Source organism: Miniopterus natalensis, chromosome 8 (assembly GCF_054644295.1).
Source record: "Miniopterus natalensis isolate mMinNat1 chromosome 8, mMinNat1.hap1, whole genome shotgun sequence".
NCBI classification, from domain to species: Eukaryota; Metazoa; Chordata; class Mammalia; order Chiroptera; family Miniopteridae; genus Miniopterus; species Miniopterus natalensis.
This window is the reverse complement of record NC_142088.1, coordinates 81,580,280-81,649,231: the sequence shown is the minus strand read 5'-3', so window position 1 is coordinate 81,649,231 and position 68,952 is coordinate 81,580,280. Positions and strand designations below refer to the sequence as shown.

At 55.8% G+C, this 68,952-nt stretch overlaps 1 protein-coding gene across 11 annotated transcripts; it reads left to right on the top strand.

Moving 5' to 3' along the window:
• Window positions 1–13,342: 13,342 nt before the first annotated feature.
• On the top strand, window positions 13,343–60,035 carry BIN1 (bridging integrator 1). 11 transcript variants are annotated; one of them, XM_087819933.1, is made up of 19 exons: window positions 13,343–13,435; window positions 36,202–36,282; window positions 39,928–39,982; window positions 40,199–40,293; window positions 40,473–40,568; window positions 41,598–41,705; window positions 42,351–42,443; window positions 45,217–45,302; window positions 45,486–45,561; window positions 46,903–46,985; window positions 48,327–48,380; window positions 49,719–49,866; window positions 51,303–51,431; window positions 54,364–54,471; window positions 56,023–56,130; window positions 56,824–56,913; window positions 57,150–57,260; window positions 57,563–57,664; window positions 59,403–60,035. In XM_087819933.1, the coding sequence occupies exons 1-19, from the start codon at window positions 13,352–13,354 to the stop codon at window positions 59,508–59,510; spliced, it is 1,815 nt and encodes a 604-aa protein (XP_087676059.1). In that variant the 5' UTR covers window positions 13,343–13,351; the 3' UTR covers window positions 59,511–60,035. The 11 variants fall into 11 exon arrangements, with proteins under 11 accessions (XP_087676059.1, XP_087676050.1, XP_087676051.1 ...); XM_087819924.1 differs by lacking the exons at window positions 48,327–48,380; window positions 54,364–54,471; XM_087819925.1 differs by lacking the exons at window positions 42,351–42,443; window positions 48,327–48,380; window positions 54,364–54,471.
• The last annotated feature ends 8,917 nt before the right edge of the window (window positions 60,036–68,952 follow it).

The following is a 68,952-nucleotide window of genomic DNA, read 5'->3' as shown; positions in this document are numbered from 1 at the left end:
TGAACCAAACCCTTAAAATAATACACACACACACACACACATGTATACACACACATATATGTATATATATTGCTTTTGGTTCTGCTTCTCTGGAGAACCCTGTCTGATACACCTTCAAAGACTAATAGGAGCATATCAAAAGGACAAGGAGCCAGGTGGTAGGGACCTACTGAATAAATAAAAACCCATGAGTCCATAGCAATATCTGAAAAGAAAAAGAAGGAAAACACACCTTACTTATCACTATCAATGACTATTATAGCAATTTCTTATTCTGGAAATAAAGAGAAGAATAAAACATTTATACTATCTTTTTGTCAGGAAATGTAGAAGGAATGTTAGAACTAGAAAACAGCCATTTTGCAATTCCCAGTGAATAATAAACAGTTGAAAGTTTGCTAGTGATCACAATACTTGTGTGGTTCCAAACTACTACACCACACCTCATCTGCTAACTGCAAGATAAAATGCCTTCACAATGGAAAGAAAAGAACAGGCTGTCACTACCTCAGCCAAGTGACCAAACTGAGTATCCCGAATAATAGGATCAGCTGCTATTGGGCACTTCCTGCTGTGATATAGTGTGAAATATGCAGCATCACAGGTCCAGGAGGCCTGCCGGGGAGGGTTAGACTTAGCTTTCAGCTATAGTAACCTAGGGGAACAGGTCAAAGCAAACCCTCAGGAAACACAATTTGGAACACTGGACATTCTACAAGACACATGACTGGTTTCTTCAAACGGGCAATATCATATCTCCCAAAAGGTGAGGGAGGAGCTTTTTAAAATGGACCAAAATGTCTCAGCAACAAATGGAATGTCTCAACCTTAATTATTGAGTCCTGCCCACCCCAAACCTCAGCCTATAAATATGTCTTTGTGACAACTGGTAAAATTAAATCTAATTTAATATGCATTGGATATTAGATGACATTAGACATATTATGGTTAAATTTCTTAGGTAGTGAATTTATGAGAATCCTTTATTCTTAGGAGATGCACGCTGAAGTCTCTTGGAATGAGGTGTCATGACATCTGCAACTGACTTCCAAATGGTTCATATATATGTTATCACACTTAAGCTATCTACATGCTATATCTAACTTTATGCCTATAGTTTATACATAGTGCATAAATAATTTTCCACATATATATAATTTTGAGCACATATAACACGTGGCAAAGTGTTCGCACTGTTGCATTGAGGTGATGAGTATGAGTGTTGTCTTATTCTTTCCATTTTCACATTTAAAATTTTTCATTAGGTAAAATTAGAGAAAAACCAATAAAGTCAAAATAACAACATAAATTTAATGTGATAAAGGATATTATTTTACTAAAAATAACTCATTTGTTTAGGGTGACCAGTTGGATGCCAGCTCTTGTTGCTGTTTAGCTTGCAGATGCAGCACGCCCATAGACATCAGCCATGAGAGACTCCATGCTCCAGCCCTCCTCTACCCAGGCTATTAAACCATTCTATGGGGCATTATGAACTTGTTTGGTCTTTTCTTGGCTTGATGCCAATATTAACATATAAAATCTGCCCGTTCTTTTATAATTTCCATGAGACATAGTAATTTACTTGATGCCAGGGTTATCCTAAATGGAAACATAAATTCCAGCCTGATGTGGCTGATAGCACTCAGTCATAAGGTCGTCATGTAGACAATCCACGGCGACAACATTGATGGTTGCCTTCTATCAGGGTGATGACAGTGGTGGTTCAAGTCTATCAGCACTGAGTATAGCACTGTATCTGCTTTAATACTCACTTTCCCAGATTTCCTTGCTGCTAAGCATGCATGTGATCCAGCTCTGGCTAATGAGATGGAAGCAAAAGTCATTCATTGGTGGGGCTTCTTGATAACCTTGGTACAAGAGATCTACTTGGAGAGCATGTAGCTTCAGTCCTTTATTCATTGTCCCTCTCTTGCTCCCTAACTAAAATAGAGATGCAACATTTATCTTGCAGCTGTGAGGATAAACATCCCACAAACAATTAGTAGAGTAATAGAATTGGAAGATGGAAGGAAACTCTGTCCTTTAAAAAATTTAAAAAAAAGAAAAAGTCTTTATTGATTTCAGAGAGAGGAAGGGAGAGGGAGAGCGAGAGATAGAAACATCAATGATGAGAGAGTCATTGATCGGCTGCCTCCTGCACGCCCCCTACTGGGAGTCGAGCCCGCAACCCAGGCATGTGCCTGACCCCGAATTGAACCTCAATCTCCTGGTCAATGCTCAATTACTGAGACATATGGGCCAGGCATGGACCCTCTGTCTTTAATGACATTTTTGAACAGCTCCCATCTGCCATAGACTGCCTTTCTCCAGACCTCTCATTCCATAAGGAAAAATAAACTTATGTGTTTGAGCCAGTGCTCATTGACTTAACGTGCAAAGAAATACATTCCTGAATGATTAATTCAGAATATACTAATGTTAGACGTTTAGATTATCACGTGGCATGAATGTAGATGCAAAAATTCTTAACAAAACATTAGCAAATACAATTCAGTAATACATAAATGAATTATACACCATAACCAAATGGGATTTATTCCTGGGAGGCAAGGCTGGTCCAATATTTAAAAATCAATTAATGTAACCCATCATTTAACAGTCTAAATAAGGAAAATTATATGATCACATCAATTGATGCAGGAAAAGCATTTGACAGAATTCAACACCTATTCATGAGGTGAAATGAGGAATAGGGGAAACTTCCTCAATCTGATAAAAAACATCTAAAAGAAACCTACAGCTGACATCATACTTAATGGTGAAAGATTGAATGCTCTCCCCGTGACACTGGGAACAAGGCAGGGATGTCCACTGTTACTCAACACAGTACTGAAAGATCTGGCCAGGGCAATAAACCAAGAAAAGGAAATTAAAGGCCTATAGATGCAACAGATAGAAATTAAACTATCCCTATTTGCAAGTTAGATTATCCTGAAATTTATATGGGAAGGCAAAGGAACTAAGATAGCAATTCCATTTAAACCCCAAGTATTCTGGCATGAATGGGTGTACTGCAGTAAAATTCTGATATTAACTATCTGGAGTTAGCACAGACTCCACTAATTATAGGTTATGGTCCCCAATAAAACTACTCCCACTTCAGATGCCAGCTACAAGTGGGGTCCCAGGACACTTTTGCTTCTGTCCAACTGGCTACAAATCTGGGGTTTCCTGTGCCCTCCTCCTGTTCGATGATTCACTAGAATGACTCAAAGAACTCAGAAAAATGCTGTACTTATGATTTCGGTATTATTATAAAGGACACAAAGAGCCCAATGAGGAGACACATAGGACAGGTCTGAAAGGGAACAGGGAGCTTCTGTGCCTCTTACCGTGGAATGAGGACATGTCACTCCCGTGGCACATCAATGTGCTCACCAACCGGGAAGCTCCAGTGAGCTTCAGTGTCCAGAGTCTTCACTGGAGTTTCATTATGGATTGAATCATTGGCCACGCCATTGAACTCAATCTCCAGTTCCACGCTGACTTCCTCAGACGTTGGGCTGATAAAACATGGCTAAAAGTCCCAACCTGCTTATCACATGGTTGGCTTTCTGGTAATTAGCAACCATCTTGAGTCTTTTCACCTCTTAGCATAAACTCAGGTGAAATCTTGGAGCTCATAAATGACATATACTCTTATTACTTGGGAAATTTCAAGGATTTTATCTTTCTTCCAGGAACCAGGGACAAATGCCAGTCAAGTTCTTTATTATATAATAATAGCTAAAATAATTTTGAAAAGTGTAGAGAGGGAAGAACCACTCTGTTTTCAAGACTTTTTACATAGCTACTGTTATTAAGACTGTGTGGTATTGGCAAAGGAACAGACATGCAGATCACTAGAACAAAATAGAGAATCCAGAAATAGACAGACCCACACAAATATGGCCAACTGCTTTTTGACAAAGGGAGCTTTTAGAAAAAGAATATGGGCAAATAGGTAAAATTCTTCAGGGCTTAGGTTGAATGAAGAGTTCTTAAACATGACACCAAAAGTGAACTCACTAAAGGAAAAACAATGAATAAATTGAACTTCAAAAGGAAAAGCCCCTTCCCTGCAAAAGACCCTGTTAAGTGGATGAAAAGACAAGCTAGAGACTGTGGGAAAATATTTGGAAATAACATTCCCAATAAATAAGTATTATCTAGAATATACAAAAAGCTCTCAGAACTCAACAGTGAACAATCAGAAAATAGGTAGAAGACATGAAGAGGTCTCACTGAAGAGCATGTACAGATGGCAAATAAGCACAGAGAAGATGCTCAGCATCAGTAACCATCAGGGAAATGTGAACCAAGACCATGATGAGATACAACTGTACAACTGTCAGAAAGACTAAAATGAAAAATAGTAACACCACCAAGTGCTGGCAAGAATGCAGAAAGCCTGGGCGTTTCATACTTCACTGGTGGAAATGTAAAATCATACAGACATTTTGGAAAAGTTTGGCACTTTCTTAAGAGATGAAACACATACTTATCATATGACCTGGTATTTATCTTCATGGGTGTTTATTCCAGAGAAATAAAAACATACATTCACACAAAAACATGTACACAATTGCTCATAGCAGCTTTATTTGGAATACAAACTCGTCAAGCGAAGCACTCCTGAACAGGTGAATGGGTAAGCAAAGCGTGGGGCATCCAGCCACACCATGGAATACTGCTCAGTCACACTAAGGAATGAGCTATTGATCGATGCAACAGCTGGAAGGATCTCAATGGCATTATGCTGAGTACAAAGCTAATTTCAAAACATCACATACTCTATGATTCTATGTATATAACATTCTTAAGATGATAAAATTATGTAAATGGAGAACAGATTAGTGGTTATCAGGGCTGAAGGATGGTGGGAGGGGGTGTGACTTTGAAGGGGTAGTGCCAGGGAGGTCTTTGTGAGGCTGGAATAGCTCTGTGGTCATGAGTATGAATCTACACATGTGATAAAATGACAACGCGATACACATATACTGTGCCAACATAAAATTCCTGCTTTATATTGCCTTGGAGTCATGCAAGATGTTACCACTAAGGAAACTGGTTGGAGGGTATCAGGATGGCTCTATACCACTTTGCAACTTCCTGTGAATTTGCCATTTTTTCAAAATTACAAGTAAGGGAGAAATGGTGGCAAAATACAGACTTCTTCAGAAAAAAGTTACAATAGAGTGTGTGGGCCCCCTTGCACACCTCCTATACTTCTGGGGCCCACAACTCCAATTTGAGAACCACAGAGGTGGGTGTGTGGGGAGGGGCTGGGATTAAGTCCTATTATGTGCAAATGACGTCTAGATGAGGCTCGGAAGAGGGCAGCAGAGCTTGGGGCACAGGAGGGCTCCCAGTCCTAAAAGGGACCAGTAACAGAATGTTCCTTGCTTTCTCCCAAGCACTTGAGAACGTTCTGGGTCAGATGCTGTTGGGCACGGAGGATGTAGAGATGAACAAGGTGGGGCCTGCTCCCTAGAGGGATAGATACTAAGGTAGAGTAGGTGCTGTGGAGTCTCAGCACAAAGTCACTGGCCCAACTGGCAAACCTGCGAGGCTTCCTGGGTGGCAGGACTCTTGAACTGGGTCTAGAAAGATAAGCTGGAACCAGTTAGGCAAAGAAGGTGATGCTGGTCAGGCAGAGGCAATAGCTTGTCCAAGGCCTGGAGTGGAGGGTCAGCAGGAAGGGTTGGGTTGAGCCTGGGAGTGTGGGGAGAGGAAGGTGCAAAGGCAGGTGGGAGCTGGACCACCAGGGGGCTGCACTTTAATCTAAAGTATGTGGGATTTATTCTAAAATCTGGGAGGCAGTGAAAGGTAGGAGAAGGCATGGTCAGAATAACCGTGAAGAGGGCAGGTTGGAGGGGATGTGCCAGGATCTAACCAGCAGTGCAATGAAGATGAAGTGGGAGGCCTGAAGGAGGCACGGAGAAAGGGTTCAGAGGGAGGCAGTCTTGAGGGGAGAGTTAACCAGGGCTGTACACACAACACAGCTACCATGGTTCCAGCCCCCTCCAGGAATCACTGGAACACACTTCTTTCTGGCTGCCAAACTGTCCCTGTCTGGACCTTGGGGGAAGGGAGGGCAAAGCCCTGGGCTACGGCATACCATCCTCTAAGCCGCTGGGCCAGGAGCCTGCTCACTGCTCGGGAATCTCTTGTTTCTGCAGGTGGCTTGCATGAGGGTCAGGCTTTTCGAATGCGTATGTTGGGATGTTCCTGTGGGACCTCCCCACCCACCAGGGAGCTGCAGCTGCGGAGAGTAAAGACCTCAGTGTAGGTCCCACAGCTATAGGTATGAGGCAGTTGCTTTCCTCCAAAGGTGACTACATTTTTGTGCCTATAATTCAAAACCAATTCAAAATGTTTATCCTTGTTCAGGTTTCTCTTCCACCTGTAGGCGTTTGGACAAGAGGCAGCACTTAGTTTTGTTACAGATGGTCATTTAGTATGGGTCGCTTATAGGGTACTCTGTCTCCTTCCAGACTGAGGACTCCTGCCGACAGGGACCTGCTGCTTTCTGCCCTGGGGTCCCCAGGGTCCAGGGCCAGGCTCAGTGCCCAGTGCATGCTGACAGGGCTGCCAGTGCTTGGGAGGCAGAGTCACTCTCAACAGCCTTGCTTCTGCTCTGGTTAGCTGGCTGCACTTGGGTCTTGCAGGACTGTACAAAACACTTCCCTGCTTTATGTTTATAGTGGGGTTTGCACAAACTGTTTATACATAAACTATATATTGTGATATACACAGGATGGTATTGGAATGCTAACCATGCTTCTCCCCCCAGCATTTTCTGTTACCCCCTACCCTGCCTGTTTCACACAGAGGAGTTCTCTCCTTTCACTGCCTTAAGGAATGGAATTTCCACATTGAAAAGCCTGGACCTGTTAAGCCTGTAGACTGAGGACAGTCCCTGATGAGTTAGTCTAGAGCAAGTCTTCCTCTTGTCAGATCAGAAGGCTATTATTACAGCGTGATTGTGGAGCATTGGGAAAGTGGGGAAGTAGATGCTTCTAGGTTCTTGAGAGACATGCTGGCCCTGCCCTGGGACCAAGCCCAGGAACAGGGAGAGTGAGAAAACCCCCAGCCGGGTTTGAGAGATTCTAAGAGCAGAGTATAGCAGTCAGGCAGAAGGCAGGAGAAATCTTGCCATCCTGTGTGGGTGGCCTCATGATTCCTTATGTCTGCCCACTGGCCTGAGAGGCCACAAAAGTTGGGTGTCCTAAAACCCAGTCCCAAAGAAGTTTCTCCCCTGCCCTGGAACAGATCTGTGACATAACTGTATGGGTGATGTATGGACTGCAGACCAGAGAGATGGGGAAGAGCACACTGTGGCGGACAGAAGTGGTCAGAAGACAGACGTGAGGACCAGAGCCTTCTAGGTCTGGAGAAACGGGAGGAGAGGGCAGTAGCGACCTGACAGTGGGATAGCAGTTAGAGAGACAAGAGTAAAGGAAGTCAACTGCTTCTTCACGGCCAGACTGTGGGTTGAGATCCACCCCGCTACCTATGAATGCACATATTTCCATTCGTCTTTAATTAAGGAAGCATTGTTGTTTTGTGGGCAGGACCCACTGAATTGGGCATTGTCAGATGTTTACTTAGAGTGAACAAAAACTATTATTATGTTCTGTGTCCTACTCTGTAAAACATAAAATTCGAGAAACATGATTTCATTGCAAGGGTAATGCTGGCCACCTGCACTCTGTGAATGTGTATCTGTGTCCCCTGCTGAACCCGCCACCCGGAGGTCCACCAGCCAGAGCGCAGCCATGTCTGCAGCGCTTTTGCCAGCTCCCAGGGTCCAGGAATTAGGCTGGGGTGGTAGAAGCTGACTTTACAAGTAATACAGGCCATCAGGAAATAAGTAAATTAAGCATGGCCAATGACTTATTTATAAAGCCATAACATCATACTCTTGCTTACAAAAGAAGATTTACAGAGGAGGTGACAAGGGTGGGATAGATGAGAAAAGACAAAAAGGCAGGCAACTTTGAACATTTGCCTCTTGCCCATTTATGAGACATCAGCTCTGGGTAGGTTCCCTACTCTTGGGCTCTGAGTACTTTCCCTGATGTTGGGTGGATGCATCAAGAACCAGGTGCAGTAGCAATACCCAGCATGTATTTGGTGAGCGCCTGATCTGTGCTTGGCTTCATGGAAGGCATGGGAGTCAGAGCCTACCAGACCCAGTCCCTGCCTCCCAGAAGTCTCAGTTGGAGGCTATGGTTCTCAAACTGAGCATCATGTATACTGAGAGGCAAGCACAATTCTGTGCAGGGGTTTTCATTTCTCAGATTGGAATCTGAGAAACAAATGATTCTCCCCCCTAAAGGAGCATAACCTCCTCCCCCATCTTTGGTCATTACCAGGCCAGGAGGAACACAGAAGATGTACCCTCACTAACTGTCAGAATTAGTAATTGGATCCCAGAGTGCCTTACCCCCAATATTACAGAATAACTTGGGAGGGGGTTCTAGGTGTATAAGAAAGGAAGCACATAATTCTGGGGAGTACAGAGAAGGGCCACTTAGCCCTGTCTAAGTGAGATGGGTTGAAGAAGTCTCTCTGGAGGTGACATGTAAGTGGATCTGAAAGATGAGAAGGGGCGGTCAGATGGCCAGGTAAAGAAATGAGGGAAGGAGAGCTGGGTATGTGTGTGCATGTGTTTATGAAGGACACATTAAAAGCCCTAGCATGCATCAGGAGTCTGTCTAAGTTGGGTGGCTCCTCTTAATCCAGGTTGTTATTTGCAGCCACAAGGATGCTCCAGGGGTAAAACACGCAGCTGGGCCCACGATTAGACTTCAAGTACATATGATGAACTTGAGTGGAATATGTAGAAGGAAAATGTAGAAAAACGTTTTCTATGAGGAAAGGAGAAGAAATCTGGTGGAAGTGGTTCTAGGCAGAGTTCCAGTTGCTCCACATCCTCACCAACATTTGATGTTAGTTTTTTAAATTTTAGCCATTTTAGGGAAGTGCGTAGTATTAGCTTATTGTGGCTTTAGTTTGCATTTCCCTAAAGGCTGGTGAAGTTTAGCATCTTCTCATGTGCTATAGCCATCTTCTTTGGTGAAAGTTCTTATTTTCAAACCATTTGGCTATTTTTTTAAGTGGGTTGTTTGCCTTCCTCTTATTGAGTTACAACAATCATATATTCAGGATACAAGTCCTTTGTTAGTTATAAGTATCACGAGTAGTTTTTATCTGAGTGAATTACTCTTCATTTTCATAACCAGATCTTTGGAAAAACAGACTTAAAATTTTTAAGAAGTCCCACTTATCAACTTTTAATGGTAGCTCAATAATCAAGTATAGATATACCAAAATTTAGAAATTAACTTATTTAACCAGCTTATGCTTGGACCTTTGGGCTGTGTCCAGCTTTTTTGTATTTTATTTATTTTAAGGAATAAAATTGTAATTAAAACTGTGTTCTAGCCCGGCTGGGGGTGGCTCAGTGGTTGAGCATCAACCTAGGATCCAGGCGGTCGGGGTTCGATTCCCGTCAGGGCACACGCCCGGTTTGCGGGCTAGGCAGCTGATCAATGACTCTCTCATCATTGATGTTTCTCTCTCTCTCTCTCCCTCCTTTCCTCTCTCTGAAATCAATAAAGATATATTCAAAAAACAAACAAACAAAAAAAACCCCTGTGTTCTAAGGATAGTATCAGATCATCTCAGGAGGTCAGCTTTTGTAAGTCTTTTGCTCTACACCTTGGCATGGCTCTCCTGCTGGGCAACTTGTAACTTGTCAACGAAGCCCAGTTTCAAGGAACCAGCCAGTCATCTCAGTATTCCCATCACTTGTTAATTGGTTTATAAATAAATGAAACTTTAGAAATGCTTAAAAATATACACGTGCAATCTTGTCACAGCACTTTGTTTAGTAAACCATTTTTTTACAGGTAAATATAATTATAGTTAATTTCCAGCAAGCAATTCCAGAAGCTGGAATCTCACTTCTAGGGGAACTCAGCAATGATTTATTGAAGGGATGCTGGGAAAAGTTTACTTTTCTGCAACTCTATTTACCCATCTGTGAAGCTGGCAAAGGTTAGCCTGTAGTGTCTCACCAGCAAAGAGGTCACAGGTCAGATTAACTAAGAGACACTGTTCCTGGCCTTCAGAAAAGGATGTCATAAGAGTAATTACCACTTACTCAGGCCACTACACCCTGGGCCAGGGACTGCCTGTGCTACCTTTAATCTTCAACAAACGCCTTGCCTGCTATTACTGCTCCATTTAAAAGGAGCAGGCAGTGATGGCCCAAGATCACATGACTCATACCAACAGAGCCAGGGACTTCTGGTCCAAAGCTTATGTTGTTGCTATCTTCTCAGTCTACTACCGCTCAGCCATACCACAGACCACACACAGGTCACCAAAAGTTTAAAGATATGCGGGAGGGACACAAGGAAGTCAATCATCTAAAAATTTTTTTTGCTCTTGGAAAGATTTCATTTGCTGGTGGCAAAAGGGAGTAACTGATTTTTGCTGGAATCCTTGGAAATGTCCTGGAGCTAGTTCAGGCCCCATGACTGGCCAAGTCACTCCTGGAGAGAATGACTGAACTGGATCGAGACTGGAGCTAAACATCTGGGTCAGTAGGTTTGGAAGCCAGGAGCTAAAGTCTGACAAGATGTCCCCTTTCAGAAGGTCCTCTGGAGTGTTACCCTCCCACCTCTGCAAGGATCCCATAAAGAATGGCTGGCTGGACAGGCCCGGAGAATGGACAGGTGCAGTGGTCAGCACCAGCTTAACCATGGACTGTGAACTGCATGGCCTGAGTCCCCTTTCCCACCATTACTTTTAACTCCTGCCCTCCAATCTAGGTGCTCAGACATCCTGATTTTCCCACACAGCCCTGGCTTATGCCCACTAGCCAGGTATAACTACGTATTTTTACCCCCTTCCACTCAAAACTGCCTGAGTTTGGACATTCTATATTAATTCAGATGGACCCAGTAGAGACACTCAAGAGAAACTCTAACTTAAAACTCCAATAGGGTTGTCTTTGAGAACAATATTTTATGACAATTTATATTAGTCATGACCCTTTAGACAGCAAGTGACCTTGCAAGTGGCTTTAGCAAGAAAAAAACATATTAGTTTGTGTAGCTGGATAGTTGGAGGTGGAGACCTGGCAGGATTCAAGCATGATTGGAGCAAGTTCTCAATATTGTTACATCTGTCTCTCTGTCTCTTTTTTCTCTCTCTGTTCCCAACACTCTAACTCTCAATACTTGTTGACTTCATCTTCTAGGTAGGATCTTTAACATGGTGGGCAAGCTGGCCTCTGACAACTCTAGACTCCCATCCTCCCATCTTAGCAACTCTAGCTGAAAGAATATTTCAAAATACCAAAGAGCCGTGCAGCCAACTGTTCCCGGGGCAGACTGTAATAGGATATGACTTCTGCTCCTTTCCTCTGGTCCTCAGAGGAGTGCTGGAAGAAACTGCTCTTAAAGAACGGTTAGAAAAATGACAAACATAAAATGAGGAGCAGAGACTAGGAGTGAGAGCATGCTGAGAGCTTTTAGGAGAAGCTGCTTTAAAACTCAGGCTGTGCTATTTAGGTTTTGTTTTTGTAACTTGCACATCAGGCATGTGTTTATAATAATAATTTTGACAAAATGCTTTCCACCCATGCAGTGCTTGGTGCTTTTTCTAGGAAGCAGTTCAGTGTATTGGCTGAGGGCTTTAGTGCAGCAGGGCCTGGGTCTGGATTTTTGCTTATCTGCAGCTGCAGAGACTCAGTCAGTCTTTCTGTAAAATAGGAATTGGCTAGAGGCAGGGATAATTAAGATTCTCATTTCTAGGTGCTAAGCAGTAATGGGAGGATCCAGAATGCAGGGGACCTACCAGGCAGAGGGAAGAGAGAACTGGCTGTGGAACCAAGGCTGACCTTCTTATTTTGGGGCGTGTTTCTCCACTTGTATAGGCGGCTTGGCTTATGGTCTGCAAGAGCCTTTGCTGCTCCCAGGGACCCCTGCCCTGGCTCCGGTCCATGCAGTGGACATGTGTAGGCCTTCTCATTCTCAGCAGGGCCTCCAGGACACCTCTTTCCACTCCATTCCACCCACAGTCCCTGAGAAACCTTCCAGGGTGGCAAAGAGCTGTGGCATCCTCCCCTGACATGATTTGGGGGAGGGGTATGGGTGGGATACATACGGAGTGGGTCAAAAGTAGGCTTATAGTCATGGGTACGTGAAACAGCTTATTCTTGTATTATTTATTAATTATTGTATTATTTTCCATAAGAAAAACTGTAAAGCTACTTTTGCCCTACCCTGGATTTATTCATGTTGAATAAGAGTCATTGGTCTGTTGGCAAAGATGGTTAGCAGAAACCTTACCTTCTCTTTGAATAATGATCATTAATCATTTTTCTTCCTGCAAGCAAGAGGAGACATCCAGGGTATAGTGGGCGAAAGCCTGAGAGTCAGAGATCTGGTTCCAAATGATCTGTGCCTCATTGTAAAATGGGAATAATACTTCTATTACTATTAACAGAATAATTAATAAAATAATAATTCTATTATTCTGTTAAATGCATTTTAGTGATAACACTCACCTCGTAGGGCTGTTATGGAGACTGAATGCAACAATGCCTGACCAGGAGGCACCTAGCAGAGTGCAGGCCCATAGTGAGCGCTCAGTAATGTTAGGTTGTTGTAATAAAATAACTCGCAGCAAACTGGAAGACTGAGCGCCTGGATGTCCATGGGGCCTCCCTAGGACAGAAATGTGAGTAAGTCCCGGAGGCGCCCAGAGAACCCGGGTGGGGACCGGCGAGCCTGCAGCCAGGAGGCGGCTGCGTGATGCGTGGGGTCGCAGAAGCCGCGGGGAGCGGACGGGGCGCCCGGATTCAGGAGCGCGCACCTACGGCCACGCACTGTCTGCGCTTCTTGAAACCTCCCTGCTCTTCCCCCGCCTCCCTCCGGGGCTGCGGGAAGCGACTGCGGGGAGGAGAGCCGGCCCGCGGCGGCGCGGGGCCACGACCGTGCCATTGGCCCGCGCCCGGGAGCCCCGCTCGCGGGGGCCCAGCCCACGTGCGCGCGCGGCCTCCTGCGCGCCGGCGGGCCCCGCGCGGGGGCGGCCCTTTAAAAGGCCGCGTCTCGGCGGCCGGGCGGGGGGCGCTGACGGCCGCCGCAGCCCCGCCCCTCCCGGCCCGGCCCGGCCCTCCGGTCCCGCGTCGCCAGCTCGCCGGCCGGCCGGGCGCTCGCTCCGCCCCCCGAGTGGTCGCGGCCATCCAGTGCGCCGCGCGGGCCCGGGCTGCAGCCGGCGGCGGGGCTGGGGCTCGGCGCTCCACACCGGGCGGGCCCGAGGCGCGATGGCAGAGATGGGCAGCAAGGGGGTGACGGCGGGGAAGATCGCCAGCAACATGCAGAAGAAGCTCACCCGCGCGCAGGAGAAGGTGAGCGAGCGCGAGGCCCGGCAGCCGCGCGCTCCCTGCCACCTGCCTCCATCCCGCCCGGGCGCTGGTCCTCGCCGGGGCCAGGCGCGGCCGCCTCCGGACGACCGCCGCCGCAGGCCTCCGGGGGTCCACGGGCTGCGCCCCCCGGCTCCGGCCGCCGCCTCCAGTCCGCGTCATCTGCCCCCACCCCCGCGTCGGGGCAGGAGAGGGCGCCGCCGCACGCGTCCCTGCCGCCCCCGCGCCACTCTATCTCCGCCCGTCCGCGGGGAAGCGGCGGCCCGCGCCGACCCCCGGCGCGTGAGGTCCAGGCCAGCCCCGCCCTGGAGGCCGAGGGCCGGGAGAGCGGGGACGAGGTGGCGCCCGGGCCGCCAGGCCCAACGGGTCCTGCGGCGCGCGGCGCGGGGGTGGGGCCTGCCCGGCGTCCCCGGCAGCGGCTCCCCGGGGAGCCCCGAGGCTGCCCCTGCGCCGCGCCCCCGCCCCGGTCCCGCCGCCCCTGCCCAGCGCCCGCGGGAGGACGGGCTTCCTTTCCCGAGGGTGCCCGCGGCCTGGAAGTTCCGGGGATTGGAAGGCTGCGCAGCCCTGGGGGCCTCGCGTTTCCGGCGACGGGGGAGGGGTGCGGGCCTGGCTTTGGGGGGCCCACTGCCGGGGTGGGGAGCCGACCCCGCAGAGGGCGGCGGGCCGCAGGGGCGGGGAGGGCGCCGCGGGAAACCTGAGCCCTGGCGCCGGGCAGCTGGCGGGCGGGGGCTGGAGCGGGGCTGGAGCGGGGCTGGAGCCGGCTGCCCGCGGCGCCCTGCCTTCGGGACGCGCAGGACGGGGCGGGGGTCCCAACGCCCTCCCCTCTGCCCCAGCTGCGGCCGGGTGATTGCTCGGGATCCTGCCAGCTCCTGACCCCACTGCCCCTGCCCACTCGGACTCTGAAACCCGAGACCGCAGGACATGCGCTCCTGCCGGGGTGGCCCCCAGGAGCCCCGCCTTGGCTCTGCCCCCCACGGGTTCTGCCCCGCGCCGCTCCAAGTGCGGCCGGGTGGGAACCCGGGGACCGCCGGCCTTCCCTGCGGGGCCTGTGGCCGTTTATAAACAATGACTTCTGCCGCCGGGCCTGGGGGCTCCCTAAGGAGGCAGCAGGCGACGGAGGGGCTGCTTGGGCCCTGGTGGTCCCGCCCCCGGCTGAGGCTGTGGGCGGCTGTGGGGGGCAGCTGAGCTACAGACCTGGCCCCCCAGCTGTTAACACCCCGTGCCCCGCCCTCCGCCTGGAGGGCGGATTAGAGCCCTATAGATAGCCGGTGGGTGCTGGGGTGGCTGCGGCGTCCCAGGCGGGGAGGCAGGTGCGCCGCCCCCCCACTGCCCTGCTCCCGCCGGGACTGGTGATCCGCCTGGTGCCTGGTGCCGCAGCTCTGCGCCCAAGCCCGCTTCCTGCTCCTGAAGGGCCAGGGAGGTGAGAGGGAAGCCCGAGTGGCCGAGACCAGCTCTGCCCCCACGCCACTGAGGCCCAACCCCTACCGGGCTCCCCTGTGCTCTTGCTGTGTCCCCTTTGCCTTGGTTGCCTTGTCACTGCAGCAGCATCTTTTAGTGCCCGGGCAGCAGGCCCGGGCTGTGTCCCCTCCATGTGAGTAGCGTGTCATCGTTGACCCCACGGAGCTGCCACGCGTCCTCCTGCCCCTGCTTTGTGGCTATAGGCAGTTGGCTTACAGCTGGTCAGCTGTGGATGCTGGCCTTGCAGAAGGGCCCGGGCTTCATGGGATGAGCAGCTTAGTGCTACTGGTGGGCAATGGTTAGGAGACTGTCCCCCATCAAAAGCCAGAACAGCACATAGGCTTCCTGGCTGAGTCTCAGAAAGTAGCCTTCCGTGTGTCCCCTCCCTTGTTGGCCCAGCCGAGTACCCCTTCCCAGGAAATCTGATGCCTCAGCCCACGGAACCTCTCCCCTCCTGCAGCTCTGTCACAGCCTGAAGGCCATGACCTGGCTGCCTCCCAGCGCCTTCTGGTGGTGGTGGGACCACGTCTAACTCACATTGTCAGTGGTCTCACAGGCACCCCTGCCCTGCCCCACCTGCCTCAGTCCAATCAGTTAGTAATATGGTGATTCCATTTGCCCAGTTGCCACAGGAGGGCATTTCCTGAGCAAGACCAAGCAGTAGCTCAGCCCGCGAGGACTCAGAATGCCACAGTGTGGTCAAGGAAAGCTTGCCTTCTTGAACCTTTGGGACCAGCTTAGTGTGTCTCTCTATGGGTCCTGGCTTGGAACGCCCATCGACCAGCCTGCCTCCACCACTGCTCTGGGTGCTTCCAGAGGGACAGAGCATTCACTTGGTCCCTGTAGATGCCAAATGGCTGGTTATGAACAAATGGAGTTTGGGGGCTTGGCTTGGGAGCCCTTACACTGGCCTGTGGATGGGCTGGTTTGTGCTGTGTGCTCCTGTGCTTTCCCTTCTTTAGCAAATCCTGACTGGCCATGCGTCTTATGCCTCATCCTGGGCTGAGCCCAGGGGCAGTGGGGAGTGGGGTGTGGCTCTGGTTGGCATGGAGCTATGGTCGTAAGGTCCTGTGGCCTCTGGGCCTGGTGTGGGGAGAACATGAGAATATATGAGAAGGGCCCCCAGGGTCTGCCAGCATGCTGCTCGAAGCTGCTCACCTTCAGCCCCAGCTGCCCCCAGAGGGCCTGGGGTGCAGAGTGCATGCTTGGAGCTGAGGCCCAGGGCGCCATGAGGTCATCTTCCAATTGTGTTTGGCTTCTTGGACCCTCTATAAATGACACTGTCCATTTTTGGGCTTCAGTAGGGTGGCTGGACAGGGCTAATTTAGGGTGGAGCTGGGTCAGATGACAGAGGATTAGAGGTTGTCTGGCTTGGCCCCTTGGGGGAGGGGATGGTTGGGGAGAAGGGACAGCTGGAGTGGGGATGGAATCTGGCCTTCTCCTTGCTGAAGTCCATGCCCGGAAGTCCTCATAGACTGTGCTTGAGGGAGGGAGGCTGGCCTTGAGTTGGGGGGTGGGCCGCTGGTGAGGAAGGAGGCCCTGTCTGGTGGGGAGGCCCAGCTGAGAGGGGCAGGGCCCAGGGCTCTCAATGGGCAGAACGCCCTGGCCTGTGGGAGCAGATGCTCCCTGGAGGGAAGGTGCAGTGGCAGTTATTTATAGCACCCTGACAGTGGCCAGGACGGCACCCTGCTCATCTGGTGATCAAGGGCTCCTCCCGCAGCATCCATTTTGGCCTCCTCAGTGGGAATCCGGCCTTTACAACCAATCCTTATCCTCATAGCAGCCTCAAGAGTAGCCTCATTACACCAAAGAGCAGGCCCCGGGAGCAGGAAGCTTGCTCAGGTCTCTGCGGCCCTGTCCTTCCCCCGCCCCCCTTCCTAGGCCCCAGCCCAGAGATACTCCTCTTCGCAAGTGCTCTTCGCTTGGCCCTTGGCAGCCATCTCTCCCTGCTCTTGAGTGTCTGAGGCCTCCCCCTGCTCCTTCTGATCATCAGCTCCACTCCACCTCTTCCTCACTCTCTGTCTCTGCGTCCCTGGTCTGTGTGTCTCCTCTGAGCGGGTACACGCTTTTCTGTACCTATCCAGTCTCAGATGAGCTTCTCCCTGAGCTCGAGTTATTGATGTACATGGTTCATCTCACTTGCAGACAGAGGCTCCTGGGCGTCATCTCTGGTTGGAGTGTTTATAGGGGCTTGGTGGACATTTGGCTAGGGAATGTATGTGTGGGGAAACCGGACGCCTGGCCTCCAGACCTTCCCTGAGGCCCAGTGGGCTCTGGCTGGATTGAGTCTCCACTGAGTAGAGTCTGCTGCTGGCTCATGGCAGGGCTTAAAGTGAGGCAAAGGCTGTTTTGCCCAGGGGCCTGCAGAGGAGGTGAGCACATTGGGCCTCATGAGACACGGAGAAGGTGTTCCAGGAGGGACAGGTACGGACCAAAGTGTGGGGTGGGTATGACGACTGCAGAGCTCTCCGTACACCTGAAGAGAAGGGGTGCGTGTGCTGTCGGGAGTGGTGAGGGTGAGGGCAGTGTATTTGGGCCAGATTTGCCCCTGGTCTGTGTCTCTTTCCTCTGAGCTGGTACAAGATCAAGTCTTGAATTCAGGGCTATCTTTGTGCTGTGCAGCTGGGTTCTAGAGGAGCTGAGGCTTGAAGTCTTCTTCTGCATCCTAACCCTACCCGGGCCCTTCTTACCTACACTCTCCGGCACCTGTCCGGCCGCGCCTGTGCTCTGCCGTCTCAGCCCAGCTGGTCCGGTAACGCTGTCTGAGTTGGACAATGTGAGGAGAATGCTCCTGCCCCTCCCTCCTGCCGTAACCCACTGGCCTCACATGCTTCTTTCTCCTCGAGGTTCTAGAATTCCTGGATCCTACCCTTGGTACTAGACCTCTGTCTCGCCAAAGGAGAAGAGTGTGTGTGTGGGCTTGGCAAGCAGGTGGTCCTGGACCTTGGGCAGTTTCAGGACCTCCCTGAGCCCAGTTTCTTTATATATAATATGGGAATAATACTGGCTCCTCTCCTTATGGAGTAAAGCCTTGGACAAGTGCCCAGATGTAGCAAATGTTCATTAAATGCCAGCTCTGTGGGGCAGAATGCCCCTCCTGCAGGCCTGTTCCCAGGCCCTCTCCTTGGAGTATCCATTACAGGCCTCTATGGACAGCTGATCCCTGCTGAGCCGTTGGCTGATCAGGGCTTACGATGTTGCCCTAGTCCCACGTAGTGTGTGCATGCGTGTTAAATGTAGAGGGGAGGCCTGTAGCAGGGGAACAAATCAGGTGGTTCCCCGGTGGTCTTGACTTGCCTGCACATAAACCGTGGGCCTGGGTCACCTCCCCTCTCTAGGTTCTACTTGGGCCATCAGCGAAGGGATGCTGCTGCTTACTCATTCATTTATTCATGAAACAAATGTTGAGCATCCCCTAGGTGATGGGCACTATGCTAGGGATGGGGATGCAGGCCAAACAAAACCAAGTCCCTACCCAGGGAGCTGATATTGTAGCTGGAGAGGCAGTGAAGCAGAGGGTGCCTTTAGCTTTTCCTTAGGGGAATCTGATGGGCTCAGCCTTTCCTGAGCATCCCCAGTGGGGGTGTCAAGGACTCAGGTGTGGATGTGAACGTGGATCCTCACACAGCACAAGAGATGGGGTTGAGAGAGGCTGAGTGGGAGCTTGCTCCCACCCCATCTACTGTGGCTTTCCTGTTTCTCTGCTGTGAGGTGGCATCAGCTTTCTCAGAACATGTCCTCTAGCCCATTGATCAGTGTCTCAGGGCCAGATCTGGCGATGGGTGGGCGAGGTGAAACCCAGGCCTGGAACACTGCAGCTGGCCAAGGGTGGAGCAGAGATGGAACAGGGAAAGGGGAGAAGACAGTTAAGGGGTTTGCGTGGGAGGAAGACAGGCCGGAAGAGAGAAAGAAAGGAGTTGGGCCCCAGTGACCACTTGCCCTCTTCGGGGCCTTGGGCAAGCCATGCCCTCCCTGGGCTCTCAGTTTATGCTCTGTGACCCATGTGGAGAGGGTCCAGGAGGTGCATGTGGTCAGTGTCTGCCTGGAGGGCCAGTGTGGGGAAGCCCGTGGGAGCCCACAGGTACGTGTCATTCTGGCTTTTGTGATTTGAGCCATGTGTCTTGGGTATGACAGGATTCTTGAGAGGAACTACAGTGCATCCCCCTTTCCTGTCTAGTCTGAGAAGCTGACTCAGGGGTGGTACCAGCTCCCTGAGGTGGAAAGTCAGACCCTGACTGCATGAGGTTGGGAGGGCAAATGCTTCCAGGTGGGTTTGTGGTTTGAGAGGCCAGATGAGGGGCAGGGAGCTAGGGACAGAGGTGAGGGGCCTGCCTTCCTCCCCCCTCCCCTCCCCTCCCCTCCCCTCCCCTCCCCTCCCCTCCCCTCCCCTCCCCTCCCCTCCCCTCCCCTCCCCTCCCCTCCCCTCCCCTCCCCTCCCCTCCCCTCCCCTCCCCTCCCCTCCCCTCCCCTTGTCCCTCCCTCTTTTCCTTCCTTCCTTCCTTCATGGAGCCTGAAGCAGAAGAGCAGGGGATTGAGAGACTTGGGCTGAGCCACTCTGGGCCCCAGAGTGTATCTGTCTGGGACTGCGCAGCGTGGATCCCGTTGGTGAGGTGCAGTGAACTCCAGGACTCCTGTCAATGCTGATGGCAGAGCTGAGCTCCTGGTGGGTCCAGCCAGGTCTAATGGTTCAGGAGGGGAGGACAGTCTTAGCATCTCCATGGCATTCTATACTTTACAGCCACATTTTCCATTTGTCTCTCTCAGCCTGAGGTGTAGCAGGTCTTCAGCGTGGTTCCCTTTGAGGGATGGGAGCACTGAGGCTCGGCATCCCTGGGATTTCCTCCTTTTAGTTATCAGTCTTGGCCCCAGGTTGGCCTTTCCCAGGTGCCGCCACTGCCATCCTGCATCCAGGGAATTAGAGGGTGACAGTGACTATTAAAGTGCATATGTGGCTGGTGGTGCTCAGTGGCAGCGTTGTGCTCAGGTTCAATTCCTGGTCAATGGCACGTACCTGGGTTGCAGGTGTCGGGGTGCATGTGGGAGGCAACCAATTGATGTGTCTCACATCCCCATTTCTCCCCCCCTTCTACTCTCTCTAGAATCATTGGAAATAATATCTTCTGGTGAGGAGTAACAACAACCATAAAAGTGCAAATGTGCATGTTTAAGTGTTTTCAAATGAAAATCAGTGTGGGGGCTGCCTTTGTGGGGCACACACATGGTGTGTGTGTGTGTGTGTAGCTTGGGACACTTGGTTGCCCTAGGAGACTGGCACACTAGAGGAGAAGGTGACCCTACAGAGCTGGCCCTTCCATGTGGGGGATCCCCCAAAGACTCCATGAGAGGGCAGGGCGGGGGGGTTGTATTTGGATAGAGCTGGCTTAACTCCACACTCCCCAGGGAGCCTTAGGGTAGAGGGAGAGCCAGGCACAGACACCAAAGCTCCCCACCCCCACAAAGAAAGAGTTGGGGGTATCCTGGGGCCGGGGAGATGTAAGACACATAAATGGCCAGGAATACAAGTTGAGTCTTATGATTTAAACCAAGAAAAAGAATCCACAATTAATTGGATGCATTTGCTGGACCTGGGACAGGACCCAAATATTGTTGTTTTCCTGAAACTTAAACTAAGCCCGGAGTTGATTTAAGCGTGTCCTCCCTGCTGTCCGTCTTGAGGACTCCGTGGAGCTATGTGTTCGGGAAGCAGGCCTGGCTGGGCTGGAATGTCACCATCTTTCCCAAGCCTGGCCCTCCTGGTTGGGTGGACTGTGGGCCTGGAGGAGGCCCTAGGTCCTGTCTGACGATGTTGAGCACTGCCCAGGGTCTGGTAGACTGGGTGGGGGACCCATTCTGGGGCCTGATCCTGGCCTACTGGCCTGGAGACTGCAAAAGCTGCCCTGGGAGTAGGCGTGTGCGGGGCCTGTGCGGAGAGCAGAGCCAGAACCCTGGGAAACCCAGGTCAGCAGTGGGACAGAACCTGATGCCTGTGTCCCGACTTTGTGCCACTGCTCTTGAGAGTCACTGTGTGCCCCACGAGACCAGGGGAGGCCACCTCCACGTTCTGTGGCCAGCACAGTGCCACTCCTGAGCAGCGTGGCGGAGGGAGAGGCCTGAGAGTCAGGGGCTCTCCACACACCCAGAACCTGCTCCTCTTACCCCCACCTGGGACTGGGACCAGCTGCCTGACCCCTCTCACTTTGCTCCTCCATGAAGTGGGGTGACCATCTGTCCTAGGCCTTGCGCCCTCAAGGATGGAGCCTGTGACCCATGTAAACTGGAGTGCGTGTCTCCTGGGTAGAAGGGCTGGGAAAGGTTTGCAAAGCGTCTTATATAGTGTGGCAAGGAGGAGGACCCAGGCTCAAGGCTCAGCTCTGTTCTTCCCAAGCCCTTGACGCTGGGGAAATTACCTATTTTCTCTGAGCTGCAGTTTTCTTATTTTTGAGGATTAAACGGGAGAACAGGGTCTCCGTTTCGTACCTGTGGACACAAGTTTGGGGTGGCAGCTTGCGGGCCCAGTTCTTCTGTGGGCCTGTAGTGGCCCTGGGCCAGGTGGCAACACAGACCCATCCACTTCCCACCATTCCTGCCCTCCCCTGGACCCCTGCCCCTGTAGGCAGCTGGGCATTCAGACCCAGGCCTAGCCCCACTCTGCTATCTTTTGCACTCCTCCTTTGGCACGTTCCCTCGATTTTGTCTTTTTTTTTTTAACAAAAGGGATTGGAAACTCTGTGTGGCTGCTCAGCTTTTCCTAACGGTTGAACTGTGCTTCTCCTGGGAAAGGGGTCCTGGGGAGAAGGGACAGTATGCATTTCCCCCCACCCCCAGCAGGCAGAAAGAGTGTGCTGGTGTTAGCTGTGGTTTCTGCGAGGGGGCCCCTGCCACTGGTCTCACGGCTTCAGCCTTTCTGGAGCCTTTGGGAGGAGCCTGGAAGTGTTGAGTGGAAGCATGTGGGCCAGGCCGCAGGGACCTCCTTAGGCTATTGATATGAGGGGCTCGACTGACACTCTGCCTGAGGCCCGGGAAGCTAGAGCTGGGTATCTGTGCTCACTGGGTCCTCGTCTCCCTCCTCCAGTTGGAGAGGTGGGGCCCTGAGACCTGCAGAGTGGTGACTGTCCTGGACTCTGGCAGCCTGTGCACGGACTCCTGAGGAGGCAAGGCCCCCAGGCTGGGACTGGGAAGCCCCTGCTCTGGCCACTGTGCTGACCTGCGTTTCTGGGCTGGGGGACGGAGTGTCCCCTTCAGCCCCTCACTGTGCACTCTTTCTCTTTCCTCCCCAGTCCCCACCAGCGCAAGAATAGTAGGTACAGGGCCAGCAGGAGGAAGCCTGGAAAAGCCCGTCCTGTCCCCTGGACATTCATTCCACCTGTCAGGGACTGGGCCAGCTGTGTGGCTCCCCTGGTCTCTTCTTGGACCCCTTTTGCTCTGTTCCCCCCAACCTTGACCCTTGACCTGTAAGTTGATCAGACACCCCCTCCTCTTCCAGTCCCTTCCCACTCCCCTCGCTCCAGTGAAATTCAGTGGAGCCAGCCCTGGGCTGGGAGCACGGCCACCCAGAGTCAGCAAGTCCCTCTCCCTTGGTCTCCATCCACAGAGTGAAGAGTCCCTGCGGTGCCCTCACGGGTACTGGGAACTTGTGGACAGACAGCACAGGGCGGAGGCAGGACAGCCATTAGCACAACTCCCGGCACAGGAGGGGCGGTGATTGGGGGGGCTGGAACGAGGACCAGGCCTCTCACTGCTGTGTCCTGTGTGGTATGCACTTGGGTGGGCAGGACTGGATGGGAGCTGTTTAAAGCTGACTCTGGGCATCAAGTGACTCCTTTGAATAACAAAAATAACAATAACCAAAATAATAGCAATAATGTATTTGACAAAAATACTACACATCTTATCTCCTTTCTGTACTACTTAATAGTTCCAATTACACAGACCTGGAAATGGAGGGCTCCAATTGGTAAAATGAATGAATGACCCGGTTGCACATTTAGGTTGAGCTTCTCAGACAGGAACAGACATACGCAAGGGCTGAGGGCATCTGGAGGAGCACGTGAGTCCGTGCCTGTGGTGGGGTCAGGGAAGGCTGCTCAGAGGAGGTGCATCAGTGGGGAAGCAGAGTTACCTGAGGAAGACTGTGGGGCTCCATGGTCCCATGGTCTTCCACTGGTCAGACCTTTGCTTGGCCCCCGGGCAAGGTGGGTGGGTGTTGGCAGGGCCTTCACCCTCCCCTCCCCCGGGCCTGTGCTCTGCTGTGGGCTGGGCTGCTCCTCTACCCAGGCTCTTCTCTCAGTGAGCTCAGGAGGCAGGTGATGAGGGGAGGTGGGTCCTCTGGGGCACAGATTCTGCCCCTGTGTGGACGGCCAGCATCCAGGAGCCTGGGCTGAGAATAGCACTGACACTTGCATGCAGGGGACAGGTGGGCAGGCGGTGACCCTGGAGGTGGCTGTGCTGACATCTCTGAACAGGTGGTATGGAGCGTTGGGCCAAGGGGGAGCATGCCTGTCCTCTGAAGGCCCCACCCGGCATGACACAAAGGCCAGTGGGTGGCTCTTGTCTGCGGCCCTCTCTGAACCTCTCCATAGAGTGGCTGCATCCAGCGTGGCTCTGGGATGTTGAATATCAAGGGCCATTGGGCTGCCCCGGGTGGCTGCTGGCAGTCGGAAGTAGCCAGTACTTTCTGCTGCTGTTTGGTTTCCATGGGGCCCTTATCATTTTACCCTTTACCAAAGGGGCCAGGGTATGTGTGTGGGGGATGTTGCATAATCCCTGCAGAGCTGAGGGGTGAGAAGGCTGCTGAGGGGATGTTGGGCCAGGGGAGGGAGATGGAGTGGGCTGTTTGCTGTCTGTGAAGAATGTCCTGTGTGAGCCCTGGTGAGTCATGGGGAACAGGTGTGCTGGGCAGCAGGCGGCAGGCGCCAGGAAAGGCATGTGTGGGCTGGGTGGTGGGGAGGGGGCAGGGTGGGACTAGGTGGGAGAGGCTCCCAGAGCTTTCTGGGTTGGGTGGGAGGAATCTTGGGTCAAGATGTGGTAATGGGGCAGGAAGGAAACCAGCCACCTCTCTGAGCTGTGCTCTTTACCTATACAACCACACATTATCCGCCCCAAACACCCCCCGACAGAGAGGCCTTGGCTCTGTTTCCTGGTGTGGCTCAGGGCTCAGGAAGGGGGTTCCCTGCCAGGGTTGTACAGCCTGGGCCTGCTCCCTGTACCTGTGCCCAGGGTCTCTCCCACCACTAGGGGTCCAGAGCAGGAGGTGCTCTTCCCCACCTGGTCACCGCCCTGAGCTGGTTGCTGGAGTGGATGTGACTGAGGCAGGTGGGCAGGGAATGGGGAGTGATAGGAGTCTGATGATGGGGTCTGTGCTGACCACTCCAAAGTCTCTTTCTGGTGTGTTCCCACCTCCCTCCCTGACATTTCTGGGTACCTCAAGCTCACCATGATCTCCAGGTATCCCCAACTCGGTGACATCTCCTTCCTTCTCATGGCTCATGCCCTGGAGTCCTCATCACTTCTTTCACCCCTTATTTGACTACAGCTCACCACTTCCTGCTCTTGCCCAGGCCTCCATTGCCTCTCACCTGGCACTGCAGCTGCCTTCTACCCAGCTCTGTGCCATCCTGCTCTGCAGTGTGTCCTCGCAGCAGCCTGAGGTTTTTTAAACCCGGAGGTCAGGCCAAAGGGCTTCAATGTACTTGTAAGAAATGTCCAAACTTCTAGAGAATCTGTGAGTTTATTTGAGCCAAACTGATGGCATATATGCTGGGGAGCAAGATCTCAAGTGTTTCGGAGAAATACGGTTTTGTACCTTCTTTCATGCATTTGAAATTATGGAGGGAAGGGAAGAAAGGAAGGAGAACGAAGGTGGGAGAAGCAAGGTGGGGCTTGGAGATGGTGCTCTCTAGGGTTAATACCCCTTTGGAGGGGTCTTTCTGCTGCTGTATCAAAGGCACATTAACCTACATGCACAGAACCGATGGGCAGGGCCAGCTTAAGGCAAAGACCAGCCTTTCCCTAAAAAAGTTATGTGCCTGGGGTGTAACCACCCACCATGACCTGCACAGTTTGGAATTTATGAGCAGATCACCCTGGGAGGTTACTTTCCATAACCCCCCCTTTTTTTGTCTACAACCCTCTATTCAGACACATTGGCCTTGCTTTTCCCACCCCAAAGCCATTGCGCTTGCTGTACCCTCTGCCTGGCATGGCCTCCGTCCTCAGGTGGCAGATGTCACTTCCCTGAGCCCCTCCCTAAGAGCAGCACCTCCCTTGCCCCCTCCCCCGTGGGCTCTGCAGGACTTTTGTTGGTAGACTTAGAGCACCAGTGTGTCCCTGAACAGGTCTCCTGGACAGGGACCTTGCTTTGCTCCCTGCAGAACAGAGCTAGTCTGTCTGGGGGAGGGCATCCAAGAAGAGTGGAGTCCTCACAGCCCAGGGGCCAAGGCCTGGTGTCCAGGGTGCAAGCTCCTCGCTGAAGGGGCCATTGGGTCTGGGCTGTGAGGGGTGAAGTTAGATGGGGGCCACCGAGGAGGAGCAGCAGTCAGCAAACAGTCCTTTCTTCCCCTGGCATGTAGGCTGGGTGGTAGAGGACTGTCAGGGAGTCTGCATAGTTGCGTAGCCCTGGGTTATACAAGGTGGGGGCCAGCCTTGGCCTGGGTGGTTTTGGCCCCTCCAGAAGCCCTCCTGCCTCCTGTGGACTCCTGGCTCTGTGAGGCTAGGAATGGGCTCAGTCTGGTGGGGGACCCTGAGGGGAGGGGAGCCTGTCCCACCAGCCAGGGCTCCAGTGCTGCTTAGCCCATCCCTCCTCCAGCAGCCCCCAGCCCCCTGGGAAGGTGCTGCCTCTGGGCAGACCGCAGCACCCCGGGAAGGTGCTGCCTCCTCTGGGCAGACCCCAGCACCCCGGGAAGGTGCTGCCTCCTCTGGGCAGACCCCAGCACCCTTGGGAAGGTGCTGCCTACTCCAGGCAGACTCCAGCACCCCTGGGAAGGTACTGCTTGGCTTGGGGGCTGATGGCCGTGCTCACATTCTGGCTTCTCACTCACTCAACCCCGAGATCAGGGGCTTTGAGCCTCAGTTTCTTCTTCTGTGGAACCCTCCACCTCCTCAGAGGATCTAGGGGACACTTGTAAGGCTTTGGATGCCTTTGGATGAGCGGCTGCTGCTGTTTTGTGGCCTCCACCTCCAGCCCAGTCTGGCCCCTCCGGGCGCCCTTACCATCCCCTCTGCCCCTGCCCCCCTGTGCTCTGTCTAGGCTTGCCCAGCCACCTAGCTCACCCTGCCTTCCTCTGGGGTTGGGTAGCCCTACCCTGCCCTGGACTCAGGCTTATCTGCTGGACGGGGTGGAGTTTCAGGCACACTGGGAGGGTGAGAGAGGAGAGGGGGAGGGAGTCTTTCAGCCTGGAGTCAACTGGAAACTCCTGGCCCGGGTGGGAGCCTTCCCTTCTCCCTGCAGAGACTGCTGAGGAGGAGACCCCAGCCCTCAGCTTGCTCGGGTGAGGTGAAGCTGCCCCCTGGCAAGGTCGCCGTGGAAGGGCCTGGGCTTGGAGGCCATCTCTGCACTTGGGCTTTTGACCAACCAGTCCCATTTCAAGGCATTACTGTGGGGCTGGCTGAGCTTTTGTGTCCAGTTAAGGACATAAAAGAGGAAACCAAACATCACTTTCCTCTCGCCAGCATTTCATAAAGGAAAGAGAAAGTCACTAAAAGAGGAAGGAGATAATTTTAGAGGTACACTCTCCCAAGAAAGACCAGTGGCTTCCTTAGTCAGCTGTTCCAGGCTGGTCTCGGCACAGCAACTTCAGAACAAGGACTCTGCTGAGCGGATCCCGAGGAGGAGGCCCTGGAGCTGGGGCGGGGAGGGCTCAGCCTCAGTGGCCAGCAGGAACCGGAAAATGTTTTTTTGTGGCTTTACATGTCATTGCTAGTCTTTGCAAACTTGGGATTCTGCTACACTGTCGGTTAGTTATGTCCCAAAAGTGTTGTCTTTACCAGTTAAATTTTTGACTTTGAATCTTTGGCAGTAAACCCCAGACAGTGCCTGTGGATCCCCTGTTAGAGAATCACAAGGTGATTTGGGGCTTTGGAATCGTCAGGTTTGTGATCCTAGCTCTGCCACTCATTAATTGAGTCTCATTAGCTGAGTGACTTCCCTGAGCCTCAGTTTCTTCATCTGTAAAATGGGACCAACAGTCACTACCTGAGGTTGCCCTGGTGACATAACACCACCTGTAAGGGTGTCGCCTTGGTGGACCTCCCTCAGTGTGGGTCCCTGGACCTGGCTCTCTGGGGTCAGGCCTTGCTGTGTGACTTCAGTGAAGCTCATTGGAGCCAGGAGGAGGGGCAGGTACACAGGTGTCCATGGGGAGCTTGCTGGGCTGGGCAGGCATGTGGCTGAGATATGGAATATGATGGTTAGGGGTCCCCTCTGGAGTGTGAGCCCAGCTGCACCAGTATTTGCCCTAGAAGGAAGGCAGGATGGCAGACAGCCCACCCCCAGAGCCAGCCTGGGGGAACAGAGGTCCTGAGTGAGGATGAGGGGCAGAGAGACCAGGGGAGGGGACTGAGGCACCTGGCCAGGCCTGATTCTCAGGGGCAGCCCTGTGTGGGTGCACAAATGTGCTCCAGCGCTGGGTCTTTCTGTCCTGGGCTGCTGTTGGCTCCCTTTCTCTGTTCTCTTCAGTCTCCATGATTCTGCTGCTTCTTGCTCGTCTCCTCCTGCCCTTGGCTTTGCTTCTTGCCTGGCTCTGTGGCAGTCTTCGTGGTTTCTGCCCCCTTCCTGCAGGAGTCCTGTTGGGGAACATGTGTGAGTGTGTGCACAGACAGGTGGTAAGCATCAGCATGTGAACATGTGAGTGCTGGGTGTGCCTGCTGCGTGGACATGGGGCCTGTGTGTGTGCAGAGGGGACCTGTGTGTGTGGAGGGGGCACGTGGGGTCTTGGTGCTAAGGAGCATTTTTGCCTCTTAGGGATGGAATGCAGTTCCTCGCTCTTGCCCAAGGCCAGCATTTCAATATTTATCTTTCTTAAAAAGTCATCAAGCCTTTGAGAAGCTCTAAGGCAGAGCCTCTTGGTGCTATAGGAGGCTAAGGCGTTGTTTTTGGCCAAAGCCTCTCAGCTACGTGTCCTGAACTTCCTCTCTGGATGGACCCTGGGCGCTGCTCCCAAGTAGGAGCCTCAGCTGCTACTCTCTCCAGCTGGGCTGGAGCTAGGCCAAGGGGTCCAGGGCTTGACACCGTCCCAAGGGGGCCAGGCCTCTCTTTCTAGCCCCACTCTCCACGGTCCCCTCTCAAGCCAAGGGCCCAGTTGTGGTGATGACCAGCAGCGGGGCGGGGGGGGGGGGGTTGCTGCTCTGAAGGCAGAGTCTCTGGCTCCTCTCTGTGAGTGAGTGCTCTGGCTCTGCGGGGAGAGGCCGAGTTCCTGGGCTGGATGAGAAGACAAAGCTGCCCCCTCATGCAGTCACCCACCAGCGTGGGGTCAAGAGCCACATCCTAGGAGGGGCACCTGGTGAGAGGAGTAGGATTCAGAGTACCCAGGTCTGGCCCTGGCCAGCCCCAGGCCACCTCAGCACTTTGCCTCGTCCAGTCACTCGCTAGGTGGGGTGCCTCCCACGAGCCCACGTAGGAGAAGAGGCCCAGGAGGGAAGGCCCTCCAGAGGCCTGGCCAGAGCTACAACCCCACCGTGCTGGCACTGGCCAGAGCAGCCTGGGCTGCGGGCCTGGACTGGGGGGCAGTAATGGACCCAGAGGGCGCTGTCGGGCTGTCGGGCTGCCTGGTTGGCCAGTGCAGGTGAGCTCTGAGCCACACCTGTTCACCACCACAAAGCCGGAGTCCTGACTGCTGCTGCTTAGCCAGGTGTCGTATTCCTCAGGGTCTCAGCATTACTTCTGCTATCTCTAAAGTGGGATGAGTGTAGATAGCGCTGGCGTGGCCTGGAGATGGAATGAGATGCCAGGGAGCAAGGACATCCTGCAGCCATGGGCACACCTCCCCCTGAAGGGAACAAGGCCTCCTTGGAGAAATGGCTGATTCTGGGGCAGGGCAAGGAGAGCAGGGCTGAGCCTGGAGCAGCTTGTGATGTCAGGAAGTAAGGAAGTTCTCAAAGACAAATAGGGACATGTCCACAGCCTCCCACTGGCCAGATTTAGGAGCGTTTGAGCATCAGAAAGAATAACAAGGGTAGTAGATTCTAACTCATTAATGCAAAATGGAGACCTGAGTCCGTGGTGACGTCTCTAGCCCTTCCCCCCAGAGGCCCAGCCAGCTGTCCACTGAGGAACGCCAGGCCTGCCGAGGACAGGTGGCAGCGGGGTGGCATCACGGGACGGCCGGGTCAGGAGAAGAGCTGCGGTGCTTCTCCGCCTTCAGGCTGCACTCAGCTCCAGGGACCTGCTAAACCAGGGTCTCCCTCAGCAGATCGGGATGGGGAAGGGGACACCACAGCTCTGTGTTTGTACCAGCCAGGCCCCCAGTGACTGTGATGCTGCTGGTCCGTGGACTCTGCTTTGAGTAGCAAAGTATTAATGGGTAGTAAAGGTGCTGTGTGAAAAGTTGCACAGTGAGTGTATCGCCCCTCAGACGACCAGTCGATTACCAAGAGGCAGGTTTCCTTTACCGCAGAGACCTGGCGGGCACTGCCCGCTGGGGGGCCAAGCACAGCAAATCAAGTGGTCATCTCCCTTGGAATGCGGCCGGAAGGACACATCACCTCTGCGGTCTTCTTGCCAGAACAGTGTTTTGACCTGAACGTAGTCACAAAGAAATAATCAGAATCTGAGTGTGGCGCATTCTCTATGTGACTTGCTTATACTTGTAAAAATGTCGGTATCGTGAAATAGAAAAAAATGTATGCAATAACAAATAATCAGTAGGTATGTGGGGGGAGTACTCTGGATTAAAGGAGGCGAGACATGACATTCAAAAGCTATGTGTGAACCATGTTGAATCCCAGATCTGAAAACAACAGAGACATTTTGGGGGACAACTAGGGATATTTGAGAATGGGCTGCATGATACTAGTATTAAACAAGTGCTGGGCTTATACTGGGTGTGCTGATGGCGCTGCAGTATTTAGAAGAGCATCCTCGCTTTTAGGAAGTGTGCTGGAGTATTCAGGGGTGAAGGGTCCCAATGTCTGCAGCTTGCTTGGCAGTGATTCGGCCAACATAAGCCAGCCGTCCATACTGCTGGTGGAGAGAGAGAGCAGACAGGTGTGGCCCCCTGGTGCGTGGGGAAGGGTATCTAGCAGCTTGCTGTGCTGTCCTTCAGCTTCTTTTGAGGTTTCTATCTCAGACTGGGGGGGGGGCAGGTGGCATGTAGTGGGGGGTGAGGGGTGGGCCTTGGGCTCACCTCTCTCCCCTCCTCCTTGCTGGCGCTCCTGGGACCCTGCCTGAATGGCTTCTGGGCTCCGGGCGGACTGTGGGGACAGGCTTAGGCCACGCCAGTGTCAGATCCCTCGCAGGGGCTGTAACCTCAGCCAGGGAGTCAGGCTGGCTCCGCACTGTCAGCACCCTCTCCAGCATGGCTGGGCACGCACGGGGAGGAGGGCCCTGGGTGTGAGGAGCCAGCCAGAAACCCAGGGAGCCGCGGGCAGAATATCCCATCTTGGGATATCTGCCTGGGGGAGGGCAGCTGTGGCCACTGGTGGCTTTTGGCCCTATTCCAGTGGCCCTGCCTCATGCTTCCCTCCTTGGGGGTCACCCCAGCACAGAGCCCAGCTGTGTGTGCTGAGTGAGCTGTGGAAAACCTGGCTTCCACCTGCCTGCCACCTGTGTGGCCCTGCCGTCTGGGAGCCTGTGGGAGGGTGTGAGGAAGTGCGTCCTGTTGTTGTGGTCCCCGGACCACAGCTCTGCTGGGAGGAAGCAGTGAGGTGGCACCGCCCCTCACTTGTGTGGCTCACTCCAACCAAGGCTGACGGAGGCCAGGCCGGGGCAGGGGCTGAAGACCATGAGGAAGGTGAAGGCCCTCTGGGGTTTCAGCAGCTGGGTGGCGGTCCCTCGCGGGGAGCGGGATGAAGCCCCCTGGCGTGTGAGAGTGTGTGTAGGTGTGGGTTGGAGTTCTGGGGGCGCTCTGGGGGAGGGAGAGGTGGCCGAGTGAGGTGCCTCCGGCAGCAGCTGTGACCCGGCCATGGCCCAGCGCCTCAGAGCAGGGCTGACTGCAGATGTGGGCCCTGCCTCCCACGGTCTTCCCTCCTCCCCAGCCTTAGGTTCTAGAAGGCACTTTTCCCTGCCCTGTGCCATGCCATTCAGATGTGGGCATGTGTCACTGCCAGGGTGAGGTCTGCCTGCTCTGGGAGTCAGAGGCCCAAGAGGAGATGGCCAGGCTTAAGGATCGGCAGCCCCGGCTGGGCCACCCAGCTTCGGCGCAGCAGGCCGGCCGGCACACACTCACCTACTCCGGGCGGGCGCGGCATGGTGCAGGCAGGGCAAGGTCTGCCAGTGCCTGTCCTCCAGGTTTGGAGCTTGGGAGCAGTGGTCCTCAGTGCTCAGTCCTCACTATAAGACCTTAGGCTCTGGTCCTGAATTGTCTGTGCTCACCGCCATCTGGCCGCGGAGGTGAAGACACCTGTGAGGAGGGAGCACTTCAGGTGGGCAGGAAGTGATAAACTTCTCTTGGTTCAAGTAAGCGGCCCCAGGCCTCCTGCGCTGTGGGTCTGGTGGCCACCCAGCTCAGCTGTGCAGGGGCAGGTGTCCACGAGGGTTTGCCTGTGCTCAGGCTGGGTGCTGGCTGGGAGGAGAGGGCAGGGCTTGGTAGGCCTCTGGCCATGCTCCGGGCTATGAGAAAGGCCACAGCCAAGAGGCGGAGAGGCAGAGAGGCTGGGGAAAGAGCACCTCTCCTCCACAAGGAGCCCCTGCTGAGCCTGGGCCCCAAGGGGCATTCAAGGGGCATTCACTTGTGTCTGGTGAGCCTCCATCCTTCCCCTAGGGTGGGGCTGCTGGCCCTGTTCACAGCCCAGGTTCAGAGGCGGGCTGTGGGTGCTGTCAGAGGAGGCTCCTTCCTGTCCCAGCCGTGCTCTCCGCCCTGTCTCTTCAGAGTGTCACTCGGAGGCACTGCAGCCCTGCTCCTATCTGGCTGAGCTGAGGATGTGCTGACAGGAACCGGGTGACACAGAGGAGGCTTTCTGGATGGCTGGCGATCGCTCCTGCTGGGCTGACACCTAGTGTGGTGGGGCCTGTGTGCCTGTCCTCGGTCCCCTCAGCAAAAGGCTCCCGTGGTTTATTACAAAGGGAGACGTGTGATAAGTGCATGAGAAGTGTGGCATAGGAGGCCCTGGGCTCCCCCCGATGCACAGCCCCCCACAGAGTGGTAATCCTGACTGTGCCATCGGGCGCTCCTAACCTAACTGTGCTCAGCCTTCAGAACCCAGCTTGGTCATCCTACACTCCCTGAGCCCTGCGCTGGGCCCTTCCTGGACACCCCAGGCCCCTGCTGCTCTCAGTGGTCTGTCTGTGAGCTTGACACAGGGAGGCCCCACTAACTGTGCTGAATGGGTGGAGCACCTGTGTCCCCAGGGCCCACGCCTTGGCCACAGCTTCCCTCTGCTGGTGGAGGGTCTGTGTGTGTGTGTGTGTCCGTCCTGGGTGAGGGGCTGGTGGGGACTGGAGACAGCAGCCTTAGGGCCTCCCCATGGAGGTGGGCACAGATCCTGGAGTGGCCAAGCAGCTTTGAGATGGCAGGGAGGGAGTGGGTTGTGGTCTGGGCACCCAGCGGCTGCTGGGGTGTGGCGCAGCCCCAGTTTTGGAGGGTGGGAATAGGAATCAGGCAGCAGTTGAGGCTGTGGGCTTTTATCGGACTGAATTGTGTCCTGGTCCCTGCCCTCAGGCAGGTGGGCTCAGATGGATTTTTCTTCCAGTAGCTACACTGGGAGCCCCTTGCAGACAGGGACCCAAGCCATCGCCCTCCTTCCCTCATCTCTAAAATAGGGGGAGATTTAAATGAGGATTAGACAAGGCCAAGACCAGCGTGCATCTACTGGGCTGTTTTCTGAGCCTCTGTCATGCTGTGGTTACAGGTATTACTCCCGTGTCAGAGGTGGGGCACTGAGAGGTTTAAGTAGTTACCCAAGGTCACCCAGGGCCTCCTGAGCTGGTTACCTCCTCCACACTGCTGCTTCAGGGCTGGGACCCACTGGAGCCAGCCCCGGTTACCAGGCATCAGATTAACACAAATGCCAATTCTAGTTCTGGTGGCTGCCTCTCCTGGCAAGCTCTCCGTGCATTAGGCTGAGTACTTTTCGCACATGACCATAAGAGGGGCCTGAGGTTGAGAGATGGGATGTTTTGTTCAAGGTCACGGCTCTGCCCTCAAAGCCCATGGCTCGGCTTCACCAGCTACCACCAAGAGCATGTGTGTCTGCCCTGTGCCCAGCCCTATATAGGAGCTGGGGACAGAGAGCTGGACACTGTCCCTGACCTCAGGCTGTTCACGTGGCTGGGGTAGGGCCAGCAGCAGACACTCGGGCACCATTGCACAGCAGTGAGGAGAATAGTTCCCAGGCCCTAAGTGGTACAGAGTGGTCCGCAGCTGGGGCAGCTTCACGGAGGAGGTATCACCAGAGCAAGACTTTGAAGGATGAATAGGAGTTTGCTGTGTGTACATGCATGCCATTGCACACATGAACAGTGTGTGCGTATGACTTCTGTCCAGCATCTTGAGATGTCATCATTCTGGACCTGGTGTGAGGGTTAGTTGTTGTCAGCTCTGGCCCCCAGTTGTGTGAAGGCTGCTCTGAAGGCGTTTTAGGGGCTCACTGTTACTTGAATATGTGCTGTGGGCCAGGTACAGAGACATGCTATACAGACATGAGCCTTAAGGTGGGTGCTAACATTCTCTTTATTTTCCAGACAAAGCCCTTGAGGCTGAAGATAGTAAGAGTCCCTTTGCTCCAGGGTCTTCTCACTGCCTGGCCTCACTGTAGCTGGCCTCTCCTAAGTCCTAAAGTCTCCCTGCTGGCTTTGGCCGTCTGCTGGAGCACACAGCTATCTTGGAATGGGGCGGGCGTGTGTCTCTGTGCGCACTGAGAGTCCGGATGGCAGGTGTAGATCTTTGCTGATTGAGTGCTTTTCCTCAGGGGGAAGGAGAAGTTGGGGTGGACAGTCCACCTCCCTGGTCCTCCAGGTTGGAGGGCTGGCCAGACTCTGATCCTGCTCGCTGGGACCCTCTGGCTTACTTGGTGGCCTCACTGATTTCTGGACATTCTTTCCTTCCCATGGGTCCATTTCTCTCTTTGGTGGTGGTGGGCACCTGATAGGGGTGAACTACCTACCTAAGTTCAGGCACCTCTGCAGCTCCACTGTGTTTCCACAGGACCAGATGGAGGTGGCTGCCATGGGAAATGGGACCCATGGGTGTGGTGGTGGCTTTTTTTCTTTCCTCCCCTTACCTTAGTGTCAGCACTTGGTCCTGCTGCACTTGCCCAATAGACTATATCCTGACCGTGCATCACAGAATTGTTCATGGGCCACCCCCCAGTGCCCATCCCTGCCTCTCCCGCAACTCACACTCTCCCTTCCTATCCTATGTGGCCTCTAGTTGCCTTGAGTGATTGGAAATTCCTTGGTAATGCACCTCATCTTTCTGATCTCCTTGCCTTTGCTGTAAGCTCTCTCTCCATCTGAGCTGCTGCTTTCCCCAGGAAGTCTTCCTTCATTGCCCAGACTAGATGGAGTTTCTGCCCTGGGCTCCTACAGGTATATGTGCCTCCCTCTCTCTTGGGGCTAGACCAATGTCTACAGCCCCAGCAGAGGTGCCTGGATCTGGGCACAGAGCAGGTGCTTGACAAGAGGTGGCCAAATGTACTACGTGATAAGAGAAGAGAGAGTACCTGAGAGCTGATTGACCTGCTGTGGCTCCTGGGCCAGTCATAGAAGGAGCAGTAGGGAGGCACAGGCCTTCCTGGGCCAGTCTGGGTGGGAAGGGTCGGGGTCTGCTCTGGATCTGGGCACCCCTCAGGACCCAAGCCTGGGTGGGCAGAGCTGGTGCTCCAGGCAGTGTAGTGCACTTCAGGGTCTTTGGAGGGAGAACAAAGCTGAGGGGAGTGCTGGTGGTGGCCTGCTGGCCTCATAGCTGCTGGGTGGCTCCCCTGGTCCCGTGCGGCCCAGCCCTATTGGGTGCTCATCCTTGGCCCGTCCCAGCTTTTTCCCCTCTGCCTGCCACGCCCACCGCCACCTGTTTCCTTCTCACTCTGGTTGGGGTTTGACCACTGCCTCTGCGGAACATGTTAGTGTTGTTCTTTGTGCCGCTTCATGGAGGTGCCTGCCCAGGCTGTAGATGGCAGCCTCTGTCTCCGCCTTGGTCTCAGCTTCCCTTTCCCTGCAAACCCTACCCCCATCTCCGCCTCAGCATCCCCTTTCTGCTCCCCTCCCTCTCATCTCTCTCTGCTCTTCTCCCATGGCCCTCACCCTCCTTCCTTGCCTCTTTATTTTGTGCCTCTCTGTCCAGTTGTCCCCCTTGCCCCTTCCCCTCTTCTCCCCCTCTCCTCCTTTTCTGGAGGGAGCAGGGCCTAAGAGGGGAATCTGGGAGAACCTGAGGCTCCTGTTCTGGCCTTAGGTGTCTCTCTCTCTCTGTCTTTACCCACCTCTGCCCACCACCTCTGCCCTCCACCTCTGCCACCCCCCACCCCTGCCCTCCACTCCTCCCCAGAGTGTGGCCTTGGCTGTGACCCTGTGGGCTGTGAGTGTGTGTGTGTGTGTGTGTGTGTGTGAGAGAGAGAGTCTGTGTGCATGTGCCCTGTATAGCCTCCTGGGCTGTGTACAAGGGAGCAGGTGGTTAGAGTGTGTCATACCTGAGAATCTAGTCAGGTTGGGAGCTGACTGCTAGTGACATGAAGAGCCTGACCCCTGGCCACCCCCTGCCCTCCTCATCCTGGGTAGTCACCTCCCAGCCCAGGGACTGAGTCCAGGACATGGAGCCCTGTCGGGGAGCCCTTGTGATTAGCTCACTTTTCAGCCACCAGGGTGGGGGTGGAGCACCCAGGGGTGCAGTGTGAGATCAGCAGTGAGGGACGTCTGATTCCTTACCCTGTCTTGAAGCCCCCTCCTCCTGGTTTCAGTCACTACAGCAAACCTGTCCTAAGTTCCTCCTCTTGGCTGGTGGACAGGCCCTGGAGAGAGGTGGGTCTCAAGACTTGATGGACTTAGTTCTGCCCTGATGGTCCCAGCACCCTGGGCTGGTTCTGTTGGCCGTGGGCCTCCCAGACCTTTGCTGGCTTGGGGAGGGGCCTATGGTGTTGATAACTGGGCATTCTTGCTTTGGCTAGTCTCTTTCTCAGGGCAACACTCTATTCTTCTTCCTCTGCCTCTGCAGGTCCTCCAGAAACTGGGGAAGGCCGATGAGACAAAGGATGAGCAGTTTGAACAGTGTGTCCAGAATTTCAATAAGCAGCTGGTGAGTGTGGGTAGCCCTTGGCCTTAGGGAGCTTGTGAAAAATGGACTGTGGCTGCCAGGTGGGAACTGTCAAGAGTTAAATATGTGGAGCAGGGGAGCTTGGAGAAAGGGATTGGCAAGGTCACAGGAGATTTCCTGGAGGAGGGATCACTGGGCACAGACTAGGAACTGGGAGGGACCAGGCCACTCTCTTCTCCTTGTCCATGTCTGAGGCTTCAGAATGAACTGAAGGCACCCACCCACCACCTCTGCAGCTGGAATGGAACTCAGCTAGAGGTGCCTTGTTTTGGAGAACTCTGACAACCCACTGGCCAGGGGCTGGGGAGCATGCAGGGGGAGGGCCCTGGAGCATGCAGGGAGAGGGCCCTGGAGCATGCAGGGAGAGAGCTGGGGAGCATGCAGGGAGAGGGCCAGGGAGCATGCAGGGAGAGGGCCCTGGAGCATGCAGGGAGAGAGCTGGGGAGCATGCAGGGAGAGGGCCCTGGAGCATGCAGGGAGAGAGCTGGGGAGCATGCAGGGAGAGGGCCCTGGAGCATGCAGGGAGAGAGCTGGGGAGCATGCAGGGAGAGGGCCCAAGGGCCTCTTCAGGAGCTTAGCTGAGAGACTCCCGGGGCAGGGATAGGAGCCCCCATGGCTGCTTATCTGCCAGACCATCAATAGGAGGTGTTTCAGGGCTCTGTAGGCACCATGGCAGAGACTGCCTCTGTGGTCCTGAGTGAGCCCCTGCTCCTTGGGCCTTAGTTTTCTCATCTGCGAAATAGATGGTCGAACAAGAAACCTGAAGCGTTTGCTTCTGATTCTGTCTCCTGTAAGCCCTTAGAGCACATCCCCTGCTCAGCTGATGTTCTCAGTGGTGGGATGCTCCTGCGAAAGTTTTTTGGGCATTGTGTTATTAGAGTACCTGCTGTGGACCAGGTACTGTGATGTGCCTTATATGTGAGCCTTCCGTCTTTGAACGGATGCTAGTGTTCTCTGCATTTTACAGATGAGGCACTTGAGGCTCAGAGAGATTAAGCTGGTCTGCCAAAGCCACACAGCTGGTGTGGGGATCAGGATTTTAAATGCAGGTCTTTCCTCTCAGGGTCCCACACTAGAGCTGAGCCCCAGTTCTGAGGGCAACTGGCTGGCCTAGAGAGAAGTGTTAGGGCAGCCGCTGAGCTGCAGCCTGGGGTAGGGGTGAGGGGCTGCCCCAGAGCAGGCTGGGCTGTTTGGCAGAAGGTGAGGAAAGCACAGTCTGGGAGCTGAGGTTCTCCGTGGCCTGGCCTCACAGCTTGACCAGAGGGTTGCTCTTCCCATGTGTTGCTCAGAACCATGCCTCTGGGCCAGGAGCCACTCGCTGATCTTTGGGCAGAGGGGCCGGGCAGTGAGGCCAGGGCTAAGGTAGCCAGTGCTGGTAGCTCCCTGGCTATGGATATGGAGTGGCCACTTGAGCTGGTGCTCTTTCCTCCCTCAGGTTGGGTAAGGTGGCTGGCTTTTCAGGTATCAGGGGTGGTAGCAGGAGGGGGTGAACTTGGGTTCTCCATTTGAGGCTTGGGGTAACCTCCCTTGGGGGTTTAGGTGGCCAGGCAGTTCTGGATTTGATTGGTGTGTGGGGGTGACTGGGCTCTGGGGGTGGGTGTCAGGATTTAGAAAGCTGGGAGGGTCTCTATTCTGGAGGGAGTGAATTCAGGGAGCTGAAGTGGGCTTAGCCTTGCCAACCTGCGGGGCTGGTAGGACCCTGGGAAAGTGGGTGAAGCTTGAGCGTGGGAAGTCTGGAAGCTGAGGCCTCCTGCTCTTTATCTGTGAATCCCAAGCACAGGGGGCCTGGCGCTGGTCAGGGGCTGGCAGGGCAGGGAGTATGGTCTTCAAGGAAGCAAATTCCTAGCCCTTCCTATGGAAGTGGGTTTTAGGAGAGGGTGTAGGTCACTTTGATGTCACTTGTTCTCACATCCCCTACTGATCCCACTTACCACTAGTCACAGTGCATCCCTTTCTCTGTTCCTGCTCTGAGCAATCTGGATGTCTGCTGTGTTCCCTGTCTCTGAGTCCTATAAACCCAGCTCCGGCAGCCCCGGCAGCATCCAGAGTCCTAGGGGGCCACTCTAGCCTGCACCCCAGGACTCATCATTGCTGTTTTTGTTTACCCCTCCTATCCCAGGGCCCACCCAGGCTCTGCTCCAGGTAGGCATTCCTGGCTGTCAGCAGAGCTCCTCTGGCACTGATGCATGTGGCAAGAGGCAGCTGGAGCCAACGGGGGCCACGCAGGAGGGGATGCCCCTACCCCCTAGACCCACTGGGAAGATGGGGACTCAGTCTTCAGGGGTGGTGGGGATCACCTTTTGGAGGGAGGTACAGCAGAGACCTGGGTGCTGGCCAAGCTGCCACCACAGAGCTGTGCTAGGCGCTGGTCCTGCGCTGTGGTGTCCTTCCAGACTCTGGAGCCCGGAGAGCAGGCCAAGGGCTAGTGGGTGCAGAACTTCACCCTCCTCCAGCTGCTCTGCAAGAAGTGTGCTAGAGCTCCAGGCAGCTAGGACTGGTTTCCCAGACAGCCACTTGGGGGCCGAAGGAGCCAGTGTGGAAGTGAGCGCACAATTCTGTGCTGGCCAGCCTGGGCCCTGCCCTGTGGGAAGCAGCTCCATGGGGAAAGGCTATGTCCGACCCTGGAGACTGCCCTCGAAGCTGGCTTAGAGGCCTAACTGCAGTTGCACGTGGGCAGCAGACTCTGGGCAACTCCTTGTGCAGCTGTGTCCCATGTGCCTACTGACAGTGTGGCCTTGTTTGGGAGGCACAAGGGGCCCTGGTACAGCCTGGTGTCCAGGCAAGCGCAGCACCTCACACCAGGGGCGACGCCTTCCTCAGGGTGCAGTATATGCAGGCACTGGGGGCCGGTGGGGACGGGGTGGGATGATGGAGGCTTGGCAGGAAGGGAAGCTGTGTTTGGAGAGTGACCCCCAGCGGATCAGGTCCAGCACGATGGTAGCTTCACTACCTGGCCCACCCCCCTCTTCAACCTTTTCTCTGACATCCTACACCCTCTCTCTCAGCTGGGCCAGTGTCCTGAGAGTCCTGGACATGACCCCACCCTTCCCTGCACCTGGGCGAGGCCACCCCCTTCGAGAGATCTCCTCTCCTGGTAGGGTGCCCTCCATCCCTGGCATGATGCAGCAGGAGCCCGCTGGTCGTGGGCACCACCTAAGCTTTTGGAACAAGGTGCCCCTGTCCCCTGCCCCTGTTTCTGTTTTCTGTACTCATTGGTCACCCGGGTCATGGCTGTGTGAGGGCCGGCCTGCTGCACGCCAGTCCCATTGTAAACGTGCCTCCAGTGTCCTGTCCATGGGGGAGGGTTCTCTGTCTTCCTAACTTCCTTACAGTGCTGAGAATAGTGTCTGGACAGATAGGTGTTGACAGTCTCAGGATGAATGTCCCTTAAGGCCCAGGTCTCCCACAGCAGGGATGGTGCAGGGAACACAGTGGGCTTTCAGTATGTGTCTGTGGCCAGAGAGGCGGTGCTGCTGAGTTCTGAGTGGAGCTGGGTGCCAGGCCTGGCCTGGGGGTGATGCCCTGATGAGGACAGCCTCATTTGTCTATGCAGGAGTGCAGAAAGGAGAGGGTGGGGTACAGGGAATGCCCCTGGCCCTCACCTTGTTCTCGTCTTTTTCTTCGCAGAATGAGGGTACCCGGCTGCAGAAGGATCTCCGGACCTACCTGGCCTCCGTCAAAGGTGAGGGGCAGACCTGGCCTGGGTGGGCTGGACTTCACAGGATGAAGGGAGGGGCCCTCCCCATGTGTGACTGATGCGTAAAGAGCTGGGAAAGGTGCCAGAGTCTGTGGAGAAGGGGTAAGGACTGTGTGGAGGCCCTATACCTCCTGGGCCTCTGGGGAACCCTATCCCAGGTCCCCATGGCCCTCGCTGCAGCATGGTCCTCCTGCCCCACAGCCATGCACGAGGCCTCCAAGAAACTGAACGAGTGCCTGCAGGAGGTGTACGAGCCCGACTGGCCTGGCAGGGACGAGGCAAACAAGATCGCTGAGGTGAGCAGGGGCAGGGGGCTCGGCCCTCCCATAGGCCCTGCTGGCCTTGGTTACTGGCCCATTTTACAGCTGAAGAAACAGGTTTTGAGAAGCCACTGAGCCTTGAAGTGCTGGGGTGAGAGCTGCGGGTTGGGGTGCTGACAGGCCTGTGGTATGCTCACGGTTGTTGCCTCCTTCAGAACAATGACCTGCTCTGGATGGATTACCACCAGAAGCTGGTGGACCAGGCACTGCTGACCATGGACACGTACCTGGGCCAGTTCCCTGACATCAAGGTGAGACACTCTCCACCTGGCAGCTCATGCAGGGAAACGAGAGGGAGAGAGGGACTGGGGTGGGGCAGTCCTGGGTTGGCTCAGGCACTGCAGTGACCCTGCCCTGAGGGCAGGCATCCCCTTCACTGGGACTTCATCCCTCCAGAGTTGCTCCTGCTGAGGCCAGCCGGTCAGCCCTCAGACTTAGGCCTTTCTGAGCTGGGAGCTTTGGTCCCGGCACCCCTGGGTCTCTGGGCTAGGGGAAGTGACCCCACAGTGTGTGTGTGTGTGTGTGGTTGTGTCATTGTGGGGTCTGTGGAACTATGTAAAATGTGTCAAGGGGTCGTCTGGCCTAAAGGTACCTTGTGTTAGGCTGTGTGGGCTGTGCATCGCCCCCTATCTGGGTGTATTTGTGTGACTGTATGTTCAAAAAGCCAGCTGCCCCTGCTGGGCCTGAACTGTGCCGTGCATGGTCAGTGTGCCAGCATCTCCACCGAGGCCAGTGGGACCTGGTTTCCTAAGCCATGGAAGAAGAGTGCCTGAGCCCAGGTGGGGACCATCATGCTGGACCTGCTCCCCTGGGGGGTCATGCTCCATGCTGGCCCCCTTAGCCCCCCATGCAGACACCTCAGGCTCCCAGAGGTGTCTTTGGGGAATGTGGAAGGGGACCTGATGCTGATGGCCCTGGAGAAGAGAAGCCTGGGGCACAGAAGGCATCTTCCAGGGTCTGAGGGCCAGGCCAGGGAAGAGGCCCGTCCGAAGCAGAACTGGCTGGTGGGTACTGACAAGTGGGCTAATGTCCTCAAGGAAGTGGTTTGGCCTCTGTATAGGAAGGGGCCACGGAGGGCACAGGCTGCTTGGAAGAAGTGAGCTCTTTGCCACCAGAAATGTTTGAGCCAGTGTCTCCGGCACGCAGTGACACTCCTGGGACCCGGTTCCATTGCGTGGGCCTGTGGCTTCATCCGGGGCCTGTTTCCTGGGCCCAGCAGGTCAGCCCCGCAGCTGGCCCTCTGCCAGGCCCCGTTCAGCCCTCTCCCGTTTCTCTCCCAGTCACGCATCGCCAAGCGAGGGCGGAAGCTGGTGGACTATGACAGCGCCCGGCACCACTATGAGTCCCTCCAGACGGCCAAAAAGAAGGACGAAGCCAAAATCGCCAAGGTGAGGGCCGGGGCGTGCGTGTCGGCGGGGGGCAGCCACCCAGGCTGGCTCACCTGCCCCTTTGCACCCTGGCTCCTTCCCGCCCACTGTGACTAGTACCAGCCCCAGAGCTGGTGGGTGACTGGAAGATCCTCGTGGGCCCCAGTGAGCCCCTGGCCCATTCTGTGGTGCCTGTCCGGCCCGGGCCTCCGCTCATCCTGAGGCTGCTTTTCGGTAGGAGAGCAGGCTTGGGCTCCCCGGGCATCGCCCCAGGATTGAGGTGACCCTGCCTCCACCGGAACAAGCCAGGTGGTGGGGGTGTGAATGTCGGGGGAGGGCACAGGTCTTGGGCTGGCCAGTTCTCCAGGGAACCCTGAGGGAGAGTCGCCCCACCCCAGGGCAGGGCCCTGCTTGCTGAGCCCCTCTGCCCCTGCTAACAGTTCTCACATTTTGCTTTGCAGTTGGAGTTCGCCCCCTTCTGCGCCCTGCTGGGGGCTTCCCTTAATTCTCTCAGCCTGCGGAGGGGGGCTGGGTCCCCGGAGGGGCAGCCAGCTTGTCTGTTACCGCCTTCGGGACATTTGGACTTGGTGTCTAATATCTGTGTCTCTTTCTCTCCCCACCTCCCTCCTGTTCTTCTCTCCTTCGCCTTGACCTCCCTTCCCCCAGCCTGTCTCGCTGCTTGAGAAAGCCGCCCCCCAGTGGTGCCAAGGCAAACTGCAGGCTCATCTCGTAGCTCAAACTAACCTGCTGCGAAATCAGGTGACCTGGCTTCTAACCTCGCACGTGCTGGTGCCTGCTGGCCCGTCCTGTGCCCTGCTGCACTGCCCTGACTGGGGGGGGCTCGGCCCTTCCTGGGCCGGGAGGCAGGGCTGCTTCCAAAAGCCTGTGCTGGGGGAGCTCCTGCCGCAGATAAGACCTGAGGTCAAACACGGGGGCCGCGGGCGGGGGCTCTGGTTGGCTAGGGTGGGCTTGCTCCAGTTGCTCGGCATCAGGGTCTCTGGTAGTCCTGAGACTCTGAAATCCTATGTCCAGAAGGCCAGGGAAGCCTTGGAGCCCTTTATCCTCTGTGAGGGCTCCTGCAGGAAGGGACCTGATGGCCCTGGGGCTCCATCCCGGCCTGTGCTGTCCTTCAAGTCTCATCTCTGAGGTGATTCTGAGTTTTCTGAGGAGACAAACCTGCAGGGAGGTAAAATCTCCTCCCCAGGGTCCCAGAGATGCTTAGTGTCTGAGTTGGGGCTCGCATGACTCAAGGCCTGGGCCATTTTCCTAGTTCCCTGGCCTGGGGCTCCATGTGGGTCCTCCTACCACAGGTAGCCAGACTCATGGGGACCCTTGGGAACTGTGAGCCCCTATGACACCCCTGGAGGCGGCCTTTCAGTCAGGCTGGTATGCCGAGACTTGGGGTGGGCCCTTTGGGAGTTTCATGGAGGGCAGTCTGCACCACAGTGGTCCTGGAGGGCTTCCTGGAGGAGGTCTTGGTGCAAAACTCCAGAATGACACTACTGCCCGGCAATACCTCACTCTTCTCAGCTCTGCTCTCGGAATGGCTCAGTGTGGCCCAGAGCCACTGGGTGCCAGGCCTGGGAGAGGTGGCCTTGTGGTTTTCTCTTCAGAGAAACTGACATCACCTGGAACCCCTTTGTGGTCTTGGGCTGGGGACAGGTGACAGGCCCAGCCCCAGAGGTTGGGTTTCTCTCTGGGCATTTGCCCATTTCTGCTGGGCTGCCTTCTGATTTCATCATCTCAGTCCACATGCATCAAGTGCCTGTGATGGGGAAAGCTCTGCGCTCAGCATGGGCTTGCGGCCCAGGTTCTTACTTGACCTCCTGCCTGATTTCTTTTAGGCCAGAACTGTGGGCTGATTTTGGAGGGTCAGGTGCCCAGGATCTCCAGGGTCTGAGGGAGATGACCCAGGGAGTCTGACAGGCCTCTGCTCCTCTGCTACAGGAGGTGCAGGAGGAGGGGTGGGCTTTTGTAGAGCTTAGGACCCTGGTTGGAGGGGAACTGGGACCACTGGCCCAGAGACAGGGTTTCTGTGTAATTTTCCTGAAATGGTCTTGGCAGGAGGCCAGGTGAACATTTTTGTGGGGTAGGAGTAGCCTCTGAGAGACTGTGGGGCCTGGGGTGAGGCCTGTGGCTGCTTGGGGGCTCCTGGGATGGGTGTGGTTGGGGATCCTGGTGGGAAGGCCCCACACCCTGACCCTTGGGGAATGGCAGGGGAAGCCAAAGCACGTGATGTCATCTTTGGATGTTGGACTAGACTAGAGCTGCTCCTTCCAGCAGCAGCCGAGGCATGCATTCCCCCCCCCCATTCTACCTTTAATTTTTAAATTAGGTTTTTAACTTAGGCAAGGAGTTCATGCGCACTCTAGCAAGTTCCAACAACCTGAAGGTAGTTGTAGTCAGGAGAGACGGTGGTCCTTCTCTCCTCCAGCTCACCCCACAGTGGAGATAGGGCTAACTTGGGCTGATCCTGGTGCCTGAAGCTGGGTGGGCCAGTCTGGTGGGCTCAGGGAACTCTCCTGCTTTGTGGCAATTTGGCATTCAGGCCAGTTGGCTGCCTTTGTTAGAGGCCTGAGAATTCGAGGCTGCTGGCAGGGAAGTTTTGTCCCGGGTGGGGCCGGCCATGTTCCTGGCCTGTGACTCAGACCCTGAATCCAAGTCACCCCCTGAGTCACTGTTTCCAGCAGTGCCCTCCAGAAGAGCCAGCCGAGCCCCTTCCGGGGCAGGGTCTTGTGACTCACCCCACCCTTGCCTGGCCCTGAACCTTTAGAGGCGCACCTGTTGCTACATTTCCCTTCGTTCTTGCTCTGCGATGGGGCCCTAGCACCACTGCCTGGTGGGTGGAAGCAGGTGGAGGGCAGGGGAGGCGAAGGACCCGGAGCAGGCTCAGGCACCCTGCCCAGCTGCCCAACTCCATACTCCCGTGGCCCTGCCCTCCATCTGGGATGGACAGATGACAGAGGAGAGAATGGTAGAGGTGGGGGGAGGGTAGGAAAGACTGTCCCAGGGCAGTGAAATGCAGGCTGGTGGCTGAGACTGAGTAGGAGGTGGCCCTGAGAAAGGATGCAAGGAATACTCTGGAGGGGACAACAGAGCTCGGAAATCTTGGCAGCAGGCTGACCCCGAGCCTCAGAGGGGCCCTCGTGTAAGTGGCGGGCTCCTCACACGGCTGGGTCTGGGTGTGCCTCTTCACCCTTCCTGTGTCCTAGCACCTGGCCCCATGCCTGCACTTTCTTATTGTGCCCTACTCATCCCTGGTCCATCTGGGCAGGAGAGAGGTTTTCCCTTTTGCCGTGGTTGCTCGGCCCTCCCCTCCCTGGAACAGCCTCCTTGGGCCTGACTGCAGGGTCCCGAGGGGCTGCAAGGGCTGGTCTGCCCACATCCAGTTCCACCTCTGTCTTGCCCAGAGCCCTGGTCTGAGCACGTTGGGTGGGAGGTTGGGGAGCAGGTCTTGCCGAGTGGGCCTGCCCTGGCCTAGGCTGGCTGGGACTGAGGCCCGGCAGAAGGAATGACTGGTCCTGCCCCTCAGGCCGAGGAGGAGCTCATCAAAGCCCAGAAGGTGTTTGAGGAGATGAATGTGGACCTGCAGGAGGAGCTGCCCTCCCTGTGGAACAGGTGAGGCCGGAAGATGGTGCCTGAGCCTCGGCCTCCTTCCCAAGGCTGCACAGCTGTGCCCGGTGCCCGCGCCTCTCGGGGCTGTGTCTCTGGTGAGGGTGGAGGTGTGTCAGCATGGGTGCGGCTTGCCTGCGGCCCGCCCTGACCTGCGTGTTCGTTTTGTCTCTGTCCCTTCCCCCACAGCCGTGTAGGTTTCTACGTCAACACGTTTCAGAGCATCGCGGGCCTGGAGGAGAACTTCCACAAGGAGATGAGTAAGGTGGGCCTCCAGCCTGTGGGCTGTGCTCCCCCCCAGGGCCAAGGTCAGAGGCATAGAGAGGCCGGCCAGCTCCCTATTCTGGCTGAGGTTCTGCCCACACTCGTGACCACAGCGCTCCCTCTGGCCCTGGGGAGGAGCTGCCCAGCCCCTGCCCTCAAGAAGCTCCCCATTCAGGGTGTTTCGCCCAGAGGGACTCCTGGGTGTGCTGGGGAGGCTGTCAGTGAGCAGGAAGGTCCAGCCCTGCCCCATCCAGCCTGTCCTGTCCTGCTCCCAGGCGTACTCTTGGCTGAACAGAGCCGGCCCCGCTCAAACTATAAACGTGTTTTCAGGGAGGTCAGTGTCAGAAAATGGTGGTGGCTTCCCAATTTGTAGGCAAATAAATAAATTACTAGAATTTTCTCAAATTTTAATGTTCTTTCATGTGTCTTAAGACATTGAAACAGGTCCGTTTTATCTGCCAGAATCTGGTGTAGGAAAGAGTCTGATTAACTTAAATTCCTACGTTGTGTTATTTTCATTTTAATGGCAGTTAAACTGCAAAGCTGAGTTGGAGAAACCTGGTATTGGCAGCTTCCTCCCTCTGTGCAAGGGGGTGGGTCTGACCCTGTTTCTTGGGCCCAGAGGAATGGAGTGAGGGTGGTGGATTCGGGCCAGGGCAGGAGAAGGAAGCTTGGGGTCTTCCCGAGCCACCGCCCTGAGTACGACTTCTGCCATTCAAGCTGTCCCTCTCCTTCCTTCCTTTCCTTTTCCCGTCAAAGACTCGAGGCAGAGTAGGAAAATTTAGAAAACAGATGGTTTGGGGAAGAAAACATTTATGTAAAGTCAGAAGAAAGTTAATCTCTGAGCTTCCTAGTGGCCAAAACAAAGAGGGGAATATTCTCAGTAATGAGACTCGCTGTGTGCCTGGGATAAACCTCTTCTCTTGCCTTTGCACTGGGAGACGTCTCTGGCAGCAGTAGTGTGGCCTGGAAACATCGTGACGAAATGACCTTAACAATTAGGATCAGCAGTTAGTTTGCAAAAACAGTTTAAAAAAATTTAAAAACAGTACAAGCTCTATGTGGAATTTCAGGAAATCCCTACAAGTAGAAAGGAAAGAAAAGATGGTCCCCAGAAACAGTAACTGTTAGCAGAGTAGCTGCTTCCTCCATTTCTCCCCTTGGCTGCCTGGGTTTGGTGTGCTGGCTCCCAGCTCCCACTGATGAGGCGAGAAGAGCTTGTTTCAGGTAGGGACGGGTGCAGGGGAGGGGTCAGCAGGGGAGAGGCAGGATGGTGTTGGGGAGAGTGAGGCTGTCGGGTGGCTCCAGAGGCCCCACTACCTGGTTGCTGTCCCCCCTGCAGCTCAACCAGAACCTCAACGACGTGCTGGTCAGCCTGGAGAAGCAGCACGGGAGCAACACCTTCACGGTCAAGGCCCAGCCCAGGTGTGTGACACCCGCCTGCTGGTGGGCGTGGGGAGGTGTGGGGCTGGGCGGGCCTCTGTTGCCCGCTGGCTCGTACAGGGCTGGGACAGGGCTGCTGCTTGTGGCCCCATGGTTTGGCCTTCCTGGCTCGGCCTGCCTGTGCTCAGGGAAACAGTGAGGGCACTGCCGTTTCCCGGTGCCTCCCATCAGGGAGGAGCCTTCCTCAGCCGCCTGTATACCGCCTGAGCCTGGCCGCCCTGTCTGTGGGGCAGGAACAGCCAGGTGCCTGTGCAGCTTGGCGTGGGAGGGTAAACTAAGTGATTCGCAGGTGTGGAGTTTTGGAGAGTGAGCAGTCTTCTTAGAGCCGGGGGTGGCACCACCATTGCCCTCCTCTGCTCCCAGGAAGCGCAAGTCCCCGGATGGTGGCATTCTGCACACCCGCAGAGGTACCCTTGTTCCTGCCCTTAGCCCAGCCCTGGCCCCTCCTGCCACCCCCTAGGAAGAGACCTCTGTTTCCTGGGGGGCCAGCAAGGGGGAGGAGGAGCTCTTCCCTTCTGCCTGTGGCTCGTGGGAAACAGTGGCAAGTCTGGGATTATCCTTCCTTTCTGTTCATCGCTGCACAGTGTGGGAAGCACAAGGAACCCCGCTGTTTTCATCCATAGGATGGGGGGATTGGGGTATTTTACCTAGTACTAAGGAGGTATTCAGTGAATATTATTGCCCCTGCCCTCCCCTGAAAATAATATATGTGTGCCCAGGGCCGAGGAGCACTGGGGGTGGAGTGGGAGTGGAATGCCGGCCAAGGGCAGTTTCCCAGGTCACTGGAGGGACCAGCCTGGCCTGAGGTGGCCGGGAGCATCCGGGTTGAGTGGGGGGCAGGGCGCACGGTGATCATCCTGGGCCATGGTGCTCAGGGGAAGGGACTGGTCATTGGGAGGGGAAAGGGAGGGAGGTGGAGGCTCTTGAGCCACCTTCACCACAGGACGCCTGCTGGCCGCCTCGCTCAGGGCCCATGTGGTAGCTGAGCCCGCTCCTTCCTGACGCTCTGGGCCTCTGGAGCGCCCGTGGGCTGGACCCCAGGCGGAGCGGCCTGTAGCTCGCCAGGCTCTGTTCTGGGGCAGCCCCCTCTTTGCTCATTTTGTCAGTGCTACCAGGCAGCAGGCCGAGGCCAGCGGGGGCCCTGGGACTGGACAGAAGGGCCAAGGGCAGGGTCAGGCCCTTTCACGGCCCCTGGGCGTTAGGAGGCTTTACATCTTTGCCTAACCCCTTTGTTAGGGGTTGCTGTTGAGGGATGGGGACAGGCCAGCCCATATCCCACATTTCCCTCAAGTGAAGGCCTCCACGTCCCCTCCATCCCCACAGAAAGAAAACTAAACTGTTCTCCCGGCTGCGCAGAAAGAAGCACAGGTACCGGCAGTGAGTGCTGCCTCGTGGGGGCCGGAGCCAGCACCCTGGCTGGTGGCCCTGTGCATGCGCCTCATGTCCTGCTCCCAGGGCGCCACTAACCCCTAACCCGCCTTCCTGTGTGGGCTGCCGGCGGAGCCGGGGCTCGCTGTGTCGTGTGCGGCTGTGGGACGGCAGAGGGGTCCTGGGGGACGGCGGGCGTGTGCCCCGGCCGGGCCGGGCCGGACCGGAGCACCGGCAGGTGGACAGTGCCCGGGATGGAGGCCTGGGCGGCGCGGGGCCTGCAGCGCAGGGGTGGGTCTGAAGCAGTGCACGCCTTGTACTGACCTCACGTACGTTCTTCAAGGGAGCACCTTCGTGCCATAAAACATAGTCTCAGTAAGGTAGAAGGTTCCTGCTGTCTAGGTCCCCCCCAGGTGACTGGTTTCTTTGGATTCGTCTATACCCACCCCGTCCAACACAGTGGCCACTCGCCTCGGGATTGGCCTGTATTTGGACCTGGAGTGTGACTGAGGAGCTGGGTTTTTAATTTAATTCAATTTAAATGTAAACAGCCACCTATGGCTAGGGGCTGGTCTTGGCCAGCACTGTCCCAGAGTGTACGTGTGTCCAAACATAGGTGTTTATTTTGTGCCCACTGTGGGCCCAAGTGGAGGCTTATACACACATTTGCCTGGTTTTCGGCCCTGAACACTGTGGTTTAGAGACCCCACGCTCATCCCAGCTCCTGGGCTATAGGGCACTGCCCTTTGCCCTCCCACTGGCCCATGGCCTCTGGTGGTTTCCCATGTTTTCTTGGAGGGGCCTGTGGGAGCAGAGGTTTGAGACAGTGACGGGGGTGGGGGCGGGAACGTGGAGGCAGGGGGTGGCACGGGGAGCTTGGCACTGGGTGTGAACGGGCGGCAGGCAGGGAGGCAGCGGGAGGCCCAGCCTGAGCACTGGAGCTGCTGTGTGGCGTGTGGGGTGAGACTCACTTTGCCTCTAGGATGTTTGGCTTTTTCCTGCTGAGAGCTCGGGCCTTTGAGGCCACGGGCCCTGGCTCCTGGACACCTGTGTCCCTTGGGAACCAAGGCCTCCAGCTCAGAGCCCCACTTTCACCAGCCCTCAGGCACACAGACACGCAGTTCACGCACGGGGCCATCACGTGTTCCCAGTGAGCCTGGTGGACATACGTTACACTCAGTCTCGCACACTGCTCTACATGCTCACACACATGCACGTGTTTTCATGCCCACGGACCCCAGGGCATCTGCAGGTGCACAGCCTGCCCACACACACCTGGGGTTTGCACATGTCCTCTCAGGTACCGGACCTCCTTCCACTGGGCTCCCTCTTGTCTTGCCTCCACAGTGACAACGCCCCTGCAAAAGGGAACAAGAGCCCTTCGCCTCCACCGGACGGCTCCCCTGCCGCCACCCCTGAGATCAGAGTCAACCATGAGCCCGAACCGGCCAGTGCAGCCACCCCTGGGGCTGCCCTCCCCAAGTCCCCGTCTCAGGTAGGCACCGTCTCTGTCTCTCGGTGGCCTGTCCCCTCCCCTCCTTGCTTTTCTTCCTGCTTTGCTCTCATCTCCCCTCTTTCCTAGTTTTCTGTTTCCTGCCCAGGCCTGGGCAGGTTTGGAGCCAGAGGCTTTGCCCAGATGGGGCTGAGCCCGACGTTGCTCCCCTCGGGACCTGCCTGGCCCAGCTCACCTTAATGGCCTGGCTCACCTTAATGGCCCTGGCTTTTTCAGGGGAATCTGTGACTTTCTTTCCTCCTCAGTGTCCCCCTGCCCCACTGCAGTGCCCCACCTCCCTTCCCTCCCTGGGTTTTGGGCTGCTTTACTTCTTCCATCTTCCTTTCCATCTGACGCACAGGCTCGGGCCCTCACCCCCAGAGCATCCAGGTGCCCGGAGGCAGTCGCCTCCCATGTCCTTGCCTTCTCTCTCCTGCGTGGGGCCATGCAGGACCTTTAGAGGGACAGTGAGAGAAAGGGCTCAGTGAGGGTTGTGTGAGCTGGGTAGGGGGCCAGGCCCTGGACTTCCGGTCTGGCCTGCTAGAGAAGCCTGGCGCTGTCCCCACCAGGTTTCCAGTTTCTGCAGCGTCCCCAGGAGCTGGAAGGTGAGGGAGGGGCCACGATGTCTGTGGCAGACATTGCTGAGTGTTTGAGGCTGTCCTGGCCCTTCCGCTCCTGGCAACAGCTCTGTTGAGTTTGTGCCATCACACCATTCGACAGCTGATTAGGATAAAGATGTGACTAGAGCTCACATTTGAGTGGCACTTACTCTGGGCCAGACACTGCAACACTTCCTGTATTTTTATTTGTTGAATCCTGACATTCACCCTGTGAGCTAGACTGTTATCAGCTCAGCTTGACAAATGAGGCAACCCAGGCTTCGGGGTGCTGTGTAAGACTTGCCTGAGGCTCCCCAAGTGGACAGGTGTGTGACCATCTTCCACAGGCCTCCTCCGGGCCCGGGCTCTGTGCTGGCCCCCACGGGTGTCAGCAGGGCCAAGCAGGAGCTCCTGAGGGGGTGTGGAGAGCCTGGGTGTACAGGATAGCAGAGGCCAGAGGGGCAGAGAGAAGGCCGGGCTGGGCTCTTTTTCAGCTGGTTGCTCAGCTCTCTCGCCGGTGGCGACCCCTCCTGTGGCCGCTCCCTCTTCTTCTCTCTTCTTTTCTGTCGCTCACCTCCTCCCCTCTTCCTTCCCTCCCCTCCCTTTTCTCCTCTCTCTGCACAGTGTTCCGTTCCTGGACCTCCTGCCTTAGGAGGGTGGCCGTGGTCCTGGTGTCTGTCTTGGGGAGCAGGGACTCTCGTTGCTTCCTCTCCTTCAATTGCCCGGGTGGGGCCATGGCCTGCGTGTGACTAACCTTGGCTTTGTCTCTATCTGTCTCCCCCCAACCTCCATGCTTGCTGTGCCTCCCTGTGCGGCCCCCCTCCCACTGGCGACTCACAGCTCCGGAAAGGCCCGCCAGTCCCTCCGCCTCCCAAACACACCCCATCCAAGGAGGTCCAGCAGGAGCAGATTCTCAGCCTGTTTGATGACACCTTTGTCCCTGAGATCAGCGTGACCACCCCCTCCCAGGTCAGCCGCGGCCGCCGCGGCCCAGCTCTCCCCTCCCCTTGCTCTCTTGGGGCGTGCATGGCCTTTCCCTTCATCTCATACCCTGTGCCTCTGCCCTGAGAGCCAGGAATTTGGCTGGAGAGATTGGCCCTGAGCCTCGCTCTCTCTCTCATTCATTCATTCACTCATCCTTTCATCCATCGTCCCTCATCCATCTCTGGCCGTTCGCCAGATGCAGGGACATAGGGGAATGGTCCTAGCAGAGATGATCATCTCAGCGATGGCCTCCTGGTTCCATCGATGCTATGGCCGAAAGGAGTGGGGAGCATGGAGGACCTGGGCTAGTCAGGGAAGGCTTCCTGGAGCAGGTGACGTTTGCCAGGTGGCTGTACGCAGAGACAGCAGCTTGTGCGTAGGCCAGGAGGGTGAGAGATGGGCTCGGGAACTTCTGGAGTTCAGTATGCTCGTAAATACCCTCAGGCGGCGTGTAATGCCCATTCACAGTTGGACAAAAGGAGGGGGAGCAGGGAAGGTCACTGTGGGAGCACTGGGGCAGGCGGCACGTGATGGAAGCAGTGTGAAGGGGCCACAGTGCGCCCGCTGCGTTTCCAGGCCTCCCAGCCAGGCTCCTTCCACTCAAGGCTTGGTCTCTTGTGTGGACTACTAATTCCAGACTGTAGTGGGCCTGTGTTGGGCTGCTGTAGGGTTGCCCTCCCTGGGGCACTTGGCTCTGACTCCTTAGCACAAGCTCAGAGGCCTGAAGGGGAGGCCAGAGCCAGAGGTGTGTGTGGAGGGAGAAGTAGATGGGAACTGAGGACAGTGGTCTCTATTAGGAGGGGTCTTGGGTGAGTGGGCTTCCAGCCCCCAGGGAGGACTCTGGGTCATAAGTAGGAACTTTTTGTATGGGGTGCTAGATGGATGCAGGGTGGTGACCTGGCTCAGGGTCCAGGAGATGCAGGAGCCTGCCTGTAAAAGGTCACTGAAGTTGGCTCGGGCACTCCCGGAGTACTGGGGGACCGACTGGGGTGAGGCCTCCAGGGCTGCGTGCTGCTGGGACCCTCGCAGCTGGAGTGTGCCTCTGCCAGGGGACCGGAGCACCAGTGAACCCTGACCAAGGCGCTTACCTACACAACTCTGTTCGTTTCTGCCCGCCCTCCGGGAGGGGCTTGTCTCCACGTAACAGGTGACCTGCAGGCCTGACCTGCAGCCAGACTGCCTGCCCCGAGTGTGTCCGCCTCCATGCCACCGCATGCTGCCCCTGCTGCCCCCTCTGCTCGCTGCAGGGACCCGGGTGTCTGTCCAGCGAGATGGGGAGTGTACACTGGGGGTGCTGTTGCCTGGGGCTGGGGCGGGCTGGTCCCCTTCCATGAAGCTGTGCCGACAGGGCTGCTGTGCTTAGCTGTGGTAAGTAGCCTGCATCCCTGTGCCAAGGACAGCCCCGGTCCTGCATGGCAGGGATGCTGGCCTGCTGGAGGCGGGGTGGGGGAATGAAGTCTGCCCTTTGGCCTGGCAACCGTGTCCTCTTGGAGCATTAGGTGGCAGCTGTCTGGGCGTGGATGACTTCTGAGAAAGGGTGGGTGGTGTGGCTACTTGGGGGAGAGAAATGCTTCCAGCAGGCTGATGGGAGGGCACCTAAAGGCTCTGCACTTAGGGTGCCCTGAGCATGCATTCCCTTAGACAGAAGGGTTATGAGGACAGAGCTCACTGGACAGGGTTTGACCTAAAGGAAAGGGCAGTGGCTGGGATAAGCCTGGGGCAGGGCCTCCTGTCCAGGAAGTGAGTCTGCTTGTCCTGGGCTCTCTGGGCTCTGTGGCTTGCCTCACAGTGAATGCCTGTCCCCCGAGCTGTGGGACAGCTGGCACTCAGTGTTCTCAGGCATAGGGTCTTGGGTCTCTCCTGACAGAGCACACCTCAGCTGAGCAACCTTCTCTGGGGAGCCCCTCCCCACACTCCCAAGTCTTGAGTCCGTTATGGAAGGCCTCGGAGGGACAAGGGCTGGGGTCGCTCCCTGTTAGAGCTGGGCGCCCATCGAGAGCAAGCAGAGCTGGGCTGGATTGGGCTCCCTGGGCTGCCGCCTCCCAGGACTGCATGAGAGTAGGGGAGGAGGACCTGGGCTGAGCCAGCTCCCTCCCTGGCCCCAAAGGGATGATCCCAGGTGGAGGCCACTCCTCCCAGGAGAGCAGCGCATCCTCTGGGCTCTGGTGCTGAGCTGACCTGTCTTTGCAGGTCGCTCTGGGAAAGACCCTTTTCTTCCATGATTATGAGGCCCAGCTTACAGTGTGGCTGGTTCTCCCAGTGTGAGCAGGGCCACCACGTCCCAGTCTCCCGGGGCTGTGCCTGTCACATGCACATTCCTGAGCTGCACCCAAGTCCCTGAATGGGAGGTGGCTGGGGCGGGATCTTTAGTTTGAAACAGGTACCATAGGTGTTGGGGACCCCACCTTAATGACCAGACTCCTAGGCAGTATGGCTGGCTCAGCCCTCTTCGCTTTCTGGAGCTGGCTGGTGGGTGATTGTCATCACAGGTGGATGTCAGTATGGAGCAGCGAGGGGAGGCGGAGCCTGTCCAAGAGCCCTCTGAGTCAGGGGAACTAAGTGTGGTCATGTCCAGCCTGGTCTGTTACCTGCACTTCTGGGGGGCATGGTGAGGTCTTGAGAGTTTGTGGTGCAGGGAGCAGAAAGGCACAGGCGCCTCTGTAGCCTGTAGGGCAGAGACCAGCGAGCGAGCGAGGGGGGGGCTTGGCATTGGTCTGGCAGATAGTTGGCCTGCTGCGGATGACTGAGGTAGGTGCCAGGCTTGTGTGGGTGGGGACGTGTGCCAGTGTCTGGCGAGGATGGCACTGCTCTGTGTGTAAGTGGACACGTCCCTGAGCATGGGCGCCTGCTGTGTGTGTGTGTGTTGTGTGCTTTCTCTGGATACTAACTGCCTTCCTCCTCTGCTGCTGCTGCCAAGTTTGAGGCCCCGGGGCCATTCTCGGAGCAGGCCAGTCTGCTGGACCTGGACTTTGACCCCCTCCCGCCTGTGGCAAGCCCTGTGAAGGCGCCCACGCCCTCTGGTCAGGTTGGTCTGAGTCTGCCACCACCTATGTGCCCACTGGCCTCTGGGCCACTGGGCCCTGGGCTCATGTGTCCCCACAGGCCGTGTGGGCCTGCCAGTGTAGTCCCGAGCCTTTGGGGATCCTAGGGTCACCAGGCTCTTCTCCCACTCCCACTCTGGTCCCTGACCCTTGTCACCTCTTCTGGTTCTGACTGTGGGGGAAGGGAAGAGAGCAGACAGGCTGGTGAGAGGCCCTTGGGAGAAGGGTCAGCTGTGCTCACCTGGCAATGTACCGTCCGCCCCAAGTACCCTGTGCCTCGAGCAGCAACCCTGTTTGGGTGTTCCCTGGCCTGGGGTTGTAGCCCTGAGAGGAGTCCAGGACTCAGCCTTCTGGACCCCAGCCTGGCTCACGCTAACCTGTGCCTGCTGGCTTGAGGGCCCTGGGTGGGCATGGGGTGGGGGTCACTGGGGACTGCTCACCTGCCCCGTCTGTAACTTCAGTGCTAACCCTTTCCTTCTCCCTCTGCTGCGCTCAGCCAATCCCCTGGGACCTCTGGGAGGTAAGCCTGCTTGCTCTGTGCCTGTCCCAGGGCAGCCACTCGACGTATGCAGGTGCTCACCGCACCTGCCTGGCTTCAGCTGTTCTGCTTCCCCTCTGTGGACGCACCATGCCCTAGCCAGGCCCTATGGTAAAAGGGCTCCTTGGTTCAGCTTGAGAAGGGGGTCCTTCTCAGTGTGGCACAGTTATCAGGGCCTGTGAGTGGCCCTAGACAGTGACCATGGTCAGCCAGGATGGACATGGTGTCCTTTTGCTGGGCTGAGACTTATAGCCAGGACAACCTTGGAGTGGAGGGTCCTTGCCCTTGAGGAGCTTTCTGTTCATAGGGGCCACACGGGGCAGTGGCAGTCAGGGGGCTTTTGGGACGGGAAGGACAGGGAGGGAAAGGCAAGCTGAGGTTAGGTGCCCTTGTGTGAGCAGAGCCTGCTTGGCACATGTTGCCATAACCCAGCGGCTCTGGTGTGGAGCTCTGGAGGGCATAAGACTTGCCCTGCAGGAGCAGGGCTGGTGCGACGGTGCTGGCAGCCCAGGCTCCCAGCTGCTTGGAGAGCCCCATGGTAGGGCTGCCCTCTGGAGGAGGCCTGGAGGGAGTGGGCAGACCTGGAGGAGGCCTGGAGGGAGTGGGCAGACCTGGAGGAGGCCTCGTGGGCAGACCTGGAGGAGGCCTGGAGGGAGTGGGCAGACCTGGAGGAGGCCTGGAGGGAGTGGGCAGACCTGGAGGAGGCCTGGTGGGCAGAGCCATCCTGGCAGCAGGTCTCCAGTGGGTGCTGAGAGTACAGGGCAGTCCCGCCTGCCTGTCCACTGGCAGTGGTGGGATCAAGGGAGTGGAAGGAGGTGTCCCTGCAGGGAGTCTGCATCTGTCCCCTGGGCTCCAACCAGGCCGCCTGTCGCAGGCACCAGCTCCCCTCGGCCAGCACGGGGGACTCATGCCTGCCTTCTGTCTCGTGCCCTACCCACCACCTTGTCCTCCCTGCCTCCCGCCCTCCCACCCTGCTCTCCCTGGTGGTCTTCACCAGTCCACAGAGAGTCCAGCTGGCAGCTTACCTTCCGGGGAGCCCAGCGCTGCTGAGGGCACCTTTGCTGTGGCCTGGCCCAGCCAGACGGCCGAGCCGGGGCCTGCCGAAGTAAGTGTCCACCTGCCAGCCCCCCATCTCTCCCCAGTACCTGGGGGCGTAGCATGGAAGATGAGCCCAGAGGAGGGAGCACAGGATGGACAAGGCCTCCGTGAGCCAGAGGGTGAGGTCAGGGCCACAAGCCAGGTGCTGCAGGACAGGGCTTATCACTTGTGTTAGGGTTGGCTGGGGTCAGATCAGCCCCTCTGCCCTTCACCAACCCCACCCCAGCCTCCAGCTCAGGCCTCTCTCTGGGAGGGAGGAGCATTTCGGGCACCCGCTGGCTGTGGTGAGAACTCAGAATTCTCTCACTGGACCTTTACCCTACACTGTGCAGCCCCTCCTTTGGCAGAGCTAGGAGGGTTGTGGGATTGCTCCCCGAGCTTGGAGTGGCTGTTTGAGTGCTGGTCCCGGGCAGCCTGGCTGCGCCAGGGGCACCCCGTGACTTGCCTGGGCCCCGTCATGGTGCCCAGCCGGTGCTGCGTCCTCTCCCGGCGGTAGCCTGTGAGGGAGGCGTCAGGGATGCCAGCACCTTCTCAAGCTGTTCCCCAAGCCCAGGGCCTCTTCTTTCTTCCAGGGCTCTCTGTACTGTGCAGAGACACTGGCCAATTCTTGACACCACGCGGGTGCTGCCCTCTGCCCCTTGCCCTGCCCTGGTGGCGGTGCCTGCCCTGTGTCTCACCCCATCCGGCATTTATGTTGCAGCCAGCAGAGGCCTCAGAGGTGGCGGGTGGGACCCAACCTGCGGCTGGAGCCCAGGAGCCCGGGGAGACAGCAGCAAGTGAAGCAGCCTCCGTAAGACTCAGGGCCAGGGCCCTGCCTTTCTTCCCTGCTGTCTGCCTGTCGTCCTACCTGCCTGCGCCTCCCAGCTCTGTGTTGCCCGTTGTCCTTGCTTTGTCCAGGTCATAGTTCCTGTCCGGGAGACTGGAGGCAGGCTGGGCTGGCATCAGGCTCAGACACCCCTTCCCCTGCCTGTGGTCCCTGCCCTCCAGGAGCACTGCCTGCTCACGCTGACCTCTGCTCCTCCCCAGAACTCTCTGCCTGCCGTGGTGGTGGAGACCTTCTCGGCAGCCGTGAACGGCACTGCGGAGGGCAGCACTGGGGCTGCACGCGTGGACCTGCCCCCGGGGTTTATGTTCAAGGTGAGCCCAGGCTGTCGATCCCACAGCCTGATTGCCACTATCCAACGATGCTCTGGGGGTGGAGTCACCCCCTTTATAGACGAGAAGGTTATGTAGTTGGCCCAAAGTCCAGCTCCCACAACTGCTGCTACCTGATCAGTGAGGTGGTGTCTGTGCCCTGGCCCTGTGACTTTCACGCACTCTGGTCACTGTGTAGCCCACCACACCAAAGCCCCCGCAAGGCCTGGTGCACTGTTCAGGTTGCAAGTGGGACCAAGTGCCTTTGAGGGGAGGGGTGTCGAGCTTTCGTCCAACCTCTGCAGGTGCAGGCCCAGCACGACTACACGGCCACTGACACGGATGAGCTGCAGCTCAAGGCCGGGGACGTGGTGCTAGTGATCCCCTTCCAGAACCCGGAGGAGCAGGTGAGGCCATGGGAGCGGGGCCTCTCCCTCCCTTCTGACTGCCTCTCTCCCATCCTCCTTCCCCCGCCTTTCTTCCTTCATCCTGCCCCTTCCCTCTCTTTCTTACGCCTGCCTCCCATGGTGTCACATCCCCCTCTGTTGCAGTCTCTGTGCGCTCTCCTGTCTTCCTCGAACATGATCTGCTCCATCCCCTCTGTGTCCCCCTTTCCTCTGGCTCTGTCTGCTTTTCTCTCAGCTTCTGCATGTTTCTTTCTCCACTTTCCCCTTTCCTGCCCTGAGTTCTCCCTCCTCCCAGGACAGGATCCCTGGCCACCCCTCCATAAGCCCTACTGCCCTGCTTACTGCCACCAAGGTGCCAGCTCTGTAGCCTCCTGGTGGCCTCCCGGTGGCCTCCCGGTGGGCTCCCGTTGGCTCTGCACTCCACCCCCTCCAGGCTGGCCCAGCGTCCATCCACACAGAACTACAGGGACTGTGCATGGTCTCTGGCAGGCACCCTGAGCACCCCAGCCATGCCCCCAGCTGCCTTTCAGAACCTCCTCCTGCTGTGGCTTCTCCTTGTCCGTTTGCCTCCGCAGTGGGCTCGCTGGCGGCAGGGCTGGCCAGAGCGAGACAGCACTATCTCCTAGGTTGGGACGAGCTGCTCTGTGCACGTGGCTGTGGCCCTGCAGCAGGAATCTCACTGTGGGTGTCGAGTGAGCCTTTGTGGGTGTCGGTGGTGGGTTGGGGCGCCCCCCTTGATATCCAGGTGACATCTACGGTGCGTAGGGGTCCTGGTTAGACTGACCCATTTAGTCACTGACACGTCTGTGTGGTTTGATTGTCAGGTTACTGAGGGTGAGAGGAGGGCTGGGTTTGGGATGAGGCCAACTTGGGTGGGGGTCCTAGGCTGGGCTTTAGGGCACCAGGTACTTACTGAAGCCACATGGGCTGGGGGTTTGAGTGACAGGATTTCCCGGGCCTGGCGCTGAATCAGCCTGTTCTTCTAAACCTCCACTCCATGGATCTCCCTCATGGTCTAGCCCTGGGCAGGGTGGGGTTTTCAGAAACAGAATCCTGGACCTGGCCCATAGCTGGAGTCATCTGGGGCCGATGAAAGTGGCTCAGCTAGGACATACACAGGGTCTGACAAGTAGGTAATGACCAGAATGAAGCAACAAGGATGTAGGTGGGCACCAGGCATAGTGTGGCTACAGGGCAGGGATGGCCTCAGCCAAAGGCCCAGGGTCTGGGTCTGGGGCCCGGGAGGTCGTCATGACCCTGGGAGGGGTCAGCATTAAGGCAGAGGCCCAGTCGAAGGGCGTGGTGGGGTGGCCTTGGGTCACTCTAGAAGCTTTTAAGTGGTCAGTGCCAGAAGCTCGTTCTGGAATTGCTTGTGGAAATCTGGAAGGACAGCAGATGTCCTTGTGATGTGTCCCTTGTGGGTACTGGATGGTGGGAAGCTCCTGGCTGGGACTGAGGGAGTTGTTCAGACGCATCCAGGCCAGCACTGCAGTCAGGCGGCCTTCCAGAGTGGAGAGGACTTGCCAGATGACAGAGTTAAATCCTCCTGCTGAAGAGCAGATAGGCCCTGGGGTAGTCAGGTTTGGGTCTGGGGAGATTAGCAGGGAATGCTGCCTGGAGGAGGTGTTCTTTAAGTGGGGGGTGACAGGTGAGAGGAGGGGATATCTTCCCAGCTGATCCCCAGTGAGGACCCTCCTTCCCCCATCTCTGTCTGATCTGGGTGCTCTGCTTCCCTCAGGATGAAGGCTGGCTCATGGGCGTGAAGGAGAGTGACTGGAACCAGCACAAGGAGCTGGATAAATGCCAGGGAGTCTTCCCCGAGAACTTCACGGAGCGTGTTCAGTGAGGGCAGCAGGTGGAGATGGTGCAGCTCTCTGGGTGTGTGAAGAACACCTTTTCCCGAAAAATGTGTGGGTTTTTTTTTCTTCTGTTTTTGTTTTTGGACTTTTGGAAAGCAAAGGGAAATCGAGAGGAGAGACCTAAGCCAAGAGGGGTTCTCCAAAGATGGGGTTGTTTTCCAAAGAGCCTGGTTTCGGCACGTTTGGTCGAATCACCAGTGTTCGAAGCTGCTGTGTCCCCTAGTTGAGTTCCTGGCCGCCCCTCCCCTGCCAGTGCCCTTTGGGTGTCTGCAACAGCTTGTGTCCCTGGCCCAAGGACAGGGCCTGGGGGCTGCAGAGCCACTGCGCTTGCCTGAAGCTTTGGCTGAGCCACCTGGGCAAGGGTCCTCCTTTCCTGGCAGCTGCTGTGGGTGGGGTCCAGTCTCTCCAGACATCTTGCGCCCCAGACAACTGTCTGGCCTGGCCCTGCCCCGCAGACCGTCTGTGTGCTGTTTGAAAATAAATCTTAGTGTTCAAAACAAAATGAAACAAAACCTGACAAAAGTGCTTAGAAAGTGTGTATGTTTTTCTCCCTCCATTCTTGTCTCCTGTGTATTGTAACTGGGATTGTCTGGAGCTTTCCTGGGACACAGCCCCCCTCAGGCTCTCTCCCTGGGCATGTGCTATTGGGCAAGAGGCTGATTCACGGCAGCCCTCCCACCAGCCGCACAGCCAGCACTGGTGAGTTTGGCTGGTGGCCGGATGGGATGGAGATGGTAGAAGCCAGGTGATAGCAAGGGAGGACAGGAGCTTGAAGAACCAGCTGTGTGCCAAGAAGTCTGCTAGGTGTGACCCTAAGTGATGTGATTTAATAATGTGAGAACTTGGGGGTCAGGTGCCAGGATTCCATTTCATAGAAGAGGAAATGGGCCCAAGGAGGTTTGGTGGCTCGCAGGTGAGTGGTGGGACGGGTCTGAACCTGAGCACTTGGCCCGGGCACCTGGGGAAAACCTGAGCCGGGAGGAGCAAGCTCGGCCGCTCAGCTTCTCGAGAAGTCCAGTCCGCCTGGGCTGGCGTTAGGAAAGTCAGTGTGTGGCTGGGAAGGTCACCCATGTGCGTCTGTGCCTACACGTTCCAGGAGGAATATCCATCCCAGCACCTGCCCACCGTGGGGACTGTGTAGCAGTGTGGCCTTCCTCAGCCACGTGGAGACTTATGGCAGGAGGTGCACCTATGTATAAATGCAGTCTCAGGCATTCACTCACTCACCGTTTCCCAGCAGGCATGGAGATGTTAGGACTTAAAATGTGGCTCCCACCCCTGATGTGCTCACAGTTCGGGGGAAGGGGAACAGTGAAGACCGCAGCAGGGGCTGTTGTGGTGGGTGGTGGGTGGTGGGTGGTGGTGTGCGCAGGGTTCTGGAGGCAAAAGCTACACCCAGGCTTCGGGCTTCACATGGGAGGAGGTGTCTGCTGAGCCTTTAGGGTTAGTGGGGGTTCCCAGAAGCTGACACAGGGAAGGCTCACTTTAGGCAAATCTGGCCAAGAGGTTGCTGTTGCGTTGGAGAGGCCTTTGGGGCTCAAACTCCTGCTGAGGAGCCGGAGCTCAGGAGGGAGGGAGAGAGGAGCCTGAGCTCAGGAGACAGGGAGAGGCCGAGGCCAGGGAAAGTCAGGCACCTGAGAAACCTTGTGGTAGAGGTGGGAGGAGGGAATTTTGTGGCACTGGCTGCTGAGGAGCTGGAGAGGCCTCAGGAGAAGTCCCTCCAGAGCAGTGGTCCACGAGGCTGGAGAGAATGGAATAGTCAGTCCACAGCCTCTGCTGCCTTGCTCTTGGGTCTCCAGGGCTGCCCGGGAGGGGACCTGGGCAGGCTGCTGAGGACGACTTTCCAGGCTGGCTCTCCGGCGGAAAAGCAAGTCACCAAGGAGAGGCACCTCTCAGGATAGTTAAGAGTCATTAGCAGTGAGCACAGAAGCTGCCCTCCTGGCAGCCCTTGGGGTCTGCACTGCAGGGGGAGAAAGGAAGCTGGTCTCCCATCCCAGTCAGCCAAGGACAGTGCCCAGGGCCGAAGGTCGATGCTGAGGCTGGCTAAGGAAAGGCTTGTGGTCCTAGTGTAGACAGAGGCCTGCCCCCCAGTATGCCAATACCAAGTGTTTGGCTTGTGTCCCTGAAGTATCCTGCCCTGTGTGAACTGCCAGTGACCAGAAAGGAGGCATGGCTCCCCGCTCCCCCCCCCCCCAGGAGATGCTCATGCAGGCCAAGGTTTACACCCAGAGATTGTCCCAGGGCTAAGGCCATGGATCCTTCTGGAAGCCAGACACACACCCATTCTTGCTTTGATAGGTCTAGAGCACAATTTCTATAGAGCAGTCACATAATTGGGGTAGGAGGGTGTGCCGCCAGCTCAGCCCTTCACCTCGAGCTGGGGACCTCAAATCTATGGCTTCAGGTAGGTGTCCTCACCTGCCCAATTCCCCAGATGCTGAGGCACCTCAAACATAGGGCACACCCTGGATGCTGCTGGGTGCTCACCCCGTGCTCCTCCCTAACTGAACTCTGATTTCGTTCAGGGCACCAATGAATTCCCCTAAAGCCACTAAATCTTCCTTGTAGCTCTGGGTGGCTTTATGTCCCAGTCCCAGCCAAGGAGATGAGGGAGGGCATTGTTTCTTAAATACAAAGCCAAAGCCTTCCTAAGAGAAAAGCCTGCTTCCTGCCTGGCCTGAGGGCTGGAGGTGCAGCCCCTCGCTGAGCATGCAGGATGGAGGTGTCACCACAGTCATGTTCATTCCAGCCTGGTTGCCATCTCCTGACATTTTTTTCTTTTTGTGCAACACAGATAAGCCCATCACACCTGTGGGGCTTGCTGGTACTCGAAGTGCCTGATTGCTCTGTGCCCTGGTGTCTGCCACCAAGTCCTCTGGCAGCCCCTTAAAGAATTCCGGCCCTGGCCGGTTTTGCTCAGTGGTTAGTGCGTTGGCCTATGGACATTGAAGGGTCCTGGGTTCGGTTCCAGCCAAGGGCACGTACCTTGGTTGCAGGCTCGTCCCAGGCCCTGGTCGGGGCACACATGGGAGGCAACCAATTGATGTGTCTCACATCAATGTTTCTCTCTCTCCCTTCCATTCTCTGAAAAGCAATGGAAAGAATATCCTCAGGTGGGGATTGAAAAAAATAAAAGCCCTGCCGGCATGGCTCAGTGATTGAGCATCGACCTATGTATGATAAAGGAGATTGTGGTTTGATTTCCGGTCAGGGCACATGCCGGGGTTGTGGGTTCGATCCCCAGCAGGGGGCATGTAGGAGGTAGCTGATCAATAACTCTCTCATTAATGATGTTTCTCTCTCCCTTTTCCTCTCTTTGAAATGAAAAAAACAACAAAAAAAAATATTACCCTAGAAGGTTTTGGCTCAGTGGTTAGAACGTCAGCCTGTGGACTGCTGCAGGGTCCCCGGTTCGATTCCAGCCAAAGGCACATACCTCGGCTGCAGGCTTGACCCCTGGCCTAGGTGGGGCACATGCAGGAGGCAGCCAGTCGATGTGTCTGTCTGGCATTGATGTTGCTCTCTCCCACTCTCTCTGAAAAGCAATGGAAAAATATCCTCAGGTGAAGATTAAAAAAAAAAATCCTGGATCACTTTTGTCCCTCCCTCATCTCTGAGTTTAGGCCTTGTCACCTCCTCCTGCTGTTATACCCAGTTTTCGCGAGATTAATTCACAGAGACCAAATTGAGTGTTTGGAGATTTATTATGTTGGTGGCTGCGAGGGGTTCATGCCCTAAACAGACTGGCAGCCCGAACAGTCTCTGCAGAGAGAGTATAAAGGCAGAAACCACATTCTGTTTGGCTAAGGGGGCAGGTGGGGACTAGCGAAGCGACGGAAGCTAAGATAAGTGTTCATTAGCTTTCTTGGTTAACTATTCCCTGGAATTTACTCCCTGGAATTTTTACAGCGGAAACCTTTTACAGAGTTTACAAAGAGCCAGGGGAGGGGAAGAGGTCATTGTTTACCAAATTTTGTTGCTCTTGCTTATCTCCAAAGGAGCGGTTGGGCCGGCCGGGCGTGGCTCAGCGGTTGAGCATCGACCTGGGATCCAGGTGATCGGGGTGCGGTTCCCCGGCTGGGCACATGCCCGGGTTGCGAGCTAGGCAGCCGATCAATGACTCTCTCATCATTGATGTTTCCATCTCTCTCTCTCATGCTCCTTTCCTCTCTCTGAAATCAATAAAGACATATTTTAAAAAAACAACAAAAAAAGCGGTTGTACAGGCTGAAATGGGAGCGCTAGACTTCACTGCGCGCATGTGATGGTGTCCTGGTGGGTCTCACTACCTCTGTGGCATCTCCTGTAGGTTCATCCCTGGAGTACTCCCTGGCTGCCAGGGTGGTTTTTCGTAAACTCGCTTCTGACCGCCATGAAGCCTGTGTCTAAATCCCCCAGTAGTTTCCATTTCCCACACAGGTCCCTTACCTAGACCCTGCAGGACTGGGCCCTGACCACTCCACTTCCTCCAGTCCTGGTCTTGCAGTTAGTACCCCGGGGACAGCTGAGCCGCACGCCCTCTTCCCTCTGTCCGTCTCTTCTCTGCCACACTGCGGCCAGGCCCTTCCCCTCGCCTGCTGGTGTCCCTCCTCTCCAGGACCCGAGTGCCCAGGCCCAGGGTGGACTTGTGTCTCAGCCTGTGTCCTGACAGGGGCAAAGCTTGGCACCCAGGGCAGTGGACAGACAGAGGGACTGCTCAGTGCCGCCTGGGGGACTCCAGCTGTCCGCCTTCCGGCTCCCCATAGTGTCTGGGTAAGGAGGCTGTCATCAAACCGCTGAACTCCAGAGTGGGCCGCCTGCGGAGCCCTGAGGTGCACCAGCCTCGACTCTCGCTTGCTCAGGTATTCCCTTTCCAAATGCTGGCTTTGCCAAGTTTGGCTTCCCTTCATTGTCCTGCGATCCACTGATCTTTATTTTACAAGAATCTTTTGAGAGACCATGAGATCGCAAGGCAGGGATTGCATTTTAAGATGTGTGTCCAACAGCTCATCCAAGTGAATGTTTATCTTTTAAAATAGCGTGTTGTGTGTGCTTTGTACTCACAGAGACTGCAGTGCCCGGCATGCTCTGGAACGTCCTCTCCGGGAACTGTCTCAGGCCAGCAGCAACGGTTTGCAGGCACTGCATGCTGACAGCATCATCTGTTGGGGAAATTAGATTTCTATGTAATAAGCAGAAAGCAATTTCTAGCTAAAAAGTTGCCTACAGTTTAAAGTTGGGGCAGATTTTCTCTTAACAGAGTCAAAAGGTCATTTGTTGGGGGAAAGATACCATAAAGATGATGTTTGGGCCCTAGCCAGTGTGGCTCCGCGGTTAAAGCGTTGGCCCGAGGACTGAAGGGTCCCGGGCTTGATTCCGGTCAAGGGCAGTTGCCTTGGTTGCAGGCTCGGCCCTGTCTGAGTGCGGGAGGCAACCCTTTGGCGCGTCTCTCTCACATAGATGCCCCCCCTTCTGAAACGCAGTAATGGAGAGAATATCCTCGGGTGACGATTAAAAAAAAAGATCATGTTTGGTTCTGAAAGATGATGCCCCCCATCGTAGGCTGAATGGGAGAAGCCAGAGAGGACTTTCCTTCACGACAGAGTCATTTGCCTCTGCCTGTGGGGGGTGAGAGGTGGGTGTGAGGGGAAGGGTAGAGCAAGGAGGAAAGTGTGGAGGGAGAGGGGCCTGCGGAGATGGCAGGTGGCCGGCCTGAGAAAGGACCTGGGGGAGGAAGTCCCTGCAGCGAACACCTGACGAGTCTGTAGGGCGTTGAAGACTGACATTCAGTGCAGATTGTTTCTAATTCTGTGCTGGGCTGGCAGTCCCACCTTTGATCCTGAGCCTTCAGGGCGTCGGTGTTGCTTTGGGGAATTCAAGAAGGGCCTGAGTTCTGCATCGAAGCTGACGCCAGGCAGCAAGGAGAGAGGACTTGCTGGGCAGGAGGCAGAGAGTAGTGCATGGAATATGCCATCTCCCCAGGGCCCGCTGCCCAGCAAAGGTCTTAGGACACAGCAGGGCAGGAACTGAAAATTTCAAAATAGGTAGGAAGGAACAGTGAGCCATTCTGCCCTGGAGCCAAGGGAAGGGTGATTCCCGAAGGCACGGGCAGGGCAGTGACGGGGCAGAGGCCTGGGTGGTACTCAGGCGCGGGAGGGCTGCTGGGCTAGCTGTGAGGGGCTCTGGCCCGAGCCACCTGGCCTTTATGATGCAGCATTGCCTTGGACCTGCTTCCTACCAAACGGCAGTCACAACACAGTCAATTCATGGGGTTGTTGCATGAATTAAGAAGTATCGCAGAATATTTTTATAAAGGTAAAATCATACATAGCATATAACTAGAAAAGCAGCACATTTTATTTAGTTAATGAGGATGCTACAGGCAGCTGTGTGAGAACTGGGCTTGCAGAGCCCTCTGGCCTCTCCTGTACGAGGTTCCAGCAGCGGGACGTGCCTCTCCCTCAGCCCGCAGTCACCAACTCCGTCTCCGCAGACCGGCAGCCTCCCAGCCCCAGTGAAAGACACACACCGCAGACTCAGACGGCCCCCAGGGCACACTAGGTGCGGCCCAGCGCTCTATACTTTGCTTAGACTTTCTCATTTCCCCCTAATGTTCTATTCTGTTCCAGGATTCCCCAGGTCCCACAATACACTTGGCTGTCAGGTTTCTTGGTTTGATGGCCCCCACAGTTTTGGGGGGTCAGGTATTTTGTAGAATGTCCCTCACCTGGGACTGGTCTGATACTCACTGGGGGTGTGTGTTTTGAGCTTGAACCCACAGAGGCAAAGGGACCTTTCATTCAGCCTGTCGGGCACACTCTCAGAGACTTCTTGCTGCGGGTGGTGTCAGCCCCTCTGCCCCCAGGTCTGGAAACCGGCCGCAGTGCACGGCCCGCGTGGAGGGGAGGGCAGGTGTGCTGCAGCTCTGCTCACTTTTATCAGCATGGACTCATGGCTGCTGATCTTAAGTTCTAGGCTACCACCCGATGCTACTTTATGTTGCTGCTCACATTTTCCAGCTTTGTCCAGTGGGAGCTCTTTCAGTGGCTCCTGTGTCCCTTCGACACAACCCCCTTGCTGTGGGTTTTTTTCCCCTGACACGTCTTTAGTTTCTGGCTCTACAAGATGCTGTAGGTCCACCTGAATATTTCCCGCTCCACTCTTAGAACCAGCGGTTTCTCCCAAAAGCCAGGGGTACATTTTTAAGTCTTTAATACATGTTGCTAAATTATTTGTCAGAAAATTTGCACAATTTGTAATTCACCAGCAGTGTGCGTGTATTTGTCATCACACCACAATGGTTTAAAACATATTTAAAAATAACATTTCATCAATTTTAATGTGGTTTCTTTAATTATTATTGACTTTATCTAATTTTTGTGAGTTTATTAGCCATTTGTAATTTGATAAACTTTCATGTTCTTAACTCATTGTTTTTAACTTAAAAACAATAGAAGACCTTTCAGTTGGAAAGTTTTAAACAACAAAATAAAGAGGATAGTGTAATGAAAAATTCCTATTAACCATCCCTCAACTTCAATAATTTTCAATATTTTCTACCTTTATTTGAGCTACCACTCCTCTTACATTACTTTTTAAAATCTTGAGTCCTTTGGAAGGAAATGTCATGCACCATGTCATTTTACCGAGACGCATTGTAGCATGCATCTCTGATAACAAGAGCATTTAAACATAAACATCACACGTTATGACCAGTCCCTGTTTGGACTTGCTTCCTGGTGGGGTCCTGGGGTCCAGCCTACTGGACGGCCGGGTGTCTCTCATCGAGGGGAACTGTGGCTGGTCGGCGAGGCCTGTCCCTGGCCAGGCAGACTTGCCCAGCTCAGCCTTCAGTGAGGAATGCCCGTCTGTGTGCCGGAGGGCTATTAATTAAGCACCGGCCTTGTTCCCACCCCTCAGGAGGCCAGGAGTTCTGACTGCACGGCTCTGGGCTTCAGTTAGGCCTATGACTGCAGACATCTGTGGGGTCCTGGTGCCCCGCCCCCAACTCGCATTGCGGGTGCCTGCACAGCGTGTGCCTAGGGCATAAGAAGGCTTTTGAGTATGGGGGCTTTTGAGATGGTTCCCATCTCCCTACATAGCATCTAGAGTAAAAAGCAGACCCCACCCTACTGAAAAGTCAGTCTCCATGTGGACGTGCTACATGATGGGTCCCCGTGTGGGCCGCGTAAGGAGTCACTCAAGCTGTGCCTCTTTGGAATAAGGGTTATTTTGAGCTCAGAGCACTGAGACCCTGCAGGCTCATGAGATGCTTTTACCTCCCTTAAAGAATTTAAATTAGGAACTGGGTCCATACAAGAGTTATCACCAGAAACAACATTTTGTGACCTATGTGTAGTGAGGACAAACAGGGGTCCCGAACTCCTGCTCTTCTTCCCGGGCTGAGGATGACCGGCCCCCCAAAGCCCGGGCCCTGCCTCGGCCTGGCCCCAGACTGCCATGTGGCCCTCATTCCCCCTCCCGTCTCTGCACCTCTCCGCACGTTATTTTCTCGTTAACTGGCCTCGTGCCTGTTTGATTATTACACCATGTGGAGGGGAGGTAGATGTTTATCCGGCCTCCAGCTGGTGCCGTGAGCAGGACGCCTCGCCAGCCGGGCGCTGCTCACCCAAAGCTGCTGCGGGAAGGCCCCGGGGCCTCCAGCGTGAGCAGCGAAGGGAAGCCCCTGCCCAGGCCGACCCCCGCTGTCCACCTGCAGGGTTCCGTGGGAGCGGAGTGCCGAGAGCCTTTCTCTTCCTTTTCTAAACTTAGATTAGCAGGAGAAAATATTTGTGTGACTAGTTTTTTGGGCGTAACGACTCTTGGTTATTCGGTATGAGTACTCACTGTTTTTTCTGTTTTTCTCTGTGTCTGGTGTCTCTTTTTTCATCTTATTATGTGTCCCGAGACCTTGGCCTTATCACCAGTGGGAATATTTTCTCTTTGGTCTTCACCACCTAGAGGGTGCATTAACTGGGGTGCACCTTGCTCTCGGGCTGTGCCAAGCCCTCGAGGGAGTTTTCTGTGTCTATCTATTTGCTCCCAGGGATGGTAAAAACAGGGCCTCATCTTGTTTTCTGCTAGTCAGAGGATGCCTCGGAGTCTGGTGGGCAGCCTAGCAGGCTAGGGGTCTGAGCTCAGGGAAGCCAAACACCACCCAAAGGGGAGGGGCGTGCGAGCCCCTGCGTTCTGGAATGCTGTTTCTAACCGGGAGTGAACTTTATCCTCTGAGGGTTGGATTTTTTTTTGCACTATTCTTTGGGAATCCCTTGTGTGTCCTTGGTTTGAGTCACTATTAAGATTTTATTTACCGAGGCCAGATGGTGGGAAAATATCTAAGTCGAAAGTTTTGAATTGGAAAAACTTCTATATCAAAAAGAAAGACTTTTTTTTAAGAGGGCTCTTACAGTGTACCATGGCTCGTCATTATGATTCGCTTACTAAGACGGA

Coding starts and splice junctions, on each gene's coding strand:
- BIN1 (XM_087819933.1), top strand. CDS start 13,352: ATGGCAGAGATGGGCAGCAAGGGGGTGACGGCGGGGAAGATCGCCAGC. Junction 49,867..51,302: donor TCCCCAAGTCCCCGTCTCAG/GTAGGCACCGTC, acceptor GGCGACTCACAG/CTCCGGAAAGGCCCGCCAGT. Junction 54,472..56,022: donor CGCCCACGCCCTCTGGTCAG/GTTGGTCTGAGT, acceptor GGTCTTCACCAG/TCCACAGAGAGTCCAGCTGG.